Consider the following 51,249-nt stretch of genomic DNA (forward strand, 5'->3'; position numbering starts at 1 on the left):
AGCATCTCCAGCAGTGCAGGCACCAGGCAGGATGGGTGTCTGCTCCCAGCGTGGGAAGGGCTTGCCCTGTGGAAATTTGGCACGGTGCAGATTTGCTCCCCCCACTCCAGATTTGCCGCGTACATGAACGCACGATTGCAAACGCGGTGATGCAGGGAGCTGTGGGCAGGAGCCCCCAGCCAGGCTGGTTTGAGGGGATGAGCCTGGCACAGCCTCCCCGAGCAGGGGAGCTCCCACAGGGAATTGCAGCGGCTCCTGCCAGAGGTCCCTTCTGTGGAAGCAGAGAAGTGAAGCGCTGGACAAGTGCTTCAGGGTAGTCACAGACTGTGGCTTTAAGGGTCTGTGATTTGGGGAAGCTCAGTCTCTCTACTCATAACTTCTCTATCAGAGAAGTAAATGCCTTTCAGAAGCAATTTTTAAATGTCTTTTAATTTTTAAATGCTTTAATTTCTCCCTTGCAAGCACAGCTCTTTGCTTTCGTGCACCATCTAATAGCGCACTGCAAATGTGTTTCCACGCAGCCATTTCTGAGCGTGCAATATCAACATCTGTGCTAAAACCAAGTAGAAATTTTTCCCTGAAGCAATATTTTGCTCAGTATTATTGTTACTTTTTCTTTTTAATGGTTTGCCTGTCATGGGGGCTCTTCGGCCTCTTAGTTTCAGGAAATGAAGGCTCCTTGCTTCTCCCTCCTTGACAAAGCCAGCCCTGGCAGGCAAAAGCAACACCACCCTTGTCCCTTCTGTTAAAAAAGTTTTACTTGGTGCTCACTAAAATTATGCTGCGCTGAAGCACCTCGTTGAACTGGAGCTTGGCCACCCTCTTTATCATCATGCAGACCCCAGATTGGCATGCCCAGGCATGGGAGAAGGGCCACGCACTGCAGCCAGACCAGGCATCTTCCTTTAGAGCTCAGTTTTGCAGCAGATGAAGACTACTGGTTGGAGATTGACGAGATGCAAAATAACTAAATAGAGAGGTTGCTGCTATTAAAAAAATCCACAGGAGCCAACGGTTACCCTCCCGCGGTAGCTGAGATGCTGCAGCTGCTGCTCAAGGTCTGGTTTAGTTAATCCTCATGCAGTGCTGTTATCCTGCCCTCACCGCGAGCAAGCAGGATGGCCAACGCTTCTCCTGTTCCAAAGACCAGCATGGGATAACTGCGGGTAAAGAGGCACTCACTGAAGGTACCCACAGCACCTGTGCTGATGAAGGTTACAAACAGCTGAGCCAAGTGCTGATTTCTGCCTGGGGAAAAGCATTTAAGTGCCCTTATTTTACCCAGGTTCCCCTTGTAGAAGCTTCAGTAGCCTCCTGTGTTTGCCCTGGCTCATTGCCTGTACCCTTTTCTTTGGGAACTGCTTTTCCAGGTCAGTTCATTGCCACTGGTGCCACAGCCCTCCTGGCGCCCGCCAGCACGCGCTCCTCCAGCGAGGGCCCTGGCTGGAACAGGCTGCACGATGCTGGGCGGGTGAAGGTTGCTTTCCTGAGAAAGGGCTGATCTGCAGGATTGGCCCGGGATGGGGAAAGGGAGTGAGAATCACCGGTTACGTGCGTCCCTAGCATCACCAGTGGGAGAGAGCATGATCAATTTTCAGGTCTCAGAAGCTGAAACGTGCCTGTAAAAAAGTTCACTTTTGGTTTCTTTCTAATTTGTGTCTCTGTTGCCTCGCAAAGGCTTTGGGAGGGGGTGCCCTGATGGACAGAGCCGTGCCTTCCCGCACGCCTCTCCTTGTGCTGGTGGTGGTGCAGGCAGCGATGTCTTACAGGGACTCCCAGAACGGCTGCGGTGGAGGGAAAAGGGAAGCTCTGGGATCGCACTTGGAAGTGGAAGCAAAGCAAATGGCTCATGTCTGGGCAGGGCTCGAGCGGACGGGCAGCGCTGCCTGCAAGTGCTGACTCCAGCTTGGCCTTCTCTGCTGGCAGTTTGCAGGTCTCTGGGCAACTGGCTTCTCACCCATCATCCTTCCCCTGCCCGATACGCAGCAGGCTGGCAGGATTAATTGATTTGTGTTTGAATTTCTCCTGTTAAGTAGGACTTAAATATTATTATTATTATTATTATTATTATTATTATATTATTTTCCATCATAACCACAGTGGCAAACATTCCCCTGTGCGTGTATTTAAGCTATCCAATGTGGGCTGTTTTGTTCTTAATTTTGATTATTTTAAGAAGTCTTTTAGCACATCAAATAGTCTCCGTAGATGAGGATTTATAGGAAGGTCTTGAGAGCTGTCAGAGTAATGTTTTTCCAGCAGTGAAAACTTAACCTCCTCTTAGATCTTTATTTCTGCTTTGTCCTGGGTTTGCCATGTGATGAAGAGATGCGGCAAGTGCTTGGTTACAGCTATCAGGAGGAAGGAGATGTGTTGTCAGTTGTTTTATTTTTGATCCCATTTGAATGTGTCAGTCAACTGCCTTGAATCAAAGAAAGTGAGAAGGAGCCTTTAATAGTTGTGATTTGGAAACTTCAAACTTGCCCTTTTTTTATAGACACTAAGTAAATGGTTGGCGGGCTCTTGTAAATCATAACATTTCTAAATATATCAGAGAGGCTCTCAGCCAAGCTGCTGGCGAAGACGGTGTCTATTCCTATTGACTTCTTTTCCCCCTTCAGATTACTTTTGCACTGAATAATTTCAAATCATAATGCAAAAAATCAGGGACTCTTAATGAGACTAGCTAACGCTGTGATTAATGAAAGTGTAATGCAAGCTACTGTACAGCTCTTAGAAACCGGTTAGCTAATTAGTGTAATCACAGAGGTGGAAATAATTAAAAGACCATAAAATAGAGGTAGCCTAATAACAACATTTTCTTCTGACCCAGAACTGGTGAGAAGAGGATGGTTTACTGGGTTAGGAACAGAGAGGAGTGGAGACCGAAGGGTCTGGGAGTGATCCCCGTCAGTGAGGTCTCGGGGCTGGATCAGAGAAGTAGAAACGGAGCAGATTTTACAGCAACGTAATCCAGATTTCAGCAGAGTCCTCTGGCAACAGTGCTTCATGTTGCAGCACCTCTCTTCCATCTTTATCCATTGCCACAAGTTTAGTGGCAAACTAATCAAGACACGGGTACTTGTGATGAGGCAGGATCCAGCTAGATCTCTTTTTTTCTTACTTTTCCGTTCCTTCCTCTTTCCCAGATTTTTAGCAAATATAGTACTGAAGCTTCATTCACCTTGCAGTCCCTGAGCCCTTCAGGTTTGGTGTCAGGAAAGGGAGAAATCAGTTTCGTAAGGTGCTTAAAAATATAGAATTCCCTATATGTAGCTTATAGTGTATTTATATTTTGATTTTATTTACATTTTTATTATGTTTTTATTTTATGTATCTATTGTATTCACTATAAGTTTCACAGGACTCTAACAGCTAGTTGAAAAATCTCTTGCTAAGAGGGAAAAATCTTTCTGGGCAGAGGAGAGCGGTGCAGCGACCGGTGAGGGCGGCAGTCATCGCCAGAGCTGCTCCCAGGAGCTGGGTGCCAAGCAGACCTGCCACCCCGTTCAACCCTCACCCGCAGCCTTTGCACCCAGGTTGGTGCAGACAGCCCCGAGTCCTTTGGGCAATCCCAGCACATTGGCGTAGTGGTGAACCCTAAACAACCCCCAAAATGCATGCCCGGTGCTTCTCCAAGGGGTCTCCCAGGCAGGACTGTTCAGATTCATCTCTTGTTAATGAGAGACATGGGATGGTGTGATGAGCTGGATCTCACCCTTGGTGATTAGAAGTGACCTACCTCTTGCTGCTAGATGAAATAGCTCCACGTAGCGGGCTATAAAACATCCTAACCGGTAATTTTCCAGTTGGGATGGGTCACTACTATGGCTATCTCCATCAGCTCTTCTAATTTCTGCTATGGTTTTGTGTGTGTTTCATTTGACCTGGGTATAATGAGCAAAGAAGAATAAAGTAGCTGCAGACACACAATCAATGATCATCTGCTGAAGCTGATGAATATGCTGAGACTGCTAAGTGGGTCTTCATTAGCTATTCACATGCTAAGAGCAGTCCTTATTTAGTCGTCTTTCCTAGGTGAATCTATTTTTGAGTATCTTTTGTACTGATCTTGTCTGGGGGGTGGGAGGCTGGATGGAGGGTACCACTGCTGTCAGGTAACCAGATTATTTTCATGATAAAATAGACCATGACACCAAGTTGGCAGCAAGCTGAAAAGAAGAAACAATGTGATGCCATTTAGAGAAGGAAGGAATAATTTTCCCTGGTGACACCTCTAGTGGGAGGCAGACCTTTATCTTCTCTTTGCAGCTCAAATGAAGCATCACAGAAGTAGCAGTAACTGTGCTTCCACGTTTCCAGCATGTCTTTTCATTAACCTTTTTTTATTGCCGTAGCAGGGAACACACTTTCCGGGGAGGGTTTGCAGGGCCATCACTGGAGATGCAGGGCCATCGCTGGAGATGCAGGGCCAGGATATCCCACCTGGGTCCCCAGGCTGTAGCACATGCGGTGCCTGGTGGTCTGTGCTGCATGTAGATGAGCTTGCAGTGAGGAAGGGAAACCTGATAGATATCTACAAGTTTGCTGGAGAGTGGATTTTGGAGCAGCAAGTTGTGGCCAGCCTTATTCCAGGGGCTCTTTTGTCCCACCAGCTCAGACACATGAATCGCATCCCGGGACATCCTCGAGGATGCAGATGGGACAGTGCTTAACCCCGGTAGTGTCTTCATGAAAGAAAGGTGCCTTTTTCATCTGCACAACCCCCTTTTCCACACTGGGCATCATCTAAACTTTCTAATTTAAGCTTTTCTTAAAAGCCACAGCTCCTGCTGTGCTGGGGCTGGCTGGTTGTGGATGCCTCTTGTGCTCCCGGCCGCATCCATCTGCGGCGAAGGCTGCCCTCTCCAGACACACCGAGTATCTGAGGGATGTGGTGGCTGAGCTGTGCCCCAGCAGCGCTGGGGGCCCAGCACCCACCCTGACCCCAGCTGCACTCAGCACAGCCCAACGATGTCCCGTCCCTGTGAGCACAGACCAGCACGGCCTCATGTGTCCCCTGAGGTGGCCCAGCCCCATCACTGGCTCCTTCCCAGGCTGGGTCCAACCTGTATCCCCCCCTCCTGCAGTGTGTGGGTGCTGCTTGGGAAACCACCCAGAGCACTGCCTTCCTTCTGGCAGAAGATTTCCATCTTACCTGGCTGATTCCTGATCTCCCAAACTGGCTCAACACCTTTTTTTTTTTTTTTATATAATCTGACAGTGTGGGAGTGAGTACCATGCTCGTCTGAGTTACCTTTTTCCAGCTGAGGCTATTGACACTGCAGACTATGTGGGTGACACCCCGGGAAGGCCAAGTTTAGCAGCGTGCTGGTCCAGGAAAGCTTTTTTGTATGAACAGCAATGTGAGCTGAGCACTTGTACCTCTGGGGTTTGTAAACAGCTGATCTATGAGTGATTACTTTTTTTTTTTTTTTCCCTTGTGCTTTTGACCTTATTTGCTGAAAATGAAACATCATCAGGAAATGCCACAATTCTTCGATCTGACACGAGAGCATAAATCTTCTGTAGGAGTGCATCTGTGCTGGTCAGTCTCTTGGGTCTCTGCAACAGGGTTCTGGACACCCGAGTGGGAATTGCAGTATCCTGAATCCAGGACAGCAGGGCCTGAGCCCTGTGCTTCTCCAGCCTAGGGAACGACAGCCCCATGGGGTTAGTCACTGACTGAGCTGGTTTTGCACCAGTTCCTCGTGGAAAAATTGGGATTTCTTGGGCTTGAATCACCTTGAACATCTTAGTTTTATGGGAAAGGTGAAACTCTTCCCATCCAGCTCTGTGGGTCTGGCTGAAATAAAACACGGGTTTACAGCTCAGAGTAACTCACCTTGCCCTGCTTCAGCCTCCTCTAGTCACCTCCTGGGAGAGGTTTTAAAGGCTGTTGCTTTGCTGAAATTTCGGGCTCCGCAAGCCATGCTCAGGGAGTGCAGCTCAAATGAAGCATCACAGCAGTAGCAGTAACTGTGCTTCCACGTTTCCAGCATGTCTTTTCATTAACCTGTTTTCATTGCTGACACTTCCGACAGCGCGTTTCCTGAGCGCGACGCCTGCGGGTACCTAATCTTGTCCGTACAATCAGCCCTTGCGGGTCACGCCTCCCCCTGCTATTTTGGGTGACCGCGGAGGGCTTTCCAGGAAGGCAGCGGGGCGGCCGTGGGGCTGGGGGGAAGCTGCAAAGCCGTGGCCGCATCAGGGCCGGAGCAGCGGCGAGGGCTATTTGAAGGTAAGAGGTTATTTGTGGGAAGACACGGTTCTCACGCTGCTCTACAGGTTCCCGCCTCCCACCCATCACAAGTGGTTTACAAGACAATATTTTGCTCGAGAAGTGCATGCTTGTAGACCCAGACGGTTAGTGTTTTACCTGAGGTGTATTCACCAGTGTGCAGATCTCTCTCCTTCCTGGCTTATTCCTGGAGCAGGGACCCCCCCAAACCTCGCTGGGCCCAGGGAACGACCTGGAGCCACCTTTGCATTTTGTCGTTTTTCCCTCTGGATCAGGTCGGTGACATCCCGACCCCCAGCTTGCTGGGGAAGATGGATTTAGCTGAACCCAAAATGACAGCCCCTCCAAAAGCCTCCGAAAGCTAAAATTTTTTTTCCTTTCTATCTGGACCACCTTTCCTTGCTTTACCACTAGATGGGAGAGTGAGACTGGGCTAACTCAGCTGCTCCCGTCCTCATCCCGGTAGGAATTCCGAGGGGAGCTGAGAGCTGAGAAATGCCCGCAGGTCATCCTGCAAATCCTCCCACCTTGGGAAGGGAGCGGGTAACCCCCAAAATGCACAGTTATTGCCTGAGCCCAAAAGTGCCCCCTGAGGGGGGACCAATGCTTGCCTGGTGCTTTCCCTCAGTCCTGGTATCCCAGCGGTAGCAGCCCCTCTGCCCTCGTGCAAGGAGGAATCACGTCCACAAAGACTAGATATATTCTTGGGGTGAAATACTACTTTTTTTTTTTATTTTCATATCCACCTGTCTAGAGTGGAGGGAGGTGGGGAAAGTGCTTGTAATTCACTCCTCCCATCCAAATCCTGCTTCTAGGGAAGCCAGGTGACCCCAATAATTGCTTTGGAAGGAAAGAATAAAGCAGCATTTTTCTCCTCCTTTCTTTCCACACCTTTCTCCTATAGGATTCTTGTGTAATGATACCCTCAGCAATACCATTTTCCAGCAAAGATTAAAAACGGGCTGGTGCAAAGACTGCACGTGCAGGAGGAGAGTTCGTGCCCAGGTCTGACGCCGCTCACCTCGGGAGCTGCTGCGGGCGAGGGAGGGGACGGAGCCTGGTTCATTAATGTCTCGTTAAATTTACTTTCACTGCAGCACTTCCCATCTCCTGGGACGCTTCCCGAGCTTTTGCTGGGACTGGGTGTGTTTGGGAATTACACAGTTGCAGAAGCACTTTCTAAACCAAATCAAAGATTGCCCAGTTTGACTGTTTTTATTTATAATAATGTTTGGGGTTTTTTAAAATGAACATCTCTTCTTATTTCCTGAGATTTCTCAGGTTCTGGAATAAATCTCATAGTAGCCAAATTCTCTAACTGCCTGTGTGACTATGGCAGAATATGTAATCCTGTAACTTGGAAATTATCTTTTTGGGGGCTTTTGCTGTTTGCCCAACCTTCCTAATTTGCAAGATTTTTAGAGAAGTGACTCAACTGATTTGTTTAATGCTTGGCACAGCTGGGCACTGAAATGAAATAATTCTAAACCTCCCTAACTGCAGTGCCCTTGCTGGCTCTGTTGGGGTCTCCTGTCTTTGCTTTCACAGGACGTATTTATCATTATGCTGTTAGAGAGAAAGAACAGCTTGTTTGGAAGGGGAAGTTTGTTTTTCTTACTGGGCGTAACTACTCCTATTTTCTATAAACAACAGCCATCCCACCCTGTGTGTGCAACGGGGCCACTGAGTCACGCAGCACGACGCACTGACCGGCTCGTGCACCTCGCCAGGCAGGCCCCAAAATCCCCTCTGAAGAAGAGAAGAGACATCTTTCTTCAGCTGATAATTACAGATGAAAAAATGTTGCCTGGAAGCAATTAAAAAAAAAAAAAAATTCCAGACCTGGCAGGTCCAGAACACGTTTGCTTGTGCAAATGCAGCTTCTGGCTGCTGGGGAGAGCCTGGGGCGACAGCAGCAAACAGGACAGCCGGGGTGGGAGCACCCCCTGCCACCGCTGGGGCCAGGCCTGGGCTGCAGCCCACTCTCTGTCCGTGGGCAGATCTGGGCCATGCCGGGATGAAGGTCAGAACAGCCATAGGGTGTCTAATAGATGGTTAATCATATGTCTGCTTCTGGCCATGGAAACTCATGGGAGAAGTTACTGCCCTCGGCCAACTGCCTGCTGCTTCCCGAGATCCTCAGATGCCAAATGTTGGGTAAGCAAACGGAAAAAAAAAAACTCAAATACCCCGGACCGCTGCAGTAACTCTGATCTGCTTGGTTGTGCTCCCAGTCTTTATATCCCTTTCCTCTCTTATCTCCCCCTCACCGTTCTAGAAGAGAATTAAAAACCAGAAAGAGCACTAACTGGGGAGAGGAGCTACAAAGCGACTGGTGGCATGATGCTCCCTTGCGATGACATAGGACCAGAGGGATGCGGACTCCACAGAGACCAACTTCTGGCCTCTGCCGACTGCAGGAGATGCTGCGGCTTGTCGCTGTCTAATGGCTTTCACCACGCCAAATGCGAAGTCAGGCCTACTTCAGCAAGGAGAAGTGGAGCGGATTAAGTTTCGCTTTAGTTATAACAAGGAAATGGCACATGCAAGTGCCGTTGCTTCAGATGAGAAACACGTGGCCGTCACCAAGCTCAAGCTGTATCCTGTAAACCTTTCCAGTACGTGAGACAGACTTCAATTCCTGCTGCTGCAGGGCCAGGGGAGGAGAGGAAAAAGGACTTGAGCATGGCCCAAGCTGTGGTGGATGGGACTTGTTTCAGGAGAGCTCAGCTACCTGCGAAACGTGAACCCTGCCAGGGTTGGGGCAGAGTCCAGCACGTGTGTGCATGCGTGGCATTTACTGCACTAGTAGGCATCTCCAGCAGCAATATAAAGAATGTAAAGTTTAAACTTATAAAGCATCACTGCAGAGACCAGGATGGAGCGGCAGACTAGCAAAACGCAGGTTGGAAACGTTGTGTTGATGTAGATTGCAGCCAGAGCCCTTTGGTAGCTGGCTCACGGCATCCACGTGGACCCTCGTGATGGTGATTAAGAGCAGCTCCATGAATTTGGAAAGGGGGCAAAGAAGTCTACCTCCTCCTCAGGGGCATTTTGAGCTCCCAGTTGAGCGCAGAGGGGTGCGTGTACTGGTGATGTACACGGGATGTGCTCCATGGGGCTGTGACCAGTTTAGAGGGGCAAGATGCAGTTGTGTGATGGTAAGCACGGAGCACAAATGCAGTGAAAACCGTCAGGTGGGTGAGCATCAGCCCCAGCACACCGGGGCGTCCCTGGATGGAGGGGTCTGCACCGCGGGGGAAGGCTGACGCTTGCTCTGATCCTGACCCGCTCGGGCAGCTCCCGGCCGGGACACAATCCAGCCTCACAGACGCGGAGTCCGATCTCTCCTGTAGACCTTGATCCTGCAAGAGGAACTATGGGGATGGATTTTCAAAATAGCTGGAACGAGTCCGATCCAGGCCTTATCTGAGATAGCAACATAATTAGCCACGTAATGTCTTCTCCATGTTTACAGGGACAATATTTTTCCAAAGTTCAAAGTCTTTCTCTGCAGAAAGCATATGACGTGCTTCAGTCACAACATAGTTTTGGTGCTATGAACAATTAAAAAAATCAATTTCTGGAGCAATATTTTCTATGTTTGTAAGCTCTGAACTAATTACAGAACTGGAAAATCAATAGCTATCTGGAAATCTTTCCAATACAGCTAACTAAGCATGCTACATATCATGCTGGAATATATTCTTCAGAAACACATGATGCTCATGACCATCTCCCAGATCATACGGGCAGATGATATCACTGTCAATAAGTGTCTGTACTTCATTACTCTGCGATGGCAACATTTACCAAAACCTGCAGGGGGGACTGGGCAGAGTGAATAGCACAGTACACGAGATCTGGAGCAACATTCAGGGCCAGCATTTTAAGCCAACAACAAAGAGTTGAAAGACTCAGTTAGTTCAACAGGAATCTTCAAAAAGATTATGAAACAAAGTCATTAAAACTTCATGCCTCAGTTATAATGTTGTTTTTTCATCAGACTTTTTATTTAAAAAAAAAAAAAAGTAAAACCTTTGGTGACTGCAAATAACCTCTTTCTCCAGTCTCCTAGCAAGAGAGAAGCAGTGTTAAATGGGTAGTTCAATGGCGATTACACTTCAAAAACACGTGTAAAGAGGAAGGGTGTTGCTCTGATGAATATGATCTCCTCTTGCTGTACAAACAGGCTGTGTTGACCGTGGCAACTCGGCTGGAGCCAAAGCCCAAACCTTTGTGCCGAGGCTCTGCGCCACTTCCCGCATCCCGCAGGCGTTGCTGGGATCTTACTTGAGACGCTGCTACCTCCCTCGTGCCCTGCGAGAGCTCAGTGTGCTCTTCCTTGGGACGGTGGAGTTTGTGCTGTTGCTAAATGAAGAGTAAATATTCCCATCAGACACGGTGCCAAAAGCACAGCAAGGGGAGGAGAAGCAAAGACCATGGTACAGGTGATTTTTCCCACGCTCCCCTTTGCATCACTACTTGCCACACCCAAGTGTTGAATTCTGAGCTGCCATGTGCTCACAAAAGATTTGCTCTCATTTTACATGTTTTTCTTTGATTCTTCTTCATAGCTTTCCTTCCCCCAGTGAATTGAGCAGAGAAAAAAGTAGGACTGGGGTACATCTCTGCCCTCGCTCCCTCCCCAAGCCAGGGGATTCCCGCGGCTGCACCCACACCCGCAGCTCTCCGAGGCACCTGATCCTCACCCCGGAGCACAGCTTCGGGTCTAGCAACCCGTGAAGGTAAGGCACAGAGCGTCCCTTGTTCCAGCCCTCATCTCAGGAGATAGGCCATGATTTCTAGTCCCTCCTAAGTAAGAACTTAGCAGGTTAATTATGCTCAAAGAATTTAAATTTTGGAGCTGGGCATGACCCACGTAATGATCTGGATTGTAATTATTGTTATTATTACATACTATTTGCATTTCTTAGGACTCCCACGTCCAGCTCAGGTGCTCCTGTGCACGGTGGAGCAGATCAGCACAGAGAAAGGAGCCCCTGGAGCTGCTGACAGCCTGCCCAGAGCAGCAGAGCCGGACCCGAGCGTGGCCAGGGGCATTTATGGCAACAGCGTTGCCTCGCCCGCACCCAGGACATACATTCCCATGGTGTGGGTTTGCTAATCTGGGCTGCTTTCAGCCAAAAAGCAAGAGTTACAAAAATATTGTGCTTATCATCATCACAGTCAAAATTTCCCTTTTAACTCCTAAGCCTGAAATGGCCTTGATGCTAACTCAGCGCTGCCGGGTGCCCCGTACTGTTCAGACCCTATGGTACAGACCTACAGCTGCTGCACCGAACTTCAGTGTGTTTTCTTTTCAGATGATGCCGTCTTTGGACTTTTCCATCATTCTTCCTAGTGTAAAGTCATATTTCATTCAAATAAAACTTGATTGGAGTGCGAGAAATCACTTCTATTTCTCTCTATCTTAGGAAAAAAAGGCTGCGGTGTCTGCATATCACCTAATGGAAAAGACCCGAGAAAAAAAGAGCTCAGACCCTTCAGAAATCTTTCAAGAGAAGCTACAGCTCTCCCTTATCTCTTTTAAAATTAACAGATCACACCTTATGCATGCTCAGCAGCGAAGTTCCTAATACCGTTTCCCAATAACCCAGAGGGACAGTACTGCAGGGCTGGTGCTGGCTGGTTTATAAAGAGGGTGAGAGCAGGACAAGCGAGGGGTCGCTGCCTCTCGCGATGCTGCCCTGGCCGCCAGCCATCAGCACCTTGGGGACATCCTGAACTAGAGGTTTGCACCGAGATTATTGGGTTTAACAGCCGCCAGACCATGTGTCACCCGTGAATTTGTCTAATCCTCCCTCCAACACAGTTACTCTTTCAGCTCTGCAATGCCCTCTGGCAGCAGTTGCTGTTTAATCAGAAGCTGTGCAAGACTTTGCTTTAAACCTCCTACCTCATCCTTTCATTTACAGGATCCTTTGCTCTCGTAATAATAAACGCAGCTCGCAGTGCTGAGCAGGATGGATTCCAATACTCCAGTTTGCAAAACCAACAGGGTCTTGCAGAGGTAGGATAACACAAAGTCTGGTTAAAATCCCAGGGGGGGATTTTCAGAAATGCATTTCCCACTGCAAGCCAGCACTAGCCAAGACTCTTAAAAAATCCCATCTTTATTCATTATTTATTATGTTTCCTGTGAATTAATTTCTGGCTGAAATTAGAGTTATAACAAAACTCTAAAAAAATCTTCTTTTAGAAAAAAATCCAGTTCTGTACTTCCTTCCCGGAGATTTGTTGCTTGTTCTGCGACAGGAGATATGAATCATGGAAGTATTTATAACAGTGATATTAGGAAATGATCGTTCAGGCACCAGAAATCTCTATTAGACATTATGTCTTTAAATAAGCTGTTTATTACTATGATAACCTAATCTTGTAAATACATGCACACTTAACTATATTAAAAATGTAAATGTTCCCAGAACCAGACTTATATGATGAATATACAACAAGTCCCCTTCTTTCCTAGTCAGCTCTGTGGATCTTGGAAAAATGAGGATAGTTTCATTTGATGGGCATTAATAAGGTTTATGTCGGCACAGATTTAGCCCAAAATTTGTCATGATCATCTCAGGTCCCACGTGGCTTACAGGACTGAACGTGAAGAAACTGGTGACGGAGCGATTCCAGCTCTCAGAGTGCCTCCAGCCAACTGACTTCCCTTCTGTGGCGCTAAATTTGCATTCATTAAAACCAGAGTTTTAATGATTTATGGAGATTTATAAAAAATGGCAGCCCAGAGCTCAGACACTCCCAAAGCTTCTGACAGAGGTACAACACATCATAAATCCATCCTGGTGTGAAATATTGAATTAAAATCATTGCAGGTGAGTCTGCAAGTGTTAACATGACCCATAAAATCAGGGTTTCAGTCACACTGAAATGATCAGTCTCCCAAACCCAAGGAGATAGTAGCCCATATAATAAAAATAATATAATGATTATAATGTTAGTAATAATACTACTAATAAAATTACCAGTCTCCTTGTCATTGTTTATTACTGTCACAGCGCTGATAATTCTCAGCTCTAATGACGGATAGGGGCAGAGATGGGCCCATCCTTTCAGAAACCTTTGCGCCCACCACCAAGCCCCAACCAAGGAAAAACCTTGTCCCCTTCAATTCTAAAAGAAAAGCCACCAGCAGCGTCGGCCGCCCGCAGAGCTCTGTATCCAGTCTGGCTGAGCCTGACAGGTGAGGGGGTGAAAAGAGATGGTCCCGAGACTAGAGACTAGCAGAGGTGGGGAAGATTTAGGCCAGATGCTGCCAAGGAAAGCTGATGCGCGTCCCAGGCAGTGCTGGGGGACAGGGCTGCACCTCCCCATCGCCCTTCCCCGCCTCCCTTTGCTGGAGGTGTCCGCAGCCGGACAAGGACTCTGCTCTGGCGAGTACTTTTCTAATTCTTCTGCAGTACGTCTTTACCTTCGCTCCTGTTGCATCCTTCCCCTTCGCAGGTTTGCAGAGCCGGGAGAGAAACTGCGTGAGGCACGACCTGAGCTCATGCCAAGTCCCCAGCACCCTCACGCTCGAGTCCCTGCCACCCTGCCCGTGCTCCCCCGGCGAGGGCAGGGCTCTCTCTGTGCTCACCCAGGCTCTGCCCAAACCTTGCCCATCCTTTCCACCCCCTGCCATGCCCAGCTTTCATTGCATCGCGCATGTTTCATGCCTTTCTATAGCTTTGGCAAATTAATTCCGGCTTCTCCTAGCCCCTAAACCAGCTACAAAGATCCTTTCGGATGAGCCCAGTCCTGGGAAGATGCCAAGCACCGGAGGAGCATTCTGCCACTCACGCAGCAAGGTGTGCATCGGCTCACGCTGAGCCCCATGGGCTTTAAAACAAACTTGCCCCTGGGACAGACTCCTTTTCATTTACAAGTGAATCAGCAGAGCTGGCAAGACTGATTTGCCATGCCACTGCCCAGGATCTTTTAAAGATTTTTGTAGGAGACAGATTTCTTCCAGGAGACCTCTGTCCTTCCTTGCCACACCTTCTCCCTTGGACCCATTATCACAGTTACTATTAACTCTTGCAAATCCATAGGACAAACTCCATATCTTCACATCTCCCTCACCCAAGAGGTAACATATTTTAAGATGCTGTACAAAAAATCACCAAAAATTAAGTAAAAGAATTACTCTGCACCTCTGAGGACAACCTCACCAAAGGCAGGCTGGACCAAAACGTATGTGGAGAAGCGAGCAGAGCTGAGGAGCCGGGATGCATCACCCCGAAGCTGGAGCCATGACGAACGCAGCTTGGCAAGGTTGAACAGGAAACATGGGGGCTTTCCCCAGCTCTGAGGCTTTTGACGCACCACTTCACCTTTCCACATCTGTTGTCCTTTCCACATCTGTTGTCCTTTCCACCCTGTTTATTTAAAATATAAATGGTTTGAAACAGTGCCTTACTCATCAGCAATTGTACAGTACCAGCAAAAACAATCCCCTAACTTCAGGGCAGGAAACGATTCATATATAATAAAGCAACATCAGTGTGTGCCCATGGAGCAAATGCTTCCTGCTTTTCCTGACCACAGCATGTCGCAAACAGCAGGCTCTCCCACATTTAATTTTTGCTTTAAAAGCTTATTCAACAGCTCTCAATTTAGCCCGGTAAGTGAAAGCAAAACCCGCAAGAAGCCCATCCACCTCCAACTCCATGGAGCACAGCAAGGATGGGACAGAAAGGCAGCACTTTCCAGCTCCATCCCGGAGCCGCTGCTTCAGAGGACAATGAGGAGGCAGCGATGCCAGCGGCACGTTCCCGCAGCCCGGGGTGAGCCTTGGAGAGCTGCAGGGCCTGCTTCTGCCTCGGCTCCTGCCCCAGCTCTCGGTTACCTGCGGGTCCCTGAGCTCCGGCAGCAGCTGTGGGAAAGGCGCAGCACCGCTGCCTCTGCACCGAGTGGAGACGGGTACCACAGGGCTCAGCGTGGATGGCAGACTTCTGGCCCTATCTTTACCCTCCTCGCCGCCTTGCACAGCATTAGCTGGGGTTTTCCCTTACCCAGGTTATCCCACGCGCTCTGGATAATGGAAAACTGATTGCACTTTAAAGAGCTAAACATACAGTGCCTGAATTATTTATCTTTGAACATGCAGAAACAGGCCAAATTCCCAAGTGATGTGAAATAGCTCCTACAAGAAATGCAAAGGGGCTGCAAATGCTGCAGCGGTAGGCATGCAAGAGCTGCGTGGTCACACCCTCACAGATGCACGTGTCACATCTGCTGAGATGCCTCCTGCCCAGGTGATTTATATCCCAGAGGGTGCGGAGTGCTCAGGTGTGGGTGCTGCTCTGGGGACTCATCTGTGTAACCGCGCAAGGCCCCCGCTGTGCCTATAAACCAACCACTGTGACAGCAAGTCCCCAACCAGCAGAGAAAAAGGCCCAAACAAATGTGTGAATGCAAATCAAAGGGGTTCGGTGCGTTCCCGCAGCTTTCCTGCACAGCTCGGCTCTGGATGGGAGCTGTCCTCCCTCTACAATCATTAACCCGGCCGTGCCCAGCTTTATAGCACCTGGCACTATATTGCACCACTAAATGTAATGCCGTGATAGCAGCGTTTATGCTCCAGATAAAACAATAGCCATGCATCTGCTCTTGCACTTTTTCCTCCTTTTACGCGAGGTCAGCTCGTTGCAACAGCTGGAAGTAAAGATTAAATTCCTGCCTTTGCTCTCTGCCACGGATGTGGCTCCTTTCAGCACAGTTGCTCCGCTCGGTCTGGTGCATGGATGTCTCCCAGAATTTCTCCCTGAGCACCCCGGGGCTGCAGGGAGGCTGGGATACCCCGGGGCGGGGGGCAGCCCGAGCCCTGCCTGGGGGCTGCGAGGCCCCAGGTGTGCGGCGGGATGGGAAATTGGGCATTTTTCATCAGATGCACCTGCCCCGGCCCCTCCTCTCTCCTTACCCCGTTTCTTCTCGCTCCCCCATCTCTCTCCCTATCCTCCCCTTGCTGCCCCTCTCCCTTTTTCCTCCCCCCCCCCCACGTGGGATCCTCTCCCTGCCCTTCCTCTCCCGCTCCCCGGCTCCCATCTATCCCTCTCCCTCTCCCTCTCCTCTCCTCCCCTCCCCTCTCCATCCCTCTCCTGCCCCTCCCCATCTCCCTCTCCCCCCTCCACCGCCCGCGTTACCCCGCTTTCGCTTTGCGCTCAGTTTCCCCGCCATTGGCCGGGCCGCCGCCGGCAGCCGCCGCCGATTGGAGGAAGCGCCCGTCCGTTAGGGCGGGGCTCCCGCCCCCGCAGCGAGAGTCGGGGAGCGCGGGGGCGGCGGCGAGAGGGACGCGGCGGCGGCAGGTACCGGTACCGAGGGATGCGGGAGGGATGCGGGAGGGATGCGGGGCGGCGCACGGCGGGGTGCGGGCTGCCCCCCCCCCCGGCAGGACCTACCGGGCGGTGTCTGCCCGAGCGGGGAGCCCCGAGAAGGCGGGGATGGGCGCGGATCATCCGGGGATGAAAAACCCCAGGATGGGGCTGGCGGCGGCCCCGGGAGTGGCGGGGGGCTCGGGGTCGGGGTAAGCGGTACGGGGCCCGGCGGCAGGCAGCGCTCCAGCCCCGGGTGTGCGGGGTTTTTGCGTGGGATCGGTGGTTTGATGGCAAGAGCTCGTGGTCCGCGTGGGGAAACCCCGTCTTGTTCAAACGGAGGGGAAAAAGTCGGCAAAATAGCCAAACTCATTGAGATTTTCCATTTGCAAGCGGTCTCCAGTGATGCTTCAAAACCGGTATTACCACCTTGGAACTGAAATTCATTAGAACTGATTCACTGGGTTGTTTTTTTCCTTTTATCAAAACCTTGCCTTTCTGTGGGAAATTAAACAGCTGCAGAGAAAAGGTGGAACATAAGAAAAGCTAGTCAGGTGGCAGGGCAAAATGATCCTTAGACCAAGTAAAAAGTATGTTAATGGTAAAACGGTCCTTGTTTCAAGAGGGTGGTAACTGAAGTTAGAGAAGGAAGTCCCAGGCAGCGTGCTGAGCCAAAATCAGAGCGCTTTCATCTCCTGACCTATATTACTTTTACTAACCTGTTTGTTCAGATGAGATGAATCAAAAGCATTGCTATAATAAAAACGTGTTTTTCAGTTCTGAGATCTCAAAAAGGCACAAGTGGGCACTGATCACGAGTTTGTTGCATTAACGTTATATTACTATTTTATAGGCTGTTTGGTTTTACCAGGCAACACGCTACAAATGTGAAGTTATCCCAGTCTGGCACCTTTTTTTTTTGATTTCTGGGATCCTACTTTCTATAGTGCCAGTTGGTTGTAAAAACACACGTTAAAACGGCATTTGAGGGGGAACGAATGCAAAAGAGATCTTTCGATACATAATGTGAGAAAAGGATGAAATGTGGGGAGCGAGGGTTAGTCAAATAATGAAAAGAGAAAGAAAAAAAAATGTAGCTGTTTATATGCAAAGAGGTGCAGCCTGCAGGCTACCAAAAATGATCAGAAACTGAAGCGGCAGCCCTCTGCGCTGGGCGGGCTGCGCGGGACAGACCACGGCCACCTGCCCTGCCGCGACTCGGCCAAAACCGCGCCGGCGTGCGATGAGCGCGTTCAGGCGTGCCAGCGTCGTCTGAAGCCGCGTGAAACAGCCACTCCGCTGGCGTTGCCTTCATTTGCTCTGCACGTGTGGATCCAACCCACACAGTGACAGCGGCAAAAACATTAAGAGCAGCCCCGGGATGACAGACGAGATGGGAAGCAGCGGTTCCCGTGAGGGTTAGATATTCCTGGCCAGTGAAACCAGGAACTACCCGAGCAAGTATTTTGTAGGAATCTTTACAGAGATTAGAGGTTTACAGGCAAGGGGGAAGACGGGTTCAGCCACTAACAAAAGAAATATCCACCGGCTTAGGGAGATCGGCATCCAGCTGCTCAGTGCCTCACGATTTCCAATTGCAAACTCCTCGAGGCAGCTTTAATCTTTTCATGTGTGTGTCTTTACAGCATGGAGCATGCTGGGGAGGATCCTGCTCTCTGATTTGGGCCTTTACACCCTGCAGTACCACAAAAAGTGAACCATGGCTTTGCTTTATGCTGCTTGTTTTGCTCAGTCCACCCCAAAAAAGCATCACTGAGCAGTTGGTTTGCTTTCCTTTATCTTAATTGAGTCTCCCAAGCCCAGAAACCTGCCTTTGCCTACAGGGTTGGTCACAGCCCCCAGGTGAAGGTGCTTGTATGCCAGATTGCTGAATATTCCACTTTACCATTTGGGTTTCTTGTCTTTCTCTTCTGGTTCCTTGAGCTGCTGCCTGTAAGTTGATTATTCAGAGCCTGGGATATTTGCATCTTACAGAATTCCATTAATGCAATGATGAATGGCAGAAATGCTTTGCAAGACTCTGCAAACACTTAGCAGAGCGGATGGCTTGTTGCTGGTAGGTGAGTGAGACGCTGGGTATGATTTCAGGGGAAAGGTTCCCCTTTGGATTTTATGCTTAATAAACCGAGGTTGCTGAGTTAAAGCAACGTGCGGGCGTTGTTAACCGTGCACAGGGTGCTTTGGACGTGGGCCACCCTGAAATGCGTTGGCGTTCTGGTCTTGATTTCGATGGCCGCCCTGAAACGTGCTGTGCTTTCCTTCTACGTTTAAAACTGCATTATCTTGGCCCAGCGAGGGGCTGGTCCTTGTGCAGAGGAGCAGAATCTGGGAGCAGTAATAGCCCAGACCACACCGCGGGCAGGGTTGGGGCTTTGCCCGCGGGGTCGGTGGTAGCACGGCTCTCCCTGCACCCGTGTTTCGGCAGGTTCCCCGGCTATCCCAGCCCTCTCTAGCTGTGGGAGCTCTAGATGCAAGAGCTGCTCCTATCCTGGAGCCACTCTCCTTTCCCTTTTCAAAACTGATTTATTGCTAGACCTCCCCGCGATATAATTAGGTTTGTTCCATCTTGGCCCTGAGCGACCTCCTGGCGTACGAGTGGTGATGCTGAACTGGGGGATTTGAGAACAAAGAGTTTCTGGGAAAAAATGTTCTGAGAGAGGTCAAGGACTTCATCTGGTTTATGAATCCCGGACAAAAGCATCCATCCTACTTCAGTAGCTGTGATGAGTGTTTGTAGACGAGTACTCAGAGAGGGCCACTGACTTTAATAGATTTTGCGTCAGACCTCTTGTTAGTACAGTGAGAGCATGAGATGAGGCAGTGAAGTGTTTAATATTAACAGAGTAATGTTATTCTAACCTTAAATGTCTCTTCAAGCAGAAGTACCCCTAAATCTGGGCTATTACTATGTTGCTAGTGTGAAAAATAATGTCATTGCACTTCTAGATTGTAAATGAGTTTATGAGCAATGGGAATATGTTAGCGGTGGGAAATACTCCATTTATTCTTGTTCACCTCGTTCAGCAAAGTGCTGAGCCCTTCCAGCACTCTTTGAAATTCCTGGAGCAGCGAAGACACTAGCCCCATTTCTTCTCTTGTGCTATTCCACCGACGTGTACAGTTACACTAAAACTGAATTTGATTGCTGTTGTTAATGGATAAAGTATATTGCTGGATGGCATCAATAATCTTCAGTCGCTTGAATTCTTAGAGCTTGGCTTGGTTGTTTCAAGAAAGAAAATGAAATTCTGACAAGCTGTGTTTAACTGTCGGTCAGTGGTTTGAAGGCGTTAGGGAGTCGTTTTCATGTTGAGAAAGCAAGGCCAAACACTTCTTTTCCCAAAAACTACTTTGACTTTGCAATGTTCTGGCTGAAAAAAGTCCAAGAAAAAGTACTTTTTGGTATTTTTATAGCTATGGTTTCATATTTGTGAATCCAAGTGCTTTCAGTATGCTATGAGATAGGTGTTTATTTTTCTAGATGGCATTAAGAGATAAAAAAATACGTTTGTATTTTAGAGATCTGGCAAATGATACCAACCCATGGTGTAGAAATAAAAAGTCCCCCAAACATTTGAAGGACATGGGCTCTCTTACATTTTCTGTTCCCTCATAGCCTCTTTTTGGAAAACTGCATCAGTCTTTTTAACTTAACATACTCCAAATAAATCAGATTAGAAAATTTAGTTCAAGATTTCTTTTGCTTTAAACACCCCATAGAAACCAGAAGCTCAGCCCTCGTCCCAGCCACAAGTCGGAGCAGCTGCAAGGCTGCTCTACCTTGCCTTAGCTGGAAGGGCTCGCTAACGCCTTCCCTCCGTGACCGACCTGATCCTGCACCACTTCAGCATAATCGAGGACAGGGCAGATGCTGTGGAGCTTTATGTTAGCCTAAGAATTCCCTCAAAAAAGGGATTTCCTCGCAGTGCTTTCAAAGCAGCTTTATGGTCGCCTTTGTATTGCTGGAGCGGATTCAGTCTCGCGGAGGATTTGGACCCTTCGAGCTAGATGTGCAGCTTGGTTACAACAGAATCAGCCTTTTCTGGAGTCCCCCTATAACCCTGATCAACCTGTGATCCCTTTAGTGTTGTGTATTTTCCTCTTATTTGTCGGAAAACCTTGAAAAGAGTATTTTAAGCTGCTGAAGAAACTGAATTAAAAGGAGTGAAAAAGAGGTATCCAGCCTGTGGTACACTGATTATCTGTCTCCAATATTCTTGTTTTAAAATAATTTAAAACTTAAAATACTGCCTTTTTTCAAAAGGCAATAAAAAAATTTCCTTGCCTACCACTGCAAAGCAGCCAATTTTTATTCCCTTGAATTACCTTTTACTTTCTGTGAGAGACCTTGGGACCCCTGCTTGAATGCCCTGTGTGAACAAACACTGCTCACGGGTAAGCAGCAGTGGCAGGATCAGGCCCACCACTTCTTAGGAACACTGATCAAAATCAGTCCTTGGTGACCTCGTTCAAGCTGATAATGAAGAACAAGGTTATCCCACTGCATCCATTTCTCGTAGCACCTTGGCAGGGGCTGTAGGATGCGAGCAGGTCCTTAGCAAGGAAAATTAAGAAGTTCTTGAGTCAGAAATTAGAACCCCACTCCGCTCCTGCGTGGAAGCAGGAATCCCTTGAAGGCAATTTTGAGATTTCCAAGTAAATCCAAGAGCTGCTGTCTAACGCTGCGATTCCTCCTGCGTGAGAAAAGGGAGGGTACAAAGTAGAAGCCGTCTCCACGTTGCGCATGGACAGCAAACCCCTCGAATTCCAGCAGATGTTTTGGGTTGACAATGGGAACATTATATGCCTGTTTATTCCTTTATCTCGGGCAGAAACACCATTTGGCAACAATTTGTTCCCTGGCAGTAAGAATGAATTACTGACCTGATTGAGCATTGTCAGATGAAAGACGTGCCAGCCTGCAAGAGAGGCAGCTTGCAAACCGCGTGGTGCTTGCGGAGAGCGTGCACACACCTGCATGCGCACCTTTCTCTATACATTAGTATGTATATTGGTATGTGTTTGTATGGGATTGCTGTTTAATACCGAGCCGGGTTTCTTAGAGAGGCCTGTTAATGCAGAACAGTATTGCTCAGCATTTTTTCCATCAGCATCTCTCAAAGGAATCAGCGGAGTCTCGCCTCTTCCCATCAGCAGGGATTTTTATTTATTTAGATGCAGCCAGCCACGGAAGAAGCAGGCAGCCGAGGACAGCACAGCCAAGGTATACCTGCCCGTTTGCAACCCCTTGTGCTTTGTGGCCATCCTTGAGATTTTCAGTGCTTTCTGCATTAGACGTTTGCTGTAGCCACTGTAGGAACTTGCGGCACGAGGACTCGCCATTGAAATGGATCTGAGATTTCTAAGGAAGGTGTCATTTCAGGTTGCCTTCTTCTACCCATCCTTGGTGGCGGTGGTCAGCAGCCCTGCACGCTGCCAGCGTGCTGATCTCATGCTCTGTCCCATTCCTCTTCGGGTCTGGGTTCCTACCCTTCATCCCGCGGTTGTTGTAGCTGTAGTTTGTGGTTATGGTACTGGTTTGGGATTTTGAATCAGAGAATGAAGTGAAGTCATCCCTTTGAAAGTGGTCATCAGTTCCTCTCGATTGCACAATAGGGACGTGCCCTCTTCAAAGAAATCCCAAAATATACCACAGTGTGTCAAGATCTAGGGTGTTGCATGATCAAATGCAAATTAACTGGAAGCTGACGTTGTGTTTATTTTAAGTGGATGAAATACAGTCAAGGGTGATGCTTTTGTTGAGCTCATCTTTGGAGGGCGGATAGGGAGCGCTTGGCATCAGGAAACTTAGAGGCTACAAACACCAAGTCAGAAGTCCTACAGGTACGTGAGCCTATGCACTCGTTCTGTCTGAACTCCCTTGTGCCACATCAGATTTGTGCTGAAAGGGTTAATTTTGCACCATCTGGCTTTGTGCTAGATCAAATATTGTTTCTGTTGTGGTAGCCAGCATGAGGCCAGAATAAGCACAGGGTAATATGCTTGGCTAATCCAACAGAAATATGATTATGTGCCTGTTCCTGCTCCAGATCGTGTCTGCAGTAATGGGTGATTTAGTAACACACAAAATAGTCGTTGTGGAGACATGGTTTGAGGGCTCTAGATAACCTGGATCTGATGATCTACTTGCAGTGGGCAACAGAGAGACAATAGGAATGTCTAACTCAAATTAGGTACTTAACTTTAAACAAGTAATTAAGAGAGAGAAATCCTAGTCTTAATGCAGAGTGACTTCCTAGGGGAGTCACCTGAGACGTAGAAATTGGGGTTATTTAACTTTGCATTTTGCATGCCGTTGTGACTTCCTAGGTGCTAATCCGAGGTTAAGCAAAAAATGAACAGCTGGAGTTCTACTGTATTTTGCAAAATGGCCCATTTCAAGCAGTGAGTTCATTTAAGTGCTGTCTGGGAAGCTGTGCTGTTCCCGTGTTTGGCAGGAATCTCAAGACTAATACCTAAGAGGATTAGAGAGCATCACTGAATGTTAAACAAGATCCAGGCGAAGCGGTGTGCACCAGTGAGCTTATGCTCCGGGGGCTGTTTGGGGAAGCTGTTACTTGCTGATCTGGAAAAAAAAGTGGGCTTGTGTGGGAAATACTCTTCCCTCAGCTGAATCCTTCTTGTAGGTTCTGTTTCTCTCGTGCTCCCACTTGACGCCATGTTTCCACCCTCTGCTCATCTCATGGACTCACGTGCTCTTGTGTTTACCGAGGACGATGAATGTTGCAGGGGATGCGGATGATCAGCAAGTTTCTTTTTCTGTGATGCATTTAGCTCTTCTAATGTGCTCTCTTCATCTCTGTGTTGTCTGGTTTGAGAAAGGGTTTGAGTGGGCATCCAGCCCACCAACATGGGGTTGAGCTGGAGAACTTGTCATAGAAAGGTCAAGCTAAAGACTCGTTGACCTCTTGATACATGATTTTCCCCAGAAAGTCCACTTACCATGGAGAACAGGGGTCGGAAGGTAATCTTGTCAGGAAAAAGTGAAGTACTAGGTAATTTGGATGTTGACCTCCAACCCCCTTTGCCCACAGCGTGTAAAAGAGACAGCATGGAGGCTATGTCCCATGACAGATCTTCTCTCCCTTTACAGCACTGTGTAATGCCTCAGGATTTCACATAGATTTCTTCCCATGCTGCAGCAGAAATCGGGGATTTAAGATTTGTATTTCATCTCCATATTTTGATCTATTTGACCCATTTGAAAGGAAAAAGGCATTAAGACCCCATGAAGGGTTCATGTGAAACCCACTTCTGATAGCTCTTTGCTCGCAGTCTGGAGTAGCACAGGCGTGGCGGGTGTTTTAAGGGAAAAAACAATTGTGGAAATGTGCAAATTTCTCTAGGTTTTTTGAATGGGTGACAGTAGAAAGGGGGGTCGTGGTCAGAGGTAGGGTATAAACGGTTCTGGCTCCAAGCACGATTGTGTTTCTGCTTTTGCTCTTACCATCAAGCCAAAAATAGATTGCCGATACTCTGCAAGAGGAGTGCAGCCTGGTGTAATATGTGAATTGATCATTCAGTGGGGAAAAAAAAAAAAAAAAGCCAAATGAAGGTGGTATCTCAATGAAAAGGCTGTTATCCAGCAGCCACGTAAGAGAAAAGCCTGTGGAAAGCCTTTTGGAGGCTTTGCTACTCCAGCAATGACTGTTGCCCTCTGAGGATGATGCAGTAATTCTGTATAATATTAACATACCACCTACAACAGAAGGGCCTCTCATTATTTGTACCAAATCCTTCTTTTTGTGGTATGGCTTCCACAAAGTTTCATGGTATCATTTCCTCTGGTTTCACCTTTTTGTTTTTACTTCCATACTAATCAAACCAGGAGGAAGAAAAAAGAGTAAGTTCCTGTAAACCATGGTAGATGTCAGCATTATTCTATTATATTTGTCCTGTACTCAGCATCCTTGCACTGTGTAACATAGGATGTTGCATTTTTTGCATTTTTATTGCTTCTATCTTTAGAAGCAGCAGAGTTGTGTCTCATATTCTTCATTTGGGTTTTGCTCATTTTGTTTCATTTCTCATATCCCAGAGGATTTGCCTGAATCTGCATCTTCTGCATAGAAACAAAGAAGGGATATCTATAGGAACTAACCGCTAATCACTGGGAAAAGCTGACTAATGGCTCGTGCAGAAGCATTATCCTGAATATTAAACAACCTCAAATGGATTGTAAGAATCCAAATGATGGGAAATAACGCCGTGCTGTGGGCAGGGCTTGATATTGGGAAAATGGTGGTGGTGTATCTGCATGCAAGAGCCATGGGCAGTAATGGTGGCCGGAGAGCACAGTACGGTGCCAGCATGAAAACCTTCTCGTCATTGATCAGACTGATGGGTAGGAAAAAGATATTAAAGCAAGAGTGACGTTAGGGAGAGGGAATTAGGTGTTACAACATAAAAGAACCTTTTGTCTGTCTAATCTTTGCTATGGCAGAATATAGTGGCCCGGTTAAATCTGCTTCGTGCATTGGCACTGCAAGTTTTTAAAGATGGTCTAAGGCAGCTGCAGCCAATTGTATTTGCACAGATAAGCTGGAACAAATAAGTAAGCTCAGAAAATCTGGCTAGATTTATCTTCAAAGCATTTTCAAGCAGCTAATTGAAAATTATCCAAGCCACCTTCCTGATTTCTTGCATATTATTGCATTAATTTGCCAGCAAGTGGAAAGTACTTGGAAAACATACAAAGGATTTGTGAGGGCTAAGCTTTGCTATTTGGAATTTATTTAATTATAAATGTGTCCTTCCTCACGTGATAATTTAAAGCCAGCTTCTACTGCTCGCGTCCATGCTTCAGACTCTGGTGGGACTAATCATGTAAAAACACGTCTCTGACAGGAGGGGCGGCCCAGGGTATTCCTATCGCCCTCGGCTTCTAGATACCTCCTCCCCTGCGCTTCAGCTGTCCCTGCAGCACTGACGATGAGCACAGCGTTGGATATACGGTCAGCTGGCTGCTCTCTGGGTGTGCTTCTCATTCCTGAAACGGTTCTGTGTGTGCAGGACGATGCTGTTCCTGTAGGAATTGCTTACGAAAAGCTCCAGGCTGGTCCCAGTGCCACTCCCAGCAACAGCAGCATCCTCTGTTGCTGAACCAAAGGGATGCTTTTTAAAAGCGTGCTAAAAAATGCAAGGTTCACGCTTTGTGTAAGCTGAGGAAAGTTTCTCAGCTGCCAAGAAAACAATTCAATGTTGCACGTGAACAACCTGATCACCCCGTGCTTTCTTTTATCTCCCTTTTAACTGAATCAGTGCTCTGAAGACAAGCCCCGTTCACAGGACCAGGATGTGGATTTATCTCACTTCTGGGAGGCTTTCCCATTCCTAAACCAGCGAGTGGATTACGCTTGATCCATGTGGTGTTTATCAGCTACAACAGAAGTAATACTGGTAATCCTCTGAAGCCAAACTATCCGAGAAAAATTCGGTATGTGTTACCAAGAGAAATTAAATGTACAAATCCAGATGAATTTGTCCTTTTCTGGAGTAACATGAGCTTGGTACTTGGATGTGGACTTTCCCAAAGTCGAAGTATCTGTCTAGTAAGGTCAGGCTCATTCACATGTCGGGGAGAATAACTGAGATGGCCCAGCGCAGCCACCGAGCATCACCTGGGGCGGCTTCTCCCTGGTTTGCAGTACATTTTCTGATCATTTTTAATCCCGTGTTCCTGTTCCTTAGCAAATATCTCCATGTATGCCATAGAATTGAAAAAAATGATTAAGTCTGCCCATAAACCATAAACCGTGCTCAGCTATGGAAAACAGAAGTTATGAATAGATGTTACTTGCCACAATAATACCCTATAAAAGTCAAAAACCATAGAGTGAAAGGGAAGATTAACTATTATTGGGCATGCTTCAGCAAATGGGATTATTTTGCATGTCAGTTATGAGTTAATTTGTAGCATTAATCTAATCGCAGTCCTCGGCAGAGGCACAAAAGGTTTTTAATTGGTCCTGAGACTTTTTAAATGATCACCTGATGAAAAGCTTGTAAGTTTTACTATTGATTTAATGCTAAATATTGGGGGGGAGCAGTCTTTACAAATTTCATCATGAAATACAAATCATATGCTTTCATTGCCTTGCTACTTCTGTTGTGTTGACTTGGTAATGTTGGCAGTCTGGAACCAGCTGTACAGCTGAAAAAAATTGAGTTAAAATCTTGCAGCAAAATGAGTAAATCTATAGCTGGGAGATAATAGCATTGGGACTGATTCAATGTAAGCAAGAAATCACCAGCTGAGTCATTAAAAACAGAGATGAATGGGAAGCAATAAATGGATGGCTCAGATGAATAAGAATGATTAGGAAGTGCGTGAAGTTGGTTGGGTTTTTTTCCCTAAAAATTATATTTTGTCCTCTAAAGTGGCATATGGCTCCTATGAAAGCTAATATTCCCAGTGAATGTGTCACTGCCAGTTTATAAATACATCGAGAGATAAAAAGCAGCTTGGCGGACAGCACTGAGCAGGAACAGGGTTCCTGCCCACAGCTCCTGGGTACAAGTTGTTAGCCCAGGTCCCTCAGGACATGGCCGTGACGTGGGCTTTGGGGGCAAAGAAGGCTTCTGTGTGTGGGGAAACATCTGCTGCTTGGAGGAAAGACTGGTTGCTTTCTTAGACATGTTTCACGTTGTGTTTACTGCTACGTAGGACTAAGGGTAACCAAAGTCGAAGGGGAGGATGATGCAGTCACCTGGGTCTGCTGTCCCAGACTTCTGCTACTTCAAGGAAAAGAAAACTTGAATGAAAAGCTGTAATCTCTTTCCTGACTCATGAAATATCAAAGTATAAATATATGTTCATGAAGTATCAAAGGAGATACCCCAGTGCTGGTAAAGAGGCAGTAGGAGCGTTTCCTCCAGGGTGAAGGCGTGCCAGTTTGGGAGCTCTTGGCTCTTGGTCGCATCGGCTAGCTAATAGAGATGGGCTTTTTTAATCTCCTGAAATCAGTGATAGCAAAATCAGTCCCCAGCCAAGCAACCTCCTTCAGAAGTGCAGTCAAATGTAAGGTCAGATTTATGTTTGATACGGGAAACAGGCAGCTGAAGTCAGCCGGCTGCTGTGCAGGAAGCACTTCTGATTTAGGTCAGGGTAACATGACCGGTTCCGCCCCTTAGAGCCTGATCCAGTACCTAATAATCATTTCTGACTTTAATAAAGTTAGAGTGCTAAAGTACTCTTATTTATTGTTTCCAATATTGCATCCAAAGATGAGAAAACAGATTTAGAGCTGTAAGAGTCATAAGGACATTGGAGGGATGAAAAAGTGAAAAAATATAGCGTTACATCCAAGGCATTAGCTTTTTGTGCCAGCACATTACAACAGTCTGTCTCTGCAGCAAAATTTCAATGCCTGCAGTTAGTTTTTGCGTTTACACGTTAGACATCAAAGTTATCCTGCACTGTACTGAGCCAGCTAAAGTAGAAGTTACTTGGAGGAGTCTAGCGTGGACCTGAAAAGCAGTGCCCTCCCGGCTGCCAAGCTCACCCTGCCCTGCCCTGTCATCAAGTTCCTACTAAAATCTGAACCCTGAAATATTCTGTGCACTCTGCTCCCCAGACGGGGTAATTAAGATAGAATTATTTGCAAATGAAAGGTGGATCTTATTTGTTTAACTTACCTTGAGGACCAGACCTGTTGTAGCACTGCTGACCTGGGTGTTTAAAGTTTGTTTGCACTGAGTGGTTTGTCCTCTGCCCTTCTGGGCTGGGAGCAGGACCTTGGTGCTGCTCCAAGCATCACGTTCTGCCAAGTCCTCCTGCCCTGGTGCCTGCAAGACCTGCTGGTACAGGGAAGCACATCGGTGCTCGTCCACACCATTATCTACCAAGCAAATGTCGTTTTTCCAGCAACACATAGATGAGTATTAATTTATTCACCAAAGGCTGCAATATTCCCAGGTTACAGTGATCTGAACATGGTTCGTTTTTCTGGGGAAACAAATGCCCATTTTTCCCATTCCCTGCTGATGAGGCTTATTGTGATCTCCAGAGGAACATTTTTATAGGAACCTCTCGAACAGATATTGACAAAAAATATCAGGAAACACAGGATGCTTTGAAGATGCTCTCTAATAAAACAGTTCTTGCCTAGCATTTGTTGCATATTTAAGACCAGCATTCAAGGGAGAACCTTATTTTTCTCCATATTTATTGTTCAGCCAAGGCATTTAAGGAAAAATACTCTTGGTTGGCAGCATGATCAGGTGCTGCGATGCACAGGAACCGGTTGAAAGGTGGCAGTCTGCATCGGTAATCAAGTTAGAGTCAGCTGCCTCTGCCCTCCAGCTCACTCTGAAATGGCATGTAGTCTAATTATAGGAAGGATTTTACTGAATAGTTGTAAACAGATCTGAAGGCTTGGAATAAAATCAATCTGACTGTGGAAACTTTTCAGGATAATTATAAACTTTTATTGGCAGAGTGTGAAAGAGAGACCAAAGGACTCTTAACAGTGGGAAACTTGTAGCTGTGCACGCCGTTCTCTGCAGGGGGAAGGAGAGGGACAGAGGTTGTGGCTGGCGGAGTGAGGGTCTGGTGGGCAACCAGGGTCTCTTCGAGAGGAGGGATAAGGGGCTTCAGCTGGTTGGGAGGCTGCCTTTAGAGGAGTTCTGTTTTGTTTTGTTTTGTTTTTTAATGCTCTTGAATGTTTTGGGTTTTTTCTGTAATATTAATGGTGCCCCAATACCTGAGGTACCAACACCCCCCATGGTGGAGGGCGCACATCCAGATGAACTGCACAGTGAAATGCTAATATTTAAAAAAAAAAAATAAAAATTGAGGGTTCTGAGCATGGTTTTATATAAAGGCATGTGTAAAAATTCTCTCTTCACAGATCAGAATGGTCTTAGCTCAGAATTTTGCCATGTCCCTACTTATGTAAGCACCGAAAATTGCATCTTCCAGATAGGCAGGTCCTCGCTGCCCCACGAAGCCGCCCTGGCCGCCAGCCCCACCTTGACCTGCTGCTCGACTCTGCGTTCCCGTTCATGGCAATGCCCCAGAATTCAACTGGAGAAAATGGCTTTTGTTTTGCTCAGACGCTTGACTTCTCCCACCCATCTCCTCCTCCCGGCGAAGCTGGCCGGACCTTTGATGCCGCGAGTGGACAGGAGCCATGCGGCGCCGCACTGAGCAATGGCACAGCATCTTCCATCGTGCCCAGCCCCTCCGACTCATGCGCTGAACCCCTCTGCTCCACCACCCCGGGAGAGGAGGAGACCCAATTCAGTGAAGGGATTAAATACGTGTCAGCCGAAGGGGAGGAACTGGCATGTGGCTGGGGGGGGTTCACCCCCGGGTGCTTACAGCTCTTTAATACGTCCAAGGGCGTCTTGTTCTTCCTCTCTGTGGCCTCCTTCCTGCAAGGCATGACGGTGAACGGCTTCATCAACACAGTCATCACCTCCATCGAGCGGCGCTTCGACCTCCACAGCTACCAGAGCGGGCTGATTGCCAGCTCCTACGACATCGCAGCGTGCGTCTGCTTGACCTTTGTCAGCTATTTTGGGGGGACCGGCCACAAACCACGATGGCTGGGTTGGGGTGTGCTGGTCATGGGCTTGGGCTCCCTGCTCTTCGCCTTGCCCCATTTCACCACGGGACGGTACGAGGTGCATTCAGCGGCGGAGGTGGGCATCTGCGGGGGGAACCAGAGCCTGCCCTGCACCCAGGCTGCCTCCAGCATCTCCGGCTACAGGTTCGTCTTCATGCTGGGGCAGTTCCTGCACGGGATGGGAGCCACGCCGCTCTACACGCTCGGCGTCACCTATTTAGATGAAAACGTCAAGACTAACTACTCCCCTGTGTACATCGGTGAGTTGAGTTGGAGAAGGAGCTCAAACCCATGAGCTGGGTGATGGGTGGGAGAGCCGGTCCATCTGCCTTGGCACCCAACAGGCCACATGGGCATTTTCATGAGGTGCTCCCAGTCTTTTGTTCTGGATAACGGGCACGGTGGTAATCAGAGGGAAGTGGCAGCTGTTGGGGAGGTCTTGATTATTTACAGGCAGGAGCTGTAGAGTGCAGCTGGGTATTTTCACTCCTGCAACACATGCCCTGCGGATCAGGAGGTGCCTCCTGCTCCCGGCATGGGGCCAGCTGGGGAGAGCCCTCCAGCACGCCCCAGTGCGTGCGTGGCATTAGCATCTCTGTCAAACAGCCATAAGGCCATACCCCATCCGTGCGAGGGGACATCACCCCTTTAGTGCCACAGCACAGCAGGGATGGTCGCTGGCTGCTCAGATACTGCTGGTGCAAAGCACAGCCAAGCTTCACCGAGGGAAGAGGCTCCGCTCACTCCTCGGCTCTATATGGCTCTATATGGCTGATCACAGCCAAACATTTACAGTTCTATTGGGTGAAATTGCTGAAAGGGCAGACCTTTTAGCAATATCAAAATTTAGCAGTCTGCCCGTACTGTTGTATCAGAATGCTGTGCAGGAGGAGAAGGAGATCACAAGGAGGTCATCAGTAGGTTGATGATCTTTCCACAGCAGCAAACCAAAATAAGTGCCAGGGGTGCCACGTTTGGCGTAGACATCGCATGTTGTCAGTGGGGAGACAACACTACTGCAGTTGGGATGTGGCAGCGGGGTCAACCACATCCCTGCTAAATAATAAAACAGTAACTGCATAAATATGGTTTTCCACTGAACCAATTTTGCCTGCCCTGTGCTATAAAAATGCCCAGGTTGGATGCAAAAGTTTCCCTGGGACCTAAGTGTGAGATGAAAACTTGTCAAAACTGCCTGGCTTTGTTTCTCGGTGGCTTAGGGAGTGGGGTGCGAGGCGGTGGGAGGCTGAGCATCCCGGATCCAGGAGGGAATCAGGCTGTGGTGGGGTGGGGGATGCTGGGCACCGGCAGTGCTCCACAGCATCCCCAGCTGAAACGCTGCTATTTGTCTAACATAGCTTGTTTTCCCTTTCAGCTGTTTTCTACACTGCTGCAATCCTTGGGCCTGCAGCGGGTTATCTGGTAGGAGGAATGTTTCTAAATATTTATACTGAAATTGGCAGAGAGTAAGTCGCTAAAAAATAATCTTGTTCCTTTTCCTTTATGCTATATGTTTCCTTTGGGGTAAAAAAATAATAATAATCTGGAGAAATGACCTGGTGGCTGGGTGGAAACGTGCCCATGGTGTTCGGCAGTGTTTCTGCAGGGGTGCTGAGGCTGGAAGGGTGGCTTGCATTAGTGCTGTCACTGGAAGAAAATTGCTGACAAACCTGTCAGCTTAAATCCTTCCTCACGCTGCACTGCCTGTGCTAACGAGGCTACGGGCAGCAGGTGAAGTTTTTGAATGAGTTCCCTGATGAGACAACACTACCAGCAGTGCTGCTCGTCATCCTGGTAATCCAGCCAGGATGCTTAGTCCCTCCTTGCTTCCTAGTATTTGTCATTTTTTATTATCCCCTTACAGGCTCTTCAGCAGATGAATGGGTTAAAAAGGGGGAGCAGGTTTCCAGGGGATGGAATGGGTTATTTCCACCAGTTTTCTTGCAAAGGGTGGCTCTGGGGTGGAACAAGGATCATAGCAACCCCCAAAGCACAAATTAAGTGGGGAGAGGTGAACGTGCAAGCCAGAGATCAAAGGAGAATTAAATGATGTAGCTTCTGGGGCTCGATAGGTGTTGTGCTCTCTGGTACGGCAGGCAGCGCTCTGGGGTGGCAGGAGAGATGGTGGGCATGGCATCCCCAGCAGATCGCCATGGGAGAGGCCAGAGCTTGGTTTCCTTCACTGACATCCCTGCTGCGCCCCCCCCCCAACCCCTGCCAGCTTCAGCAAGAGGCATGCCGAGCTGTCCCGCTCCGTTTCAAACTGCCGCCTCTCTCCCTTGTGTCCTTTTGGCTTTGTTTCTTACAGGATTGACATCACCCCGGAGAACACGCTGTGGGTGGGGGCATGGTGGATCGGCTTCCTCGGGGCCGGAGCAGCCTCCCTCCTCATCTCCATCCCCATCCTGGGGTACCCCCAGCGCCTCCCAGGTACGCGGCTCCACCACGGCTCGAGGGAATTGGGGCTGGGACTGCACGCTGCTCACGCTCGCCTTGGGGCTTGCATCCTTAGGGACACATTTAGCTGGGGACGCAGGGGTAGAGGAAGAGCTTCCAGTGTTTAAATTGTAATTCCTACATGGATTTCACCCCGTGGCTTTCCAGCTGCCTGTTTACCTGCTCCTCCCTTGCAGCCGTTGGCAGAGGGAGGATGTCGCGTTGCGTTTTCCCCCTGCAAATCCACCGCTTTGGTAGCATCTGCATCCCATATCTCACATGCTTCTTGTTCCCATTTGTCTCTCGTTTTCAGGATCCCAGCGGTATGTTGTTATGAGGGTGTCAGAGGCTCATCAGCTAAAGGATGGGAGCCACAAAAAAGCGTCGGATCCGGACTTTGGGAAAACAGTTAAAGATCTGCCTCGGTGAGAAAACCACCCCACGCCTGAGGTTCAGGGGGGAGCCCTGGGGAGCCCTCCCCAGAAGCGAGAGCAATGGGCCCAAACTGAGCTTGCTTTCTGCGATGCCAGTTAAAAGGTTTTGCCTGCCTTCAAACATAGCAATGGCACTTTCTCGCAGAGGAGGCTGCAAAGCACCTGGTCCCATCAGCGGCTGGGGGCTCTCAGCAGATGGGCTGAACTAGGAATTGTGCCAGGGATCCTATGGGAGAGCAGGGGACAAGTGGCTGGTCCTGTCTGTGGTTTTCAGAAGCTCATGTCCATGTGTGAAGATCCACCTGCAGTCATATGCACCAGGCTGAGTTTCACCGAGAGTGGCCTGGTGCCAGCCGTTAGGTGACAGGAGATGCACAGGCATTGCTGTCTCATTCCCTCTCCCCAGCAGCATTATTTCTTCCCGTCTGCTTGTGTCTGGCCTCGCCTGGCCCAACTGGGTGTTGTCCAACATCATCTCCTCTCTGTCCCCTCAGGGCTTTTCTTCCTTTCCTCTACTTTTGCTTGTGTTAGATCCCTATTTTGTCCTTTTAATGAGAAAAGAGAGGAAACAAACCCCCTGACTCTTACAGCTCCATTCCAAATCCAGGAACGAGATATCCTGCCCTGTAGCTTTCAGTTCCTTTTCTCTTTTATTCTTAGTTTCTTTTTTTTTTTTTTTTTCTTTTGCCTTTGTATCTTCCAGCCACCTTTTATGTGTTGCTACTTCTTATCTCTCCTGCAAAGCCGTGACACAGCAATGTGCTTAGTCACCGCTTGGCTCTGCGGTGTGGGCGAGCATGCTGGCACCAAAGGAGGTTTGGTAGGAAGTGGTTTAAAGGGATCCTGGGGGGGAACAAGCAAGTGACCAAAATAAAATGTGGTGTTTTAACTTGGAAACATTTGCTATGGATCTTTGAAATCATAGAGTTGTTTAGGTTGGAAAAGACCTTTAAGATCTCCAAGTCCAACTGTTAACCCAGCACTGCCAAGCCCACCACTAAGCCATGTCCCCAAGCACCACATCTCCCGGCTTTTAAATACCTCCAGGGACGGGGACTCAGCCCCTGCCCTGGGCAGCCTGGGCCAGGGCCTGACAGCCCTTTGGGGGAAGAAGTTTTTCCTAATATCCAACCCAACCCTGCCCTGGCGCAGCTTGAGGCCACTGCTCTCGTCCCATCGCTTGTTCCTGGGGAGCAGAGACCGACCCCCCCGGCTCCAGCCTCCTTTCAGGCCGTTGCAGAGAGCGATGAGGGCTCCCCTCAGCCTCCTCTTCTCCAGGCTGAGCCCCCCCAGCTCCCCCAGCCGCTCCTCCCCAGCCTTGTGCTCCAGCCCCTGCCCCAGCCTCGCTGCCCTGCTCTGGCCACGCTCCAGCCCCTCCATGGCCGCCTTGGGGTGCGGGGCCCAGCGCTGAGCACAGCATTCGAGGGGCGGCCTCACCAGTGCCCAGTGCAGGGGGACGATCCCTGCCCTGCTCCTGCTGGCCACACTGTTCCTGATACAAGCCAGGATGCCACTGGCCCTCTTGGCCACCTGAGCACACTGCCAGCTTTTATGATTTTTCTTTTTTTTTTTTTTTTTTTTTTTTGGTGTTAAGTTTTATTTAAATAGAGGTCAGGGGAGAGGTGCTGCTTTATTTACAGCTTGGGTTTAGCTGGTGTGCAAGCTCTAGATGTTGCAGAGATATCTGGGTATCAATTCCTTCCGGGCTTGCAGTCAATAAGTGGATTTTTCTTTTTTGTATTTCTCCCAGGATCATTCTTAGGGAGGAGTTTGCATGGGGAAGCCGTCACACATGAATGCAAAGGCAAACATTTGATGTTGCCAAACCCTGTGCCGCTGCCAGCCATTACTTCTGATCTTTAGTTACGGTGTTTGTCTTTGGGCTGGCAGAGGAGGATTGAAGCCGGGGCTCAGTACAGACGTTTTCAGCAGCAGTCGCTCTGTGTTGTGTCAACGCAGTTACTCACGCTGGTCTGAAGGTTTTGGAGACTTCATAGGAAGTTTACCAGGGGTTAAGGCAGTTTTATAAAGAATATTACGTTGAACGGATTTCAATACTGTTATCAAATGGCATTCTTGACTGGGTGCCATTTTCCGAGGTCACGGCTTATACTCTGAACGGAAATTAAATTCAAAACCTGCATTTAAATAATGGTAAGGTTATGACTAAAACCAACGCAAACAGGGTAGCAGAGAGGGATGAAATTCAGTGGTTGATGCTTTTCTTGCTTATCTGGAACAAAGCTCCCACTGTTTCTCAGCGAAGGCTGTCTGACAGCAGGTACGGAGGCAGTCCTCCTCCGGGACCATCTTCTTTCACCCCTCGTTCCCGAAGAACAAATAGCCGAAGGTGGGCAACTCATATGAAATAATTCAGATCAGTCTAGACCTTAGTGTGGTTTTCGTTTGAAAGCAAAAACCCAACAGACTTTTGTGTTCCCTGCTTTTGATTAATAGAAGGGAAGTGCCTTAAAGGGTTGCTATTCTAGAAACTTGCATTAAAGAGGAGATCACATCTGTGCGTGCAGCTCTTGGGGACACGTGGACCAGGCTGGAGAGCGAGGCCAAAGGACACTGTTGCTTTTGTTTTAGTAAGGGATCAGATGCTACACATTTTCTCATAGTACAGACAGTAAGACTCTCACAAAGATAAGCAGAAATACTGATGAAATAAAATACTATTCCGTGCCATCAGGTCCTTTCTAAGCAAGCTTAATGAATTGCTGTATTCACAGTGCTGCCTGAGAGCAGGAGCTTACAGGAATGCAGCCCATACAACTTAATCCTCTGCCCTGAAGAGACTTCTGTCTTAGTTCTTGGGTTGAAAAGGCGTGATAAAATAGCATTTTCCTTTCTCTGGTTCCATATGATTGCTCTCATGAAATAACCCCTGCTGTCAGTGCAGAAGGATTCAAACAGAAGACACATAGAGCTGTGCCAGGAGAGGAGGCTTTGTCCTAGCGAGCTACGGGACAGAGTTTGTGAGGATCACTCATGGGTCTGTCAAGCCCTGATGCTCAACATGAGAAGCTACAGTCAATATTTCCCTCATCCCTCTTGGATTAGGTGGCAGGGTAGGGCTTCGGTTTGTCTCATGGCTTTACTACGCCTTCCGTGTGTTGTAAAGGGAGGTTGGTTTACATTCCTGCGGGACATACCTCCTGCCCTCCGTTCCCTTGGTGGTGGTGACAGTAGGTGTCATTTTGTGTGGAAAAGTCCCTGTTCACATGCTCTAAGATTGCATAAATATCCATCTGTCGTTAATGACTCATTAGCTTGTGGCTGTACTCTGTTACAGTCTGGGGTGTCCTGGGCATGCAAGTGTTTCTCAGAAGAGCAGGCTCTGATTGTACAGGTCCCAGCCTACTCAGCAGGACCATTACATGAGGAAAGAGTACCTATATGTGCCCATATCAGTAAAGACTTGCAGAATCAGGCTTTTATAGATGGTGGGATTCTTCTCTTGGCAGTGCGGAGCCTCCTGAAATCCCTTTGGCTGCAAGAACTGAGGACAGTCAAGACTATTCAAATGTTAGGTGGTTTCTGGGTGTGTTTAAAGTCCTACTTTAAAAGTAGTTTAAAGTTTAAAGATAGCAATGAAAAGGTCTGTGTTGACTTTGGTAAGGTTTTATGTGGCGTAACTCCTCACAACTACATCTTCTGTCTACAAACAGATTAAATTACGTGAGTAAATCCTTACTGTTAGTGCTGAAAGGAGTTCCTCAGCATTTTCCTACCTTCAGGTCTAACCTGTAACTTTTGGCCAACAGGCACGAAGTCACGCTAGTGCCAGGGGACAACTCCCCTCTTTTCTCTTGAACTGTAAAAAGGTGAAGGCACTGTACATCTTCTACATCAGCCACAAGGTCCACAAGTGTTTTCTTGCTAAGAGATTAGGCCTTGTGCTTCCAAATAAAGCACAGTCAAAAAGATCATTCCTGGAAAATAGTTTAGTAAATTAAACTAATTGCAACAGCTAGACAATGGTTAGTATAAAGCCCCCTGTAATCGAGGTGTAAGAATGTGTGGTATTTCTGTCTTTCAGCTTCTTTGGTCTTTTGGTATAATGAAATTCTCTGCTCTATGTGGGTAAAGTTGCATAAACCCGATGCTGAGCCTCAGCACGTCTCTCACTTGGTTGTACTACAGTAGGTTTTCTCTCATTTCCCCTTTCCTCCAAAGCAGTATGTGGTAAGTGACTGTGCCTTTCAATTCAGCGAGAATTCCACGGCATCCCTGTCGCTGCCATCGCTGCGGGGTGATGGGTTTGTGCCTGTCTCACAAATGGGATGATCTGTGGTACTGGTCCGGGCTAGGCTCGGGGAAAGCCATGCAGCAGAATTTCAAGCTCGTTACAAACCCCTCCCTGCAAAGCAGTGTCAACCCTCTTAGTGCAATATCCGCGACAGTGAGAGATAATTCAGACCATTCCATGTGCCCGAGGGTGTTTCTGTGTCTCGGAGATGGAATCGTTGTTGGATCATCTTTCTGCATATAAATGACAATTGGCAGTTTTTCAGGCATATCTGTGGCTCTCTACTAAATCCCGGTGGGTGAAAAATAAAATTTATTTGCTCAACTTGTACATTAAGCTTAAAGTAAAACTGCATTTAGATTGGGGGAGAAAGATTGCTTTCTGTTTTCCAGTGGGATATAAGGTGTCTTGGAGGTGTTTCCTCCATATAGAAAGGCTTGCTTGGTATTTCCCCTGAGCTGCAAAACATCCATGGTTGTCAGAGATCGTTATTCTCATGAGGACATGGGTGCACGTGAGTAGCATGTGCGTATGTGACGATGTAACATAACTTCGTTCCCTGCTCTTGGTTGAGTCGGGAGTCCCAAGGTAACTGCCATCAGGGACTAATAAAACCTTGAAATGATTGAGATTTGGTGAGGAGTAGTGTCCTTTTACTAATGCCCCATTTAGGAATGGAAAATACTCAACCTGACCCTAAATGTTGGAAAATTACTGCTGAAGTCATCCATAGAGAAGTTGTGGGCACCCTGAGTGCGAATTATATCGCACACACACTGCTGGTATCCAATCCCCATTTTGAACATGCACATGGGATAAATAGACCCATCTGGTGCCCTTATGAGATCCACAGAGAAGAGTCCCAGATTATTGTCTCCTGTTTTAGGTGTTTGGTTGACGTTCCTCAGATTCCCTTGAAGGTTGGCTGTAGCTAATGGGGCTATAAAAGACGGCCAGGGTAAGCGCATCTGTCAGGCACCTGAAGATAGTCAGGACAACACCCAGTAGGGACAAGAGCCAGAGCAGGTTTGCACATGAGAGACATTATATATAAAGGCAGAGTTTGAGGGCAAACTTGTTGATCCCCACCTGCACTGGAGACTGTCTCCACAAAGTAGCAGCGTTTGCTCTGTGCAGGTAGGTAGGGAGAGGTGAGGGTATCCTCAGCATCCTTCCTTGGCTTGTAGGACTCAATAAGCATAAGTAGAGAAGCTCACTGCTCTTTCAAACTCCAGTTAGCTCCCTTTTGTTTTTTTTTTCCTTTGGAATTGATGCAGCATGATGGGATGCTGCCTCGTCTTACATGTGGTCCTTCTGACTTGAAGACAGGGGACAGACCTGAAATCAAAATGTGCCGCAGTGTTTCAGTTCCAGTATGTTTGTCCTTCCCAGATCAGTACTGCTGCTTCTGAAGAACCCCACCTTCATCTTCCTCTGCTTAGCAGGAGCGACTGAAGCCACCCTCATTGCTGGGATGTCCACATTTGGACCGAAGTTCCTGGAGTCTCAGTTTAGTTTAAGTGCCTCTGAAGCTGCTACCTTTTTTGGTAAGGAAACCAGGTTTTTGCAGTGTTTTCCCATTTTGCCTACAAATACAAGAGCACTTTAGCTCATTTAGAATGGAGACAAACAGACTTTGCAGTTCATTTGCAGAGCGGTTATCATCTTCAGCTATTAGATAGCATCATCCCTGTCAACACATCTGTACCAAGTGTGTTTTCAGAGCTGTATCTACCGACATCAGGAAGAAATGTGTCGCTTCCGTAGCCATCTGTTACCCTCTAGAGGGAGGCAAAATAATTGTAGTCTGTTCCTTCTAGTGCATTACCAGGAAACATTAACTAAGCGTTTCCTCTAACGAGGGATCTGTCAACTGGGGGCCATATTTTGTCAGCATCCTGAAACTGGGAAGATCCTCACTTAGCTGTCGTATCGTAGACCGAGGAGGTGGTGTCCAACAAGCATCAATACTCGTGATGTGCTCCTCAAAGAGTCTGTATTAAGATCTGTGGACAGGAACAGCTGCCTTACCAGGCTCATGCCATGTTACCTGAGCTGTTAGAGAGGACCACCTAGTGTAGGAAAGTCCACTGATCTCCCACCAAGAAGCCACACAGCAACCAAGGGGTTATTCTCATGCAGACACGCTGCAGTTGATGTATTCAGACATGAAAACTCCTTGCTGACATTTCTAAACTTGCTTGTGGGTTTTTTTCCCTTTTTTGCAGGTTATCTGGTCGTGCCAGCCGGAGGGGGAGGCACATTCCTGGGAGGATTCCTTGTGAATAAATTTAAACTCCGCTGTTCAGGAATCATCAAATTGTGTTTACTTTGCACAGTGTCGAGTCTGCTGGCTATATTCATTTTTTTTATTCACTGCCCTAACATGCCGATGGCAGGAGTAACTCAGATGTACGAGGGAAGGTAATAACGATCATCCCATCTGCCTTGTGCTGCGTGGCCCTGGTCAGAATAGAAAGATAACTCCAAATACACAGTGCTGGTGGTAGTCATGTGTGAATGTGCTGGTGATGGATGATGATGTCCAGTCAGTCTTACAGGCAGATACTGAGGGTGAGACCCAGAATATAGATATCCTAATTTTTGCATCTAGTTGGAGTTTATGGAAGAGGCTCCCTCTTTAGTGAGGGAGGAGAGATCAGCAGTGCCAGAGTGTGAGATGCTCTGCTCTTCAGTTGCCTTCACAGGGTCCCTCATCTCTATCCAGTGGGATAAACTGGACTAAAAGTGGGAAACCTCTCCAAATGGAATTGTCTCCCTATGAACTGGCCACTTAAACTCCCTTGGTAGCTGTGGGAAAGAGACAGCTCCAGGCCGCAATTCCTGTTCATGGTTTAAATGGCGCGAGATGAAACCCTTCCCAAGCCTGGCTTTATGCTACTTGGGGATCCACCTCATCTCCTACCGTTCCCACTTCTCCTTCTCTTGCTCCACCCATTTCCTCCTGGAAAATGCTCTTCAGTGTCTCCCTACTGACTGCTCCTGTGTTTCCCTTAGTGCTTTGCCTGGTGGCCGCCTAAACCTGACAGCAGCCTGCAACGCCCAGTGTGGCTGTCTACAGGAGACCTACAGCCCTGTCTGCGGGAGCGATGACATTATGTATTACTCTCCCTGCCACGCCGGGTGCAAAAAAGTGTCCAAAAACCTCAAGAAAGGCAAGAAGGTACGTCTGAAAGCACTGTGTATTAACAAGGTTCTGGCATGTTGTCTTTGGAGTGATTTGGCTGGCTCTGCAAAAGTGGCCACAGGTCTGAGCTTTGCAGCAAATCAGTGTAAAAGCCCGGTGCGGGATGGATCCTCTAAGGCACCACCTGGGATGAAGTTAGAAGGTACCCTGAGGTCACCCTGCTTTGCTTCTCTCAATGTGCCCAACCGGTTTTGCCTCACTTTGGGTCGAACTGCGCTGAAATCTGTGGTAAATCAGCCAGGCAAGCAGGGAGTTGGTAGGCACCTGATTCCTGTCCCAATGCTTCAATGAACATGATGCACCTCATCCTTCCAGCATGTTGCTCATAGAGACAGGCAAAGGCTTAAGAAGGGTAATGATGACATTCAGTGTTCAAGGACTGCCTGGCAAAGTTAATTTCTTGTATTTAATAACCTGTTTTGAAACGGAGGTGTGTCAAGAATGCAGCTTGATTTCTGCTTCACTCTGCTCTGGGAATGAAACCAGCTGGTTTCTGCCCTCCCTGAACTTCTTTCTTTTTAAAGCTTTGATTATCACTGTGCTCTCCCTGGCAAAGTGCCCACCAGCCTTTCTTTCCCAGGTCTATCATGACTGTAGCTGCGTTGAGAAAACCCTCCTGCCCGGCCCCGGCGACGCAGAGGCAGGGAAATGCACCTCCTCTTGTGCAAAAAGGCCCCTGCTCCTATTCTTCATGTTTGTGGTGATCCTCTTCACCTTCCTGAGCAGTATTCCTGCCCTGACCGCCACTCTGCGGTAAGCACGGGATCGCCCTGTCCTCCGCCAGCGCTGCAAGAATCCAAGCTCTCCGCTTTATCCTGCTGGCTCAAGCCATGGGGAAGGTGTGATGGGAGCCACCTTGTTACTGGCAGCCTGGAGACATCAGGACTAATTCCCTTCCCTGTCTAGCTGGGAAAGTAAATTTTAGCATTGCCAGCTCTTATCTTCTGGCATCAGGCACCACGTGTGTGTCCCACAGTTTGCAGCAGCGGTGGGGGAACATTGCACTGGGGTGAACCTCCATCTCCAGAGGGGATGGAGGTCCCAAGCACGCTGGACCCAAGTGCGTGGCATTACAGGGCAGGGAGGTGCCGTGCAGCCTGGCAGCATTTTTAAACAATCCCCTTTTGTTCCCCAGGTGTGTCTCCGACAGCCAAAGGTCATTTGCACTCGGGATCCAGTGGATTGTAGTACGAACGCTAGGTATGGAACAGAGTGAATCTCTGCATTGGTGTGGCCTGTTGGCTTTGTGGAGCGTGTGCCAAGCTGTTGCCTAAGACTAAAACACGTTGGGTTGGAAAAGAAGGGTGTGGGACACGTGCTGTTGAAAGGAGGATGTTTTTTCTTGTTTGCTGTCATTCAGAAAAATCTAATTCCCTTTGCATATGGTTTGCAAACTGAATGAAGGATTCTGTAACATCGCAGGTGGAGTTGAAGAGCAATGTCTGGGCAACATGTCCTTATTTTAAGAAAAAAGGAGCAGAGGCATTGAAGCTCCTGCGTTTGTCTCTTGGCTCTTGTGCAACATGGGAGTCGGGATGGTTAAAAGACCCTCTGGACTCTCGGATCTTGAAATTCAGTGTATTTTGGGTACCTTGTGGCTCTGGGCACAGCTGTAGATGTTGCAGGATGAGTTTGCTTAATCACGGTAGCAGCAGAGCCTGATGCTTTTCTGCAAGCACCTCGCGTCTTGCATGGCTGGTGCGTAGGTGCTGCCCAAACTGAAGGTCCGCTCTCTCTTCCCGCAGGAGGCATCCCTGGTCCCATCGCCTTTGGGTCCATGATCGATAAATCCTGCCTGCTCTGGCAGGACCAGTGTGGTGAGCAAGGTTCTTGCTACGTTTACCAGAACTCAGCCATGAGCCGATACACCCTCATCGCTGGACTGGTTTACAAGGTGATGCTGCCTGTGAACTTCACTCTCTGATAAAGTGAGCAGGTCTTTAGGAGACAGCGTTTTGCTCTGGGAGAGAATTTTACAAAATTGGGTTGTCCTGATCTGCCCCCCCCAACCCAAATTAGACCTTCGCACAGGAAATGTTCTCAGGGAAGGCAAAAGCTCCATTTGCTTCTCGCCAAGTAATGGTGCTCCAGGAACCATCGTTCTCTTAAATTCCTATTACTTTCTAGGCTTACAGCTTCTGTTGTACCATATGAAATATCTCCTCTTCTCCTAACAGTTACCGAAGTGATTTTTTTGCTAGAAATGGAGTAAAATATATAACTGCAGTGTGTTAGTGAGAGTGAGGGATGGCATTGTGGGCAGGCTGTAAATAACTATTCCCTGATCCCTGCTAGAAAATAAGAGAGCTTAGCTGTGTGTTTGTTATTTATTAGCTGAAAACCATAATTTTAACTGCTCCCAAACAAGCCCTTGCCCTAGATACTGGTGTTTAGCACTTGCTGTGATAAAGAGACTTTCAAAAGCCTTCCAGCAAATGGCTCAGGCGGTGTTGGTCCACACAGCACCGTGCTTCAGGTGTCCGTGTGGGGCTGAACAGCTTTCCAAATTCTCACTTGTCCCATTGCTATGGGGCTGGCTAAATTCAGATTTTTACCCCCTCCGGCTTTCTGTGCTGGTCTGCTGCCCAGGCCTTCAGCATCATCTCCTCCCCAAAGCTTGGTCAGCAAATCTCATCCCACATGAGGGCTAGGTGCCTGGTTTTGGGGGGAGCAGAGAGTAACGGGATGTCTTCACGGCTGCAGGTGCTTGGGACAACCTTCTTCATAGTCGCCTGTTTACTCTACAAACCCCCGCCACCAGAGACGGCTCCGGGCAGCTCGGATGCATCTGAAAATGGCAACTGCAACCTCCAGGAACACAAACCTTCGCTGCCAGCTGAAGAGGATATATAGCGTTGTACATGTAGAAGTGACTTTCTCAGTCTAAAAAATACAACGAGAAGATGTTATGCAGTCTCTCTAGGGGTTTTTAAATTGATAGTAATATCACTTTTTTAGTTCAAGAGAAATAATTTAATTAACCACTGGTGTGCTTGCTATTTTCTTAACAGCAGAAGCACATTTAAAATTGTGCGCTGATGCCATATGCAGTTATTTAATTTTATTTAAAGAAAGGGCTACTGTAGCTTTATTCTATGTCTGTGACAAGCAAAGACCACATTCTCCACTTGTGGAAATAAGCACCAGTAACTCCAATGGAGCATGTGGGGTTTAAACCACCAGAGGATCTGGTCCCTAATATCTCAATTGTAAAGCCAACTGTAGCAAAACTTTTGTTGAGACTTCCTAGGCCTGAAAAGAGCCCTGCTGTCCTGCAGTCTGCATTGCACAGAGGACGACTGGCCCTTAAACTACTGTATGCAAAGCACACAGCCCCGCCAGTGTCCACTTCCTACCTGTGACACACAGCATCGCTCCTTTTGTTCCGGAGCAGGTTATCTAATTATGCAAATTTATATTACTGTGCAATGGGAGATAGGTTTGAGAGGAGATTTGTCTAGCAAATTCATCAGTACACTACAGGCAGCCATCCCCGAGAGCTGCCGAGCACTGTACGTTCACTGCCTCATTTCATTGCAGGGTTTACACCGTGGTGACACTTCCATTTTTTTTTTTTTCTTGCCTTGTTTAAAGGTGATGCCTTTTGTAATGTACTGTGCAAAACTTGAACTTACTTCTTGCTGTTTGGTGGGTGTGAGAAGACATGAGATACAGATCTATGCAATGCTTCTCTTCGGTTGCTCTGTAAAGACATTGAGTTTGGGTGGATGAGAAAAGTCAGAATGAATTTAATTTGTATCTAGACCGCTAGAATAAGGGATAGCTTGCCCTAACGACAGGCTGCCTTGTGGAAAGGGTATGCTGACTTGTAACTGGCCTGCTTGCAAGTAGAGAGGGCAGCGTTCCCAAAATGACCTTTGAATGTGCACTTGCAATATTGCCCAGGACCTTTCTGAGGGGGAAAAGTGGAATTTGGGCAGGCGTATGTCTGGCTTCCCTCTCAGCCCAGCTCAGGAGAGGTTAGTGCTTAGCCTGCCTGTGTTTGCACAGCCACACGCTCCAGGTACAGCTCCGGGGTAGGGCTGTGGCCAGCCCCTGGAGTCCTACACTGTATAAACCGCATTCACAGGGATGGGACCTACATTGCTGAGCTGCAAAACTGGCACTTCTTTTGTGCCAGCTGCTACTTACAATTACTTTGTAGATGTTTTTGTATATTTTGTGTATGCTTTCATAAACGGATAGGGGATGGGCATTTTTTCCTTTGTTAGCGAACGACTGGCGCTCCAAGCGAAGGCGAAGCCGTTCCCATTGCAGACAGGGATGGCGGTGCTGGGAGCGTGGTTGATCTTCAGGTCGATGGCGGTCAAGAAAGCAGCTTCTTCCATTCACAGATCCCCTTCCACCAAAGCCAGGTAGTGACCTTCCAGCTTCTAAAGCCCTTGTTTCCCAGCCTCTGTCAAGCACTGGGAGAGACTCGAGCATCTCCAGTAACTGCTGGAAAAACTAGAAGTGCTAAGGGTGAGATGGAGGGCGGCTTTTGGCTGCTTGAACATGGGCAGCTGGTGCAGCTTTGATGGGGCACAGCATGCGGGAGAGCCCTGTTTTCCCAGGGAAGCAGGATTAGACCCACTGATGCAGGAGTTAACCCCAACACCACCCAAGCACCGAAGGCTTCTTCACAACCTCCAGCTGGGTTTGGAGCCACCTGCAAACACGAGCCTGTCTCCAGGCCTTGCCCAGCGATTGCCCTTCCCAGCTTGCAGACACTTTGGGTACAAGCAGGGATCTTAGATGGGGAAAATGCATGAATGTATTTTGGGAACATATTTTATGTATGATGTATTTATGAAAGGTAGAAGTTTTTCTTAATATATATATATATATGGATTTTGCAATGCAGTTCTAGTGTTTATAAAATGAGCTTTATCTGACTGTGGTATTTCCTGAGCAAAAGAAAAGCTCCTGGGATTCTGGGCATTTATTATGTTGTGGGACTGGTAAGTCATGGATTTAAGTAAGCAGCAGCAAGGTGTTCCTGTTCCATAAACAGGTTATGTAGGTGTACAACATATTTGAAAGTATGTTTCCCAGTCTCATATGAAGTATTATACTGGTATAAAAGCATAGAAATATAATCAGTATTTCACAGGTACTTGTGTGCATGTTTTTCATCAGTTGTCACCCTTTCCCAGCTGCTGTTCTCGGCAGGGCTGGGCTGGGTCCGTGCTGCCTGGGACGCCCGTGCCGCAGAGCCTCCTGCTAACGGGGTCAGGGCCACCCCGTGGGGGTCCAGGCTTCACTGCGGGTCATCGTGGTGTCTCCGAGGAGGAGAGTCTGGATTTAGGTTTGTGCTTAAATTGTAGAGTTAATAAAGCCCCTCGTGGATACAGGAACTGCAGGCAGCATCCTCTGACTGGTGGGACAGCAGGTGACATCGAGACCCTGTGGGCTGGTGTCTCCTACTGACTTACCCTCTCCTCCTGAGACAGAGCATAATTGCTTTTGAAGGCGAAATGAGGTTTTTGGTTGCTGGGGAAGAAGAACGAAGAGGGCAAGTTAATTCCTTCGCTGCCCTCCTTCATGCGCGGACCAACCCTGTTAAAGCCATGGAGTTTCTCCCAGACCTACAATACGTAAATGAGGTCAAAGCCCTGCGTCACCTATGGTTTGTTTGAGGGGTGATCCATGATGTTAAAGAATACAAACAAACAGTGGTTGGTGTTGAAGAAAAGCCACAGGGAAATAAAACAAATGAGCACTCAGAAGGGAGTCCAAGCAGGAAGAACTGAACGTTATTTATTGTAGACAAAAACTCAGGCAGTCAATGAGCCGTTTTTCTTTAGTGAAGAGTTTGTTTGGAAGCTTCCTGGGGGTTTTAAAATGACAGCAAATAAAAGCTTTGAATGTGATGCACAGATGCTTTTGCAGAGCTTCCTCCCCGGTTCCTGCTGCTATGATCTCTCCTCTACTCTGCTCTTCTAGAAGAGCCTCGATGCCTCCCCGTCCCGGCACCTGCACCCCTTCGGCTTCCCGCGCTCCCTCCCCTGCAGCCCAGCCTTCGTTTGTGCCGTAGAGGGGACCAGGAGCAAACACTGATAATTCACTTTTATACTTAGATTAATATAATTCAGGAAGGAAAAAAAACCCCAACTTATTGTCATGTTTTGATTGCATCAAAAGAAAGACACACACACACACACACACACCCTTTTTTCAGGGAGCACCGGACCCTTTCCCTGGCCGCAGCCCATCGCCGTGGGTCGGGGTTTTGCGTGGGGACCGTGGCCGCGGTGCCGCTAGATGGCAATGGAGACGGCGGCACGGCGGTGGCTTGTCCCAGCATCTCTGCGTGCTGGTTGAGAGCAAGTTCTTGTCGCTTTAGAAAAAGGAGAAAGGCAGACCTGTGCACTGGGTTCCAGATTTGCACCGGCAAAACCGCAAATATATTTTATAAAATCCAAATAAGTTCCAAGGGAAACTTTTAGCACCTAGAAACAGATCTTTCCAGGGAAAGCAGGTATCATTAGTAAACAGAAAGTGATGCAGCAGGTGAGGGTCCAAACAGACCAGCTGTATTATTTTTACAAAAGTTGATAAATTCTTATTTGAAGGCTTTCCTTCCCAAGCAGGGATGGAGAGCTCTGAGCTGTCAATGAAAAGGCAGTTTCTCTCTTTATCTTCATATTCTTCTTCTCCCAAATGTAATCACTGCAATCGCTATTAGCTTGAGCCTTTCACCTCGCTCTGAGTGAGGTGAAGATAAATCCCCCAGCTCCACTTCCCGGAGCAGCACCGTCCCTCCTCTGCGGTGCGCGGCTCAGCCATCCAGACTCACCCTGCGTTTAACCCAAAAAGGTTATCTACCTGCGTTTGGAGGGTAACCTGTGCTGATCCCCCTTTACCTTCGCGCACCATCGTTGCTGCGTTGCCACTAAGTTGGAAGTCAAAAGCGAGGAGGGTTTGGGGGGTGAAGGGCAGGCTAAGGGGGTGCCAAGCCCCCCAGCGCTGGGGCATGCCCTGCCTCGGAGGCTGGTGCTGTGCAGCTCCTTTCCCTTGGTGGGTAAAGCTTTGGGCGGTGGAGCTGCTGGGCTTTTTGCAAATCACGACTTGCAAAGAGCTCATAAGGGGCTGTGAGGGGGAGTAAAGGCTGTGTTAGGGGAGCAGCGAAGGCATCGCTGCCTTGCCACGAGCTGGCGGAGGGGTACGTGGCAGCACCAGAGCAATCCGGGCGATGCAAAGAGGGATTCACCGGTGATTACCCAGCTCCTTCTTCCCATAGCAAAATTTTTCCTTGGCTAGCCAAGACCAAGCGGTGTTATTCTGCCTGTGCAGTATTAGACTTCTTGGGTCTGACTCTCCTCTTGCTTAGGACAGAAATTGTATTGACTGAGGTTAACTAAGCAGCACAGAGTGAGGAACAGAAGTGAAAAAATAATTAAACCACAGAGGAGGACAAAATCTTTACATCCCCACAGGAGATCCTTGTTTGTTTTAGTTGTGCAGAAAAGCCAGCCTGCCTTTTCCTGCGGTTACAAGGGACGCGCCTTCTGGAGCACAGCAATAACCCGAGAGCTCTGGTCCAGCTGAACTCAGTGGAAAACCTTTTATTGAGCCCAGTGGGCTTTGGATCAGGCTCATAATTAATAACTTCTCTGGCTTGCTTTAAAACCAAAGAGCAATAAAGAAGAGTAGCAGATTAAAGGAAATACATGTGTTTTACCAGCCTGGGCAGAGTCAACCCAGCAAACGCGGTGGTGGCCAGGAGGTGTGTGGGGTGGCTGTGGCTCCGCTGTGGCAACGCACTGGATTTCTATCAAACAGCTCGAGGAGATTCGAGGGAGCAGAATGTGCTGGCATTTTCTGTGGCCAAAATAATTTCCTCTGGAAGAGAATAAATGCCAAAATTTTCTTGTGTTCCCTGCAAGTTTTCATATTGACCTGCACAAAGCAATTTTAGAAGATGAAGATGAGACCATTCTGCTCCTTCAAATGAGGTACTGTGTTTCTTTTCCAGCCAGGGACCCCCCATCCAATTTCCTAGAGACACATAGAAGACTAAATCTCATGTTAAATTAAGAATTTCAATTGTGTTACATCTTTCCTGCTTCATTACCAAGTAACACTCTGTCAGTTAATACAGGGTCCTGAGAAACCTCCTAAAAGTATATGCAATGGGATGAGTCCACCAAAAACTCTCATTACAGACCTACCCTTCTAGTAAGGGGGAAGGAGAGCTACTATAAAATTAATATTACAGTAGTTCAGTGAAACACTAATGCACTAGTAACTATAGAAACTGTAGCTCTAGACATGAATATTTGACGTACTAATGTGCCCTGGTTCAAACTAATAAGAAAAATGTGATCTCTTACTATTCTAGCAATCTGGTTTAAAAATACAAAATCTGTTCCAAGTGGAGCAACGCTTTGAAAGTCAATGAAATCACAGATAAAGCCTTCCACCTCAGCAGAGGTAAGAATTAAAAAATTATGAGGTTTCTGAGCCTTTATGGCATTACAGATAAAATCTGCCCAGTAGTTGTCACCTAAGCAATAGCTATGAAAAACGTTTTTAATAGGAAAAGTAAATTACCCATCATCTTTGCATGACTTCATTCCTAAGGATGGATTGGCAGTGGATTTGCCTTGGGAGATGCAGACACTAATTTTTGTTTTACTCTAGGGAAAAAAAAACCCAAAACAATAGGGTCGATCTCGATGCACCAAAAAAGGTGGATTATTAACTTAACTAGGGGGGGCAATTAGCTTCCTTCACTGAGCAAGGAGTCTATAGCAGCTCACGTGCAGGCACTCACCGTCTGCGCCCCGCGCTGAAGGCAGCAAAGTGAGTCAGGTTAAATCGTGCCCCTTTGCCATTGCTGGCGGAGAGCTGGCGTTGCGTGGAATGCGGTGGATTACACGGAAACATTTAGACTCGGAGCAATAGGTTGTTGGGCACCGTTAAGTTTGTGCTTTTTTACATCAGTCAGGATTAATTAGGGGTTGTCCATCTAACTCGCTTTTTAACGACTTGCTGCTCCCTGTGCAGAAGAGTGGCTTCTCCTAAGAAACAGCCCAAGCTGCTAAAGAAACCCAATCTGAGGCTTTCTGATGTGTGGTTAATCTTTCTTTAACAATATGTTATATCTTTATTTTCCTCTTTTTTTACATATTAATCCACAGTTCCCAACCAGCTAGCTGGGAAGATTATTTGTTTTTTGTGCAATCCTTTTAACACTTCATTTGGATCTGCTCTAGGAATATTCCCTTGTTAAAACATTGCAGCGTATTTCTTTCATATTGCCTCTGTGCTGGGGAGCTGGGCACTAAGCAGTGTGTTACCTGCATCTGCGTAAATCAGATAACCAGGAGGAAAACTGATGAAGAATTGGGACAGTTTATCAGTGTTTTTCAGGGATCCCACACCTTGTAGCTCAGTATTATTGTGGACTTGTGAGCCTTCCTGGCATCTTATCTGCTTCTTGTTTTGCTCTGAATCAAATGATGCTCTTCGTCTCTTAGAGATAAAGCCTCATCTCATTTTTTCATAGCCCTGTTGTTATCGTTGAGATCTTGGTAGCTCTGTGTGGGATGGCTCATGGGAATGCCCAGTTGGGTCTTACATTCCTTGTGAATCCCGCGAACGCTCAAGAAACAGGAGAGCATTTGATCCTCCCCGAGATTCACCTAAATAACGTGCTCCAGCTCTGTGGGTGCTGGGGCTCCGGGGGTCCCTGCTGCAGCCCAGAGCAGGCTGAGGAGCTGCTAAACCTCTGCCTTCAGCCTCAAAAATTTAAAAGCTGTAGGGAGAACTAGAAATCTTCCCACATCGTTGCCGCAATGCTCTCCTGCCCGTCCCCAGGGTGGGCACGGGGGCTGTGGGTGCAGGCAGGACCCAGCTGCTCTGTGCCCCGGGGGTGCCTGGGGAAATACCTCCCTCCGGAGCATCCCAGAGCCAGATGGGTGGCACAAGCTGGAGAGCTGGAAGGGAAAAAAAGTGGCTGTACTCATGTTTTGCTAAGCTAATTAGGCAAAAGAAACATTAATGCTCTGCGTGTCTAATTGATTAGCATTCCCACTAAGCACAAGGTTGCTCTCATTAGCGGAGCTTCAGATCTGTGAATGCCTCTTTGCCTGAAGTTGCAAATACGTTGCGTATCTAGAAGGTGCATCTCATTTCTGTCTTTGTAAAATACTTAGCATTTTTACATGACTACTAGTGAGGAGGGGAAATGGAGGTGATAGGAGAAAAGCCCTAAGTACAGAATAAGCAGAGGGTCTTGGAAAGTGAGGGTTTATTTTTTGTGCCTCATTAGCAGTAAAAGGGAGCAAGATTTTTTTTTGCCTATCCCATAACAATTGTAAAGATTTCCCATTCTGCATGGAAAAAAATATTCATCTTTGGGGTTTCAGTGAGCTGAAAACCTCGAAATACGTGACTCATTTTCATCAAAATTAATCAGATTTCTAAATTTTCGTTTTGCATTTCTTTTTTTTTTTTTAGTTTCATAAATATCTCAATGAAAATTTATTTTGTGCCTAAACCAGAAATTTGCAGTTCATGAAAGGATAAGTGTGACAAGATTTATGTCTCTTGCTGAAGTCTAAGACATGGGCGCCTGCAGTGCCAGCCTGCGCTCCTCCGTGCTGGCAGGGCAGCGGGTATTCCTGGGGCATGGCTCATCTCGGGCAAAGCCCGGCGTCAACATGAATTTCTGCCGTAGGACGAGATGACTGGCATCCTAGGAATGCCCTTTTTTTTTTTTTT

At 47.9% G+C, this 51,249-nt stretch overlaps 1 protein-coding gene across 1 annotated transcript; it reads left to right on the forward strand.

Moving 5' to 3' along the window:
- The first annotated feature begins 25,900 nt into the window (after window positions 1-25,900).
- Window positions 25,901-43,396, forward strand: SLCO4A1 (solute carrier organic anion transporter family member 4A1). The gene is made up of 12 exons (XM_082325662.1): window positions 25,901-26,050; window positions 29,466-30,445; window positions 31,561-31,651; window positions 32,494-32,615; window positions 32,935-33,046; window positions 38,703-38,857; window positions 39,539-39,734; window positions 40,329-40,494; window positions 41,099-41,271; window positions 41,654-41,718; window positions 42,264-42,412; window positions 43,222-43,396. Exons 2-12 carry the CDS (start codon window positions 29,620-29,622, stop codon window positions 43,369-43,371), a joined length of 2,205 nt encoding a protein of 734 aa, XP_082181788.1. The 5' UTR covers window positions 25,901-26,050; window positions 29,466-29,619; the 3' UTR covers window positions 43,372-43,396.
- The last annotated feature ends 7,853 nt before the right edge of the window (window positions 43,397-51,249 follow it).

The sequence above is a fragment of the Platalea leucorodia genome (genome assembly GCF_965183815.1).
Source record: "Platalea leucorodia genome assembly, chromosome: 13".
Taxonomy (NCBI): domain Eukaryota; kingdom Metazoa; phylum Chordata; class Aves; order Pelecaniformes; family Threskiornithidae; genus Platalea; species Platalea leucorodia.

Bases quoted from the DNA above. Each gene is read 5' to 3' on its own strand.
- SLCO4A1 (XM_082325662.1), top strand. From the start codon at position 29,620: ATGGCAATGCCCCAGAATTCAACTGGAGAAAATGGCTTTTGTTTTGCT. The intron at 31,652-32,493 runs GTAAGTCGCTAA...TGTTTCTTACAG, and splicing joins TATACTGAAATTGGCAGAGA to GATTGACATCACCCCGGAGA. The intron at 33,047-38,702 runs GTGAGAAAACCA...TGTCCTTCCCAG, and splicing joins ACAGTTAAAGATCTGCCTCG to ATCAGTACTGCTGCTTCTGA.